This window comes from Pelecanus crispus, chromosome 2, assembly GCF_030463565.1.
Source record: "Pelecanus crispus isolate bPelCri1 chromosome 2, bPelCri1.pri, whole genome shotgun sequence".
Lineage (NCBI taxonomy): Eukaryota > Metazoa > Chordata > Aves > Pelecaniformes > Pelecanidae > Pelecanus > Pelecanus crispus.
The window spans coordinates 66,488,296-66,560,384 of NC_134644.1; positions in this window are offsets into that span (position 1 = coordinate 66,488,296).

The following is a 72,089-nucleotide window of genomic DNA, read 5'->3' on the forward strand; positions in this document are numbered from 1 at the left end:
GACACCCCCCTGGCATCTCCCCTTGCCTTGCCTCCCACCACTCCCAAGACACATTCGCAAGCTCACTCTCACTCTCGGCACAGACCAGCTCACAAAGTTAAAACATACAGCCATGTTTCCCTCTTGATATTTCTAAGGGCTTAATGCTCTTGCTGGTCCTCACCTTCCCTTGCCAGCACTTTCACACCCAGACAGACACTGCGGATGTACTTTTGCCTTGCCTCCCAGCACTCTCAATACACATTCGCAAGCTCACTCTCACATTCGCACAGACCAGCTCACAAAGTGCAAACATGCAGCCATTTCTCCCACACCAGAGCTCTAAGGCCTAAGAGCTGGTGCTGTATTCAACTGCCCTTCCCACCGCACTCACAGCCAGACACCCCCCTGGCATCTCCCCTTGCCTTGCCTCCCACCACTCCCAAGACACATTCGCAAGCTCCCTCTCACTCTCGGCACAGACCAGCTCACAAAGTTAAAACATACAGCCATTTCTCCCACACCAGAGCTCTAAGGGCTTAGAGCTCCTGCTGTTTCTGACCTTCCCTTGCCAGTGCTTTCACAGCCAAACATACACTAAGAATCTCCCCTTGCCTTGCCTCCCACCACTCCCAAGACACATTCTCAAGCTCACTCTCACTCTCGGCACAGACCAGCTCACAAAGTTAAAACATACAGCCATTTCTCCCACACCAGAGCTCTAAGGGCTTAGAGCTCTTGCTGTTTCTGACCTTCCCTTGCCAGTGCTTTCACAGCAAGACATACACTAAGAATCTCCCCTTGCCTTGCCTCCCACCACTCCCAAGACACATTCTCAAGCTCACTCTCACTCTCGGCACAGACCAGCTCACAAAGTTAAAACATACAGCCATTTCTCCCACACCAGAGCTCTAAAGCCTAAGAGCTGGTGCTGTTTCTGACCTTCCCTTGCCAGTGCTTTCACAGCCAAACATACACTAAGAATCTCCCCTTGCCTTGCCTCCCACCACTGCCAAGACACATTCGCAAGCTCACTCTCACTCTCGGCACAGACCAGCTCACAAAGTTAAAACATACAGCCATGTTTCCCTCTTGATATTTCTAAGGACTTAATGCTCTTGCTGGTCCTCACCTTCCCTTGCCAAACCTTTCACACCCAGACAGACACTGCGGATGTACTTTTGCCTTGCCTCCCAGCACTCTCAATACACATTCGCAAGCTCACTCTCACTCTTCGCAGAGACCAGCTCACAAAGTGCAAACATGCAGCCATTTCTCCCACACCAGAGTTCTAAGGCCTGAGAGCTGGTGCTGTATTCAACTGCCCTTCCCACCGCACTCACAGCCAGACACCCCCCTGGCATCTCCCCTTGCCTTGCCTCCCACCACTCCCAAGACACATTCGCAAGCTCCCTCTCACTCTCGGCACAGACCAGCTCACAAAGTTAAAACATACAGCCATTTCTCCCACACCAGAGCTCTAAGGGCTTAGAGCTCCTGCTGTTTCTGACCATCCCTTGCCAGTGATTTCACAGCCAGACAGACACTAAAAATCTCCCCTTGCCTTGCCTCCCACCACTCCCAAGACACATTCGCAAGCTCCCTCTCACTCGCGGCACAGACCAACTCACAAAGTTAAAACATACAGCCATGTTTCCCTCTTGATATTTCTAAGGACTTAATGCTCTTGCTTGTCCTCACCTTCCCTTGCCAGCACTTTCACACCCAGACAGACACTGCGGATGTACTTTTGCCTTGCCTCCCAGCACTCTCAATACACATTCGCAAGCTCACTCTCACTCTTCGCACAGACCAGCTCACAAAGTGCAAACATGCAGCCATTTCTCCCACACCAGAGCTCTAAGGCCTGAGAGCTGGTGCTGTATTCAACTGCCCTTCCCACCGCACTCACAGCCAGACACCCCCCTGGCATCTCCCCTTGCCTTGCCTCCCACCACTCCCAAGACACATTCGCAAGCTCCCTCTCACTCTCGGCACAGACCAGCTCACAAAGTTAAAACATACAGCCATTTCTCCCACACCAGAGCTCTAAGGGCTTAGAGCTCCTGCTGTTTCTGACCATCCCTTGCCAGTGATTTCACAGCCAGACAGACACTAAAAATCTCCCCTTGCCTTGCCTCCCACCACTCCCAAGACACATTCGCAAGCTCCCTCTCACTCTCGGCACAGACCAGCTCACAAAGTTAAAACATACAGCCATTTCTCCCACACCAGAGCTCTAGGGGTTAGAGCTCCTGCTGTTTCTGACCTTCCCTTGCCAGTGCTTTCACAGCCAAACATACACTAAGAATCTCCCCTTGCCTTGCCTCCCACCACTCCCAAGACACATTCGCAAGCTCACTCTCACTCTCGGCACAGACCAGCTCACAAAGTTAAAACATACAGCCATGTTTCCCTCTTAATATTTCTAAGGGCTTAATGCTCTTGCTGGTCCTCACCTTCCCTTGCCAGCACTTTCACACCCCGACAGACACTGCGGATGTACTTTTGCCTTGCCTCCCAGCACTCTCAATACACATTCGAAAGCTCACTCTCACATTCGCACAGACCAGCTCACAAAGTGCAAACATGCAGCCATTTCTCCCACACCAGAGCTCTAAGGCCTAAGAGCTGGTGCTGTATTCAACTGCCCTTCCCACCGCACTCACAGCCAGACACCCCCCTGGCATCTCCCCTTGCCTTGCCTCCCACCACTCCCAAGACACATTCGCAAGCTCACTCTCACTCTCGGCACAGACCAGCTCACAAAGTTAAAACATACAGCCATTTCTCCCACACCAGAGCTCTAAGGGCTTAGAGCTCTTGCTGTTTCTGACCTTCCCTTGCCAGTGCTTTCACAGCCAAACATACACTAAGAATCTCCCCTTGCCTTGCCTCCCACCACTCGCAAGACATGTTCGCAAGCTCCCTCTCACTCTCGGCACAGACCACCTCACAAAGTTAAAACATACAGCCATTTCTCCCACACCAGAGCTCTAAGGGCTTAGAGCTCCTGCTGTTTCTGACCTTCCCTTGCCAGTGCTTTCACAGCCAAACATACACTAAGAATCTCCCCTTGCCTTGCCTCCCACAACTCCCAAGACACATTCGCAAGCTCACTCTCACTCTCGGCACAGACCAGATCACAAAGTTAAAACATGCAGCCATTTCTCCCACACCAGAGCTCTAAGGGCTTAGAGCTCCTGCTGTTTCTGACCTTCCCTTGCCAGTGCTTTCACAGCCAAAAATACACTAAGAATCTCCCCTTGCCTTGCCTCCCACCACTCCCAAGACACATTCTCAAGCTCCCTCTCACTCTCGGCACAGACCAGCTCACAAAGTTAAAACATACAGCCATGTTTCCCTCTTAATATTTCTAAGGACTTAATGCTCTTGCTTGTCCTCACCTTCCCTTGCCAGCACTTTCACACCCAGACAGACACTGCGGATGTACTTTTGCCTTGCCTCCCAGCACTCTCAATACACATTCGAAAGCTCACTCTCACATTCGCACAGACCAGCTCACAAAGTGCAAACATGCAGCCATTTCTCCCACACCAGAGCTCTAAGGCCTAAGAGCTGGTGCTGTATTCAACTGCCCTTCCCACCGCACTCACAGCCAGACACCCCCCTGGCATCTCCCCTTGCCTTGCCTCCCACCACTCCCAAGACACATTCGCAAGCTCCCTCTCACTCTCGGCACAGACCAGCTCACAAAGTTAAAACATACAGCCATTTCTCCCACACCAGAGCTCTAAGGGCTTAGAGCTCCTGCTGTTTCTGACCTTCCCTTGCCAGTGCTTTCACAGCCAAACATACACTAAGAATCTCCCCTTGCCTTGCCTCCCACCACTCCCAAGACATATTCGCAAGCTCCCTCTCACTCTCGGCACAGACCACCTCACAAAGTTAAAACATACAGCCATTTCTCCCACACCAGAGCTCTAAGGGCTTAGAGCTCCTGCTGTTTCTGACCTTCCCTTGCCAGTGCTTTCACAGCCAAACATATACTAAGAATCTCCCCTTGCCTTGCCTCCCACCACTTCCAAGACACATTCTCAAGCTCACTCTCACTCTCGGCACAGAGCAGCTTACAAAGTTAAAACATACAGCCATGTTTCCCTCTTGATATTTCTAAGGGCTTAATGCTCTTGCTGGTCCTCACCTTCCCTTGCCAGCACTTTCACACCCAGACAGACACTGCGGATGTACTTTTGCCTTGCCTCCCAGCACTCTCAATACACATTCGCAAGCTCACTCTCACATTCGCACAGACCAGCTCACAAAGTGCAAACATGCAGCCATTTCTCCCACACCAGAGCTCTAAGGCCTAAGAGCTGGTGCTGTATTCAACTGCCCTTCCCACCGCACTCACAGCCAGACACCCCCCTGGCATCTCCCCTTGCCTTGCCTCCCACCACTCCCAAGACACATTCTCAAGCTCCCTCTCACTCTCGGCACAGACCAGCTCACAAAGTTAAAACATACAGCCATTTCTCCCACACCAGAGCTCTAAGGGCTTAGAGCTCTTGCTGTTTCTGACCTTCCCTTGCCAGTGCTTTCACAGCAAGACATACACTAAGAATCTCCCCTTGCCTTGCCTCCCACCACTACCAAGACACATTCGCAAGCTCCCTCTCACTCTCGGCACAGACCAGCTCACAAAGTTAAAACATACAGCCATTTCTCCCACACCAGAGCTCTAAAGCCTAAGAGCTGGTGCTGTTTCTGACCTTCCCTTGCCAGTGCTTTCACAGCCAAACATACACTAAGAATCTCCCCTTGCCTTGCCTCCCACCACTCCCAAGACACATTCGCAAGCTCACTCTCACTCTCGGCACAGACCAGCTCACAAAGTTAAAACATACAGCCATGTTTCCCTCTTGATATTTCTAAGGACTTAATGCTCTTGCTGGTCCTCACCTTCCCTTGCCAAACCTTTCACACCCAGACAGACACTGCGGATGTACTTTTGCCTTGCCTCCCAGCACTCTCAATACACATTCGCAAGCTCACTCTCACTCTTCGCACAGACCAGCTCACAAAGTGCAAACATGCAGCCATTTCTCCCACACCAGAGTTCTAAGGCCTGAGAGCTGGTGCTGTATTCAACTGCCCTTCCCACCGCACTCACAGCCAGACACCCCCCTGGCATCTCCCCTTGCCTTGCCTCCCACCACTCCCAAGACACATTCGCAAGCTCCCTCTCACTCTCGGCACAGACCAGCTCACAAAGTTAAAACATACAGCCATTTCTCCCACACCAGAGCTCTAAGGGCTTAGAGCTGGTGCTGTTTCTGACCTTCCCTTGCCAGTGCTTTCACAGCCAAACATACACTAAGAATCTCCCCTTGCCTTGCCTCCCACCACTCCCAAGACACATTCTCAAGCTCCCTCTCACTCTCGGCACAGACCAGCTCACAAAGTTAAAACATACAGCCATTTCTCCCACACCAGAGCTCTAAGGGCTTAGAGCTCCTGCTGTTTCTGACCTTCCCTTGCCAGTGCTTTCACAGCCAAAAATACACTAAGAATCTCCCCTTGCCTTGCCTCCCACCACTCCCAAGACACATTCGCAAGCTCCCTCTCACTCTCGGCACAGACCAACTCACAAAGTTAAAACATACAGCCATGTTTCCCTCTTGATATTTCTAAGGACTTAATGCTCTTGCTTGTCCTCACCTTCCCTTGCCAGCACTTTCACACCCAGACAGACACTGCGGATGTAGTTTTGCCTTGCCTCCCAGCACTCTCAATACACATTCGCAAGCTCACTCTCACTCTTCGCACAGACCAGCTCACAAAGTGCAAACATGCAGCCATTTCTCCCACACCAGAGCTCTAAGGCCTGAGAGCTGGTGCTGTATTCAACTGCCCTTCCCACCGCAACTAAGAATCTCCCCTTGCCTTGCCTCCCACCACTCCCAAGACACATTCTCAAGCTCACTCTCACTCTCGGCACAGACCAGCTCACAAAGTTAAAACATACAGCCATTTCTCCCACACCAGAGCTCTAAGGGCTTAGAGCTCCTGCTGTTTCTGACCTTCCCTTGCCAGTGCTTTCACAGCCAAACATACACTAAGAATCTCCCCTTGCCTTGCCTCCCACCACTCCCAAGACACATTCGCAAGCTCACTCTCACTCGCGGCACAGACCAGCTCACAAAGTTAAAACATACAGCCATGTTTCCCTCTTGATATTTCTAAGGACTTAATGCTCTTGCTGGTCCTCACCTTCCCTTGCCAGCACTTTCACACCCAGACAGACACTGCGGATGTACTTTTGCCTTGCCTCCCAGCACTCTCAATACACATTCGCAAGCTCACTCTCACTCTTCGCACAGACCAGCTCACAAAGTGCAAACATGCAGCCATTTCTCCCACACCAGAGCTCTAAGGCCTGAGAGCTGGTGCTGTATTCAACTGCCATTCCAACCGCACTCACAGCCAGACACCCCCCTGGCATCTCCCCTTGCCTTGCCTCCCACCACTCCCAAGACACATTCTCAAGCTCACTCTCACTCTCGGCACAGACCAGCTCACAAAGTTAAAACATACAGCCATTTCTACCACACCAGAGCTCTAAGGGCTTAGAGCTCCTGCTGTTTCTGACCTTCCCTTGCCAGTGCTTTCACACCCAGACAGACACTAAAAATCTCCCCTTGCCTTGCCTCCCACCACTCCCAAGACACATTCGCAAGCTCACTCTCACTCTCGGCACAGACCAGCTCACAAAGTTAAAACATACAGCCATTTCTCCCACACCAGAGCTCTAAGGGCTTAGAGCTCCTGCTGTTTCTGACCTTCCCTTGCCAGTGCTTTCACAGCCAAACATACACTAAGAATCTCCCCTTGCCTTGCCTCCCACCACTCCCAAGACACATTCGCAAGCTCACTCTCACTCTCGGCACAGACCAGCTCACAAAGTTAAAACATACAGCCATTTCTCCCACACCAGAGCTCTAAGGGCTTAGAGCTCCTGCTGTTTCTGACCTTCCCTTGCCAGTGCTTTCACAGCCAAACATACACTAAGAATCTCCCCTTGCCTTGCCTCCCACCACTCCCAAGACACATTCTCAAGCTCCCTCTCACTCTCGGCACAGACCAGCTCACAAAGTTAAAACATACAGCCATTTCTCCCACACCAGAGCTCTAAGGGCTTAGAGCTCCTGCTGTTTCTGACCTTCCCTTGCCAGTGCTTTCACAGCCAAACATACACTAAGAATCTCCCCTTGCCTTGCCTCCCACCACTCCCAAGACACATTCGCAAGCTCCCTCTCACTCTCGGCACAGACCAACTCACAAAGTTAAAACATACAGCCATGTTTCCCTCTTGATATTTCTAAGGACTTAATGCTCTTGCTTGTCCTCACCTTCCCTTGCCAGCACTTTCACACCCAGACAGACACTGCGGATGTACTTTTGCCTTGCCTCCCAGCACTCTCAATACACATTCGCAAGCTCACTCTCACTCTTCGCACAGACCAGCTCACAAAGTGCAAACATGCAGCCATTTCTCCCACACCAGAGCTCTAAGGGCTTAGAGCTGGTGCTGTTTCTGACCTTCCCTTGCCAGTGCTTTCACAGCCAAACATACACTAAGAATCTCCCCTTGCCTTGCCTCCCACCACTCCCAAGACACATTCTCAAGCTCCCTCTCACTCTCGGCACAGACCAGCTCACAAAGTTAAAACATACAGCCATTTCTCCCACACCAGAGCTCTAAGGGCTTAGAGCTCCTGCTGTTTCTGACCTTCCCTTGCCAGTGCTTTCACAGCCAAAAATACTCTAAGAATCTCCCCTTGCCTTGCCTCCCACCACTCCCAAGACACATTCGCAAGCTCCCTCTCACTCTCGGCACAGACCAACTCACAAAGTTAAAACATACAGCCATGTTTCCCTCTTGATATTTCTAAGGACTTAATGCTCTTGCTTGTCCTCACCTTCCCTTGCCAGCACTTTCACACCCAGACAGACACTGCGGATGTAGTTTTGCCTTGCCTCCCAGCACTCTCAATACACATTCGCAAGCTCACTCTCACTCTTCGCACAGACCAGCTCACAAAGTGCAAACATGCAGCCATTTCTCCCACACCAGAGCTCTAAGGCCTGAGAGCTGGTGCTGTATTCAACTGCCCTTCCCACCGCAACTAAGAATCTCCCCTTGCCTTGCCTCCCACCACTCCCAAGACACATTCTCAAGCTCACTCTCACTCTCGGCACAGACCAGCTCACAAAGTTAAAACATACAGCCATTTCTCCCACACCAGAGCTCTAAGGGCTTAGAGCTCCTGCTGTTTCTGACCTTCCCTTGCCAGTGCTTTCACAGCCAAACATACACTAAGAATCTCCCCTTGCCTTGCCTCCCACCACTCCCAAGACACATTCGCAAGCTCACTCTCACTCGCGGCACAGACCAGCTCACAAAGTTAAAACATACAGCCATGTTTCCCTCTTGATATTTCTAAGGACTTAATGCTCTTGCTGGTCCTCACCTTCCCTTGCCAGCACTTTCACACCCAGACAGACACTGCGGATGTACTTTTGCCTTGCCTCCCAGCACTCTCAATACACATTCGCAAGCTCCCTCTCACTCTTCGCACAGACCAGCTCACAAAGTGCAAACATGCAGCCATTTCTCCCACACCAGAGCTCTAAGGCCTGAGAGCTGGTGCTGTATTCAACTGCCATTCCAACCGCACTCACAGCCAGACACCCCCCTGGCATCTCCCCTTGCCTTGCCTCCCACCACTCCCAAGACACATTCTCAAGCTCACTCTCACTCTCGGCACAGACCAGCTCACAAAGTTAAAACATACAGCCATTTCTACCACACCAGAGCTCTAAGGGCTTAGAGCTCCTGCTGTTTCTGACCTTCCCTTGCCAGTGCTTTCACACCCAGACAGACACTAAAAATCTCCCCTTGCCTTGCCTCCCACCACTCCCAAGACACATTCGCAAGCTCACTCTCACTCTCGGCACAGACCAGCTCACAAAGTTAAAACATACAGCCATTTCTCCCACACCAGAGCTCTAAGGGCTTAGAGCTCCTGCTGTTTCTGACCTTCCCTTGCCAGTGCTTTCACAGCCAAACATACACTAAGAATCTCCCCTTGCCTTGCCTCCCACCACTCCCAAGACACATTCTCAAGCTCCCTCTCACTCTCGGCACAGACCAGCTCACAAAGTTAAAACATACAGCCATTTCTCCCACACCAGAGCTCTAAGGGCTTAGAGCTCCTGCTGTTTCTGACCTTCCCTTGCCAGTGCTTTCACAGCCAAACATACACTAAGAATCTCCCCTTGCCTTGCCTCCCACCACTACCAAGACACATTCGCAAGCTCACTCTCACTCTCGGCACAGACCAGCTCACAAAGTTAAAACATACAGCCATTTCTCCCACACCAGAGCTCTAAGGCCTAAGAGCTCCTGCTGTTTCTGACCTTCCCTTGCCAGTGCTTTCACAGCCAAACATACACTAAGAATCTCCCCTTGCCTTGCCTCCCACCACTCCCAAGACACATTCGCAAGCTCCCTCTCACTCTCGGCACAGACCAGCTCACAAAGTTAAAACATACAGCCATGTTTCCCTCTTGATATTTCTAAGGACTTAATGCTCTTGCTGGTCCTCACCTTCCCTTGCCAAACCTTTCACACCCAGACAGACACTGCGGATGTACTTTTGCCTTGCCTCCCAGCACTCTCAATACACATTCGCAAGCTCACTCTCACTCTTCGCACAGACCAGCTCACAAAGTGCAAACATGCAGCCATTTCTCCCACACCAGAGTTCTAAGGTCTGAGAGCTGGTGCTGTATTCAACTGCCCTTCCCACCGCACTCACAGCCAGACACCCCCCTGGCATCTCCCCTTGCCTTGCCTCCCACCACTCCCAAGACACATTCGCAAGCTCACTCTCACTCTCGGCACAGACCAGCTCACAAAGTTAAAACATACAGCCATTTCTCCCACACCAGAGCTCTAAGGGCTTAGAGCTCCTGCTGTTTCTGACCTTCCCTTGCCAGTGCTTTCACAGCCAAACATACACTAAGAATCTCCCCTTGCCTTGCCTCCCACCACTCCCAAGACACATTCTCAAGCTCCCTCTCACTCTCGGCACAGACCAGCTCACAAAGTTAAAACATACAGCCATTTCTCCCACACCAGAGCTCTAAGGGCTTAGAGCTCCTGCTGTTTCTGACCTTCCCTTGCCAGTGCTTTCACAGCCAAACATACACTAAGAATCTCCCCTTGCCTTGCCTCCCACCACTCCCAAGACACATTCGCAAGCTCCCTCTCACTCTCGGCACAGACCAACTCACAAAGTTAAAACATACAGCCATGTTTCCCTCTTGATATTTCTAAGGACTTAATGCTCTTGCTTGTCCTCACCTTCCCTTGCCAGCACTTTCACACCCAGACAGACACTGCGGATGTACTTTTGCCTTGCCTCCCAGCACTCTCAATACACATTCGCAAGCTCACTCTCACTCTTCGCACAGACCAGCTCACAAAGTGCAAACATGCAGCCATTTCTCCCACACCAGAGCTCTAAGGCCTGAGAGCTGGTGCTGTATTCAACTGCCCTTCCCACCGCAACTAAGAATCTCCCCTTGCCTTGCCTCCCACCACTCCCAAGACACATTCTCAAGCTCACTCTCACTCTCGGCACAGACCAGCTCACAAAGTTAAAACATACAGCCATTTCTCCCACACCAGAGCTCTAAGGGCTTAGAGCTCCTGCTGTTTCTGACCTTCCCTTGCCAGTGCTTTCACAGCCAAACATACACTAAGAATCTCCCCTTGCCTTGCCTCCCACCACTCCCAAGACACATTCGCAAGCTCCCTCTCACTCGCGGCACAGACCAGCTCACAAAGTTAAAACATACAGCCATGTTTCCCTCTTGATATTTCTAAGGACTTAATGCTCTTGCTGGTCCTCACCTTCCCTTGCCAGCACTTTCACACCCAGACAGACACTGCGGATGTACTTTTGCCTTGCCTCCCACCACTCTCAATACACATTCGCAAGCTCACTCTCACTCTGCACAGACCAGCTCACAAAGTGCAAACATGCAGCCATTTCTCCCACACCAGAGCTCTAAGGCCTGAGAGCTGGTGCTGTATTCAACTGCCCTTCCCACCGCACTCACAGCCAGACACCCCCCTGGCATCTCCCCTTGCCTTGCCTCCCACCACTCCCAAGACACATTCGCAAGCTCCCTCTCACTCTCGGCACAGACCAGATCACAAAGTTAAAACATACAGCCATTTCTACCACACCAGAGCTCTAAGGGCTTAGAGCTCTTGCTGTTTCTGACCTTCCCTTGCCAGTGCTTTCACAGCCAAACATACACTAAGAATCTCCCCTTGCCTTGCCTCCCACCACTCCCAAGACACATTCGCAAGCTCCCTCTCACTCTCGGCACAGACCACCTCACAAAGTTAAAACATACAGCCATTTCTCCCACACCAGAGCTCTAAGGCCTAAGAGCTCCTGCTGTTTCTGACCTTCCCTTGCCAGTGCTTTCACAGCCAAACATACACTAAGAATCTCCCCTTGCCTTGCCTCCCACCACTCCCAAGACACATTCGCAAGCTCACTCTCACTCGCGGCACAGACCAGCTCACAAAGTTAAAACATACAGCCATGTTTCCCTCTTAATATTTCTAAGGGCTTAATGCTCTTGCTGGTCCTCACCTTCCCTTGCCAGCACTTTCACACCCAGACAGACACTGCGGATGTACTTTTGCCTTGCCTCCCAGCACTCTCAATACACATTCGCAAGCTCACTCTCACTCTTCGCACAGACCAGCTCACAAAGTGCAAACATGCAGCCATTTCTCCCACACCAGAGCTCTAAGGGCTTAGAGCTCTTGCTTTTTCTGACCTTCCCTTGCCAGTGCTTTCACAGCCAAACATACACTAAGAATCTCCCCTTGCCTTGCCTCCCACCACTCCCAAGACACATTCTCAAGCTCCCTCTCACTCGTGGCACAGACCAGCTCACAAAGTTAAAACATACAGCCATTTCTCCCACACCAGAGCTCTAAGGGCTTAGAGCTCCTGCTGTTTCTGACCTTCCCTTGCCAGTGCTTTCACAGCCAAACATACACTAAGAATCTCCCCTTGCCTTGCCTCCCACCACTCCCAAGACACATTTGCAAGCTCACTCTCACTCGCGGCACAGACCAGCTCACAAAGTTAAAACATACAGCCATTTCTCCCACACCAGAGCTCTAAGGGCTTAGAGCTCCTGCTGTTTCTGACCTTCCATTGCCAGTGCGTTCACAGCCAGACAGACACTAAAAATCTCCCCTTGCCTTGCCTCCCACCACTCCCAAGACACATTCGCAAGCTCACTCTCACTCGCGGCACAGACCAGCTCACAAAGTTAAAACATACAGCCATGTTTCCCTCTTGATATTTCTAAGGACTTAATGCTCTTGCTGGTCCTCACCTTCCCTTGCCAGCACTTTCACACCCAGACAGACACTGCGGATGTACTTTTGCCTTGCCTCCCAGCACTCTCACTACACATTCGCAAGCTCACTCTCACTCCGCACAGACCAGCTCAAAAAGTGCAAACATGCAGCCATTTCTCCCACACCAGAGCTCTAAGGCCTAAGAGCTGGTGCTGTATTCAACTGCCCTTCCCACCGCACTCACAGTCAGACACCCCCCTGGCATCTCCCCTTGCCTTGCCTCCCACCACTCCCAAGACACATTCGCAAGCTCACTCTCACTCTCGGCACAGACCAGCTCACAAAGTTAAAACATACAGCCATTTCTACCACACCAGAGCTCTAAGGGCTTAGAGCTGGTGCTGTTTCTGACCTTCCCTTGCCAGTGCTTTCACAGCCAAACATACACTAAGAATCTCCCCTTGCCTTGCCTCCCACCACTCCCAAGACACATTCTCAAGCTCCCTCTCACTCTCGGCACAGACCAGCTCACAAAGTTAAAACATACAGCCATTTCTACCACACCAGAGCTCTAAGGGCTTAGAGCTCCTGCTGTTTCTGACCTTCCCTTGCCAGTGCTTTCACAGCCAAACATACACTAAGAATCTCCCCTTGCCTTGCCTCCCACCACTCCCAAGACACATTCGCAAGCTCACTCTCACTCGCGGCACAGACCAACTCACAAAGTTAAAACATACAGCCATGTTTCCCTCTTGATATTTCTAAGGACTTAATGCTCTTGCTTGTCCTCACCTTCCCTTGCCAGCACTTTCACACCCAGACAGACACTGCGGATGTACTTTTGCCTTGCCTCCCAGCACTCTCAATACACATTCGCAAGCTCACTCTCACTCTTCGCACAGACCAGCTCACAAAGTGCAAACATGCAGCCATTTCTCCCACACCAGAGCTCTAAGGCCTGAGAGCTGGTGCTGTATTCAACTGCCCTTCCCACCGCACTCACAGCCAGACACCCCCCTGGCATCTCCCCTTGCCTTGCCTCCCACCACTCCCAAGACACATTCGCAAGCTCCCTCTCACTCTCGGCACAGACCAGCTCACAAAGTTAAAACATACAGCCATTTCTACCACACCAGAGCTCTAAGGGCTTAGAGCTCTTGCTGTTTCTGACCTTCCCTTGCCAGTGCTTTCACAGCCAAACATACACTAAGAATCTCCCCTTGCCTTGCCTGCCACCACTCCCAAGACACATTCGCAAGCTCCCTCTCACTCTCGGCACAGACCACCTCACAAAGTTAAAACATACAGCCATTTCTCCCACACCAGAGCTCTAAGGCCTAAGAGCTCCTGCTGTTTCTGACCTTCCCTTGCCAGTGCTTTCACAGCCAAACATACACTAAGAATCTCCCCTTGCCTTGCCTCCCACCACTCCCAAGACACATTCGCAAGCTCACTCTCACTCGCGGCACAGACCAGCTCACAAAGTTAAAACATACAGCCATGTTTCCCTCTTAATATTTCTAAGGGCTTAATGCTCTTGCTGGTCCTCACCTTCCCTTGCCAGCACTTTCACACCCAGACAGACACTGCGGATGTACTTTTGCCTTGCCTCCCAGCACTCTCAATACACATTCGCAAGCTCACTCTCACTCTTCGCACAGACCAGCTCACAAAGTGCAAACATGCAGCCATTTCTCCCACACCAGAGCTCTAAGGGCTTAGAGCTCTTGCTGTTTCTGACCTTCCCTTGCCAGTGCTTTCACAGCCAAACATACACTAAGAATCTCCCCTTGCCTTGCCTCCCACCACTCCCAAGACACATTCTCAAGCTCCCTCTCACTCGTGGCACAGACCAGCTCACAAAGTTAAAACATACAGCCATTTCTCCCACACCAGAGCTCTAAGGGCTTAGAGCTCCTGCTGTTTCTGACCTTCCCTTGCCAGTGCTTTCACAGCCAAACATACACTAAGAATCTCCCCTTGCCTTGCCTCCCACCACTCCCAAGACACATTTGCAAGCTCACTCTCACTCGCGGCACAGACCAGCTCACAAAGTTAAAACATACAGCCATTTCTCCCACACCAGAGCTCTAAGGGCTTAGAGCTCCTGCTGTTTCTGACCTTCCATTGCCAGTGCGTTCACAGCCAGACAGACACTAAAAATCTCCCCTTGCCTTGCCTCCCACCACTCCCAAGACACATTCGCAAGCTCACTCTCACTCGCGGCACAGACCAGCTCACAAAGTTAAAACATACAGCCATGTTTCCCTCTTGATATTTCTAAGGACTTAATGCTCTTGCTGGTCCTCACCTTCCCTTGCCAGCACTTTCACACCCAGACAGACACTGCGGATGTACTTTTGCCTTGCCTCCCAGCACTCTCACTACACATTCGCAAGCTCACTCTCACTCCGCACAGACCAGCTCAAAAAGTGCAAACATGCAGCCATTTCTCCCACACCAGAGCTCTAAGGCCTAAGAGCTGGTGCTGTATTCAACTGCCCTTCCCACCGCACTCACAGTCAGACACCCCCCTGGCATCTCCCCTTGCCTTGCCTCCCACCACTCCCAAGACACATTCGCAAGCTCACTCTCACTCTCGGCACAGACCAGCTCACAAAGTTAAAACATACAGCCATTTCTACCACACCAGAGCTCTAAGGGCTTAGAGCTGGTGCTGTTTCTGACCTTCCCTTGCCAGTGCTTTCACAGCCAAACATACACTAAGAATCTCCCCTTGCCTTGCCTCCCACCACTCCCAAGACACATTCTCAAGCTCCCTCTCACTCTCGGCACAGACCAGCTCACAAAGTTAAAACATACAGCCATTTCTACCACACCAGAGCTCTAAGGGCTTAGAGCTCCTGCTGTTTCTGACCTTCCCTTGCCAGTGCTTTCACAGCCAAACATACACTAAGAATCTCCCCTTGCCTTGCCTCGCACCACTCCCAAGACACATTCGCAAGCTCACTCTCACTCTCGGCACAGACCAGATCACAAAGTTAAAACATACAGCCATTTCTCCCACACCAGAGCTCTAAGGCCTAAGAGCTGGTGCTGTTTCTGACCTTCCCTTGCCAGTGCTTTCACAGCCAAACATACACTAAGAATCTCCCCTTGCCTTGCCTCCCACCACTCCCAAGACACATTCGCAAGCTCACTCTCACTCGCGGCACAGACCAGCTCACAAAGTTAAAACATACAGCCATGTTTCCCTCTTGATATTTCTAAGGACTTAATGCTCTTGCTGGTCCTCACCTTCCCTTGCCAGCACTTTCACACCCAGACAGACACTGCGGATGTACTTTTGCCTTGCCTCCCAGCACTCCCAAGACACATTCGCAAGCTCACTCTCACTCTTCGCACAGACCAGCTCACAAAGTGCAAACATGCAGCCATTTCTCCCACACCAGAGCTCTAAGGGCTTAGAGCTCCTGCTGTTTCTGACCTTCCCTTGCCAGTGCTTTCACACCCAGACAGACACTAAAAATCTCCCCTTGCCTTGCCTCCCACCACTCCCAAGACACATTCTCAAGCTCCCTCTCACTCTCGGCACAGACCAGCTCACAAAGTTAAAACATCCAGCCATTTCTCCCACACCAGAGCTCTAAGGCCGAAGAGCTGGTGCTGTTTCTGACCTTCCCTTGCCAGTGCTTTCACAGCCAAACATACACTAAGAATCTCCCCTTGCCTTGCCTCCCACCACTCCCAAGACACATTCTCAAGCTCACTCTCACTCTCGGCACAGACCAGCTCACAAAGTTAAAACATACAGCCATTTCTCCCAGACCAGAGCTCTAAGGGCTTAGAGCTCCTGCTGTTTCTGACCTTCCCTTGCCAGTGCTTTCACAGCCAAACATACACTAAGAATCTCCCCTTGCCTTGCCTCCCACCACTCCCAAGACACATTCGCAAGCTCACTCTCACTCGCGGCACAGACCAGCTCACAAAGTTAAAACATACAGCCATGTTTCCCTCTTGATATTTCTAAGGGCTTAATGCTCTTGCTGGTACTCACCTTCTTTTGCCAGCACTTTCACACCCAGACAGACACTGCGGATGTACTTTTGCCTTGCCTCCCAGCACTCTCAATACACATTCGCAAGCTCACTCTCACTCCGCACAGACCAGCTCACAAAGTGCAAACATGCAGCCATTTCTCCCACACCAGAGCTCTAAGGCCTAAGAGCTGGTGCTGTATTCAACTGCCCTTCCCACCGCACTCACAGCCAGACACCCCCCTGGCATCTCCCCTTGCCTTGCCTCCCACCACTCCCAAGACACATTCTCAAGCTCCCTCTCACTCTCGGCACAGACCAGCTCACAAAGTTAAAACATACAGCCATTTCTACCACACCAGAGCTCTAAGGGCTTAGAGCTCTTGCTGTTTCTGACCTTCCCTTGCCAGTGCTTTCACAGCCAAACATACACTAAGAATCTCCCCTTGCCTTGCCTCGCACCACTCCCAAGACACATTCGCAAGCTCCCTCTCACTCTCGGCACAGACCAGCTCACAAAGTTAAAACATCCAGCCATTTCTCCCACACCAGAGCTCTAAGGGCTTAGAGCTCCTGCTGTTTCTGACCATCCCTTGCCAGTGCTTTCACAGCCAGACAGACACTAAGAATCTCCCCTTGCCTTGCCTCCCACCACTCCCAAGACACATTCTCAAGCTCACTCCCACTCTCGGCACAGACCAGCTCACAAAGTTAAAACATACAGCCATTTCTCCCACACCAGAGCTCTAAGGCCTAAGAGCAGGTGCTGTTTCTGACCTTCCCTTGCCAGTGCTTTCACAGCCAAACATACACTAAGAATCTCCCCTTGCCTTGCCTCCCACCACTCCCAAGACACATTCGCAAGCTCACTCTCACTCTCGGCACAGACCAGCTCACAAAGTTAAAACATACAGCCATTTCTCCCACACCAGAGCTCTAAGGGCTTAGAGCTCCTGCTGTTTCTGACCTTCCCTTGCCAGTGCTTTCACAGCCAAACATACACTAAGAATCTCCCCTTGCCTTGCCTCCCACCACTCCCAAGACACATTCTCAAGCTCCCTCTCACTCTCGGCACAGACCAGCTCACAAAGTTAAAACATACAGCCATTTCTCCCACACCAGAGCTCTAAGGGCTTAGAGCTCCTGCTGTTTCTGACCTTCCCTTGCCAGTGCTTTCACAGCCAAACATACACTAAGAATCTCCCCTTGCCTTGCCTCCCACCACTCCCAAGACACATTCGCAAGCTCCCTCTCACTCTCGGCACAGACCAACTCACAAAGTTAAAACATACAGCCATGTTTCCCTCTTGATATTTCTAAGGACTTAATGCTCTTGCTTGTCCTCACCTTCCCTTGCCAGCACTTTCACACCCAGACAGACACTGCGGATGTACTTTTGCCTTGCCTCCCAGCACTCTCAATACACATTCGCAAGCTCACTCTCACTCTTCGCACAGACCAGCTCACAAAGTGCAAACATGCAGCCATTTCTCCCACACCAGAGCTCTAAGGCCTGAGAGCTGGTGCTGTATTCAACTGCCCTTCCCACCGCAACTAAGAATCTCCCCTTGCCTTGCCTCCCACCACTCCCAAGACACATTCTCAAGCTCACTCTCACTCTCGGCACAGACCAGCTCACAAAGTTAAAACATACAGCCATTTCTCCCACACCAGAGCTCTAAGGGCTTAGAGCTCCTGCTGTTTCTGACCTTCCCTTGCCAGTGCTTTCACAGCCAAACATACACTAAGAATCTCCCCTTGCCTTGCCTCCCACCACTCCCAAGACACATTCGCAAGCTCCCTCTCACTCGCGGCACAGACCAGCTCACAAAGTTAAAACATACAGCCATGTTTCCCTCTTGATATTTCTAAGGACTTAATGCTCTTGCTGGTCCTCACCTTCCCTTGCCAGCACTTTCACACCCAGACAGACACTGCGGATGTACTTTTGCCTTGCCTCCCACCACTCTCAATACACATTCGCAAGCTCACTCTCACTCTGCACAGACCAGCTCACAAAGTGCAAACATGCAGCCATTTCTCCCACACCAGAGCTCTAAGGCCTGAGAGCTGGTGCTGTATTCAACTGCCCTTCCCACCGCACTCACAGCCAGACACCCCCCTGGCATCTCCCCTTGCCTTGCCTCCCACCACTCCCAAGACACATTCGCAAGCTCCCTCTCACTCTCGGCACAGACCAGCTCACAAAGTTAAAACATACAGCCATTTCTACCACACCAGAGCTCTAAGGGCTTAGAGCTCTTGCTGTTTCTGACCTTCCCTTGCCAGTGCTTTCACAGCCAAACATACACTAAGAATCTCCCCTTGCCTTGCCTCCCACCACTCCCAAGACACATTCGCAAGCTCCCTCTCACTCTCGGCACAGACCACCTCACAAAGTTAAAACATACAGCCATTTCTCCCACACCAGAGCTCTAAGGCCTAAGAGCTCCTGCTGTTTCTGACCTTCCCTTGCCAGTGCTTTCACAGCCAAACATACACTAAGAATCTCCCCTTGCCTTGCCTCCCACCACTCCCAAGACACATTCGCAAGCTCACTCTCACTCGCGGCACAGACCAGCTCACAAAGTTAAAACATACAGCCATGTTTCCCTCTTAATATTTCTAAGGGCTTAATGCTCTTGCTGGTCCTCACCTTCCCTTGCCAGCACTTTCACACCCAGACAGACACTGCGGATGTACTTTTGCCTTGCCTCCCAGCACTCTCAATACACATTCGCAAGCTCACTCTCACTCTTCGCACAGACCAGCTCACAAAGTGCAAACATGCAGCCATTTCTCCCACACCAGAGCTCTAAGGGCTTAGAGCTCTTGCTTTTTCTGACCTTCCCTTGCCAGTGCTTTCACAGCCAAACATACACTAAGAATCTCCCCTTGCCTTGCCTCCCACCACTCCCAAGACACATTCTCAAGCTCCCTCTCACTCGTGGCACAGACCAGCTCACAAAGTTAAAACATACAGCCATTTCTCCCACACCAGAGCTCTAAGGGCTTAGAGCTCCTGCTGTTTCTGACCTTCCCTTGCCAGTGCTTTCACAGCCAAACATACACTAAGAATCTCCCCTTGCCTTGCCTCCCACCACTCCCAAGACACATTTGCAAGCTCACTCTCACTCGCGGCACAGACCAGCTCACAAAGTTAAAACATACAGCCATTTCTCCCACACCAGAGCTCTAAGGGCTTAGAGCTCCTGCTGTTTCTGACCTTCCATTGCCAGTGCGTTCACAGCCAGACAGACACTAAAAATCTCCCCTTGCCTTGCCTCCCACCACTCCCAAGACACATTCGCAAGCTCACTCTCACTCGCGGCACAGACCAGCTCACAAAGTTAAAACATACAGCCATGTTTCCCTCTTGATATTTCTAAGGACTTAATGCTCTTGCTGGTCCTCACCTTCCCTTGCCAGCACTTTCACACCCAGACAGACACTGCGGATGTACTTTTGCCTTGCCTCCCAGCACTCTCACTACACATTCGCAAGCTCACTCTCACTCCGCACAGACCAGCTCAAAAAGTGCAAACATGCAGCCATTTCTCCCACACCAGAGCTCTAAGGCCTAAGAGCTGGTGCTGTATTCAACTGCCCTTCCCACCGCACTCACAGTCAGACACCCCCCTGGCATCTCCCCTTGCCTTGCCTCCCACCACTCCCAAGACACATTCGCAAGCTCACTCTCACTCTCGGCACAGACCAGCTCACAAAGTTAAAACATACAGCCATTTCTACCACACCAGAGCTCTAAGGGCTTAGAGCTGGTGCTGTTTCTGACCTTCCCTTGCCAGTGCTTTCACAGCCAAACATACACTAAGAATCTCCCCTTGCCTTGCCTCCCACCACTCCCAAGACACATTCTCAAGCTCCCTCTCACTCTCGGCACAGACCAGCTCACAAAGTTAAAACATACAGCCATTTCTACCACACCAGAGCTCTAAGGGCTTAGAGCTCCTGCTGTTTCTGACCTTCCCTTGCCAGTGCTTTCACAGCCAAACATACACTAAGAATCTCCCCTTGCCTTGCCTCCCACCACTCCCAAGACACATTCGCAAGCTCACTCTCACTCGCGGCACAGACCAACTCACAAAGTTAAAACATACAGCCATGTTTCCCTCTTGATATTTCTAAGGACTTAATGCTCTTGCTTGTCCTCACCTTCCCTTGCCAGCACTTTCACACCCAGACAGACACTGCGGATGTACTTTTGCCTTGCCTCCCAGCACTCTCAATACACATTCGCAAGCTCACTCTCACTCTTCGCACAGACCAGCTCACAAAGTGCAAACATGCAGCCATTTCTCCCACACCAGAGCTCTAAGGCCTGAGAGCTGGTGCTGTATTCAACTGCCCTTCCCACCGCACTCACAGCCAGACACCCCCCTGGCATCTCCCCTTGCCTTGCCTCCCACCACTCCCAAGACACATTCGCAAGCTCCCTCTCACTCTCGGCACAGACCAGCTCACAAAGTTAAAACATACAGCCATTTCTACCACACCAGAGCTCTAAGGGCTTAGAGCTCTTGCTGTTTCTGACCTTCCCTTGCCAGTGCTTTCACAGCCAAACATACACTAAGAATCTCCCCTTGCCTTGCCTCCCACCACTCCCAAGACACATTCGCAAGCTCCCTCTCACTCTCGGCACAGACCACCTCACAAAGTTAAAACATACAGCCATTTCTCCCACACCAGAGCTCTAAGGCCTAAGAGCTCCTGCTGTTTCTGACCTTCCCTTGCCAGTGCTTTCACAGCCAAACATACACTAAGAATCTCCCCTTGCCTTGCCTCCCACCACTCCCAAGACACATTCGCAAGCTCACTCTCACTCGCGGCACAGACCAGCTCACAAAGTTAAAACATACAGCCATGTTTCCCTCTTAATATTTCTAAGGGCTTAATGCTCTTGCTGGTCCTCACCTTCCCTTGCCAGCACTTTCACACCCAGACAGACACTGCGGATGTACTTTTGCCTTGCCTCCCAGCACTCTCAATACACATTCGCAAGCTCACTCTCACTCTTCGCACAGACCAGCTCACAAAGTGCAAACATGCAGCCATTTCTCCCACACCAGAGCTCTAAGGGCTTAGAGCTCTTGCTGTTTCTGACCTTCCCTTGCCAGTGCTTTCACAGCCAAACATACACTAAGAATCTCCCCTTGCCTTGCCTCCCACCACTCCCAAGACACATTCTCAAGCTCCCTCTCACTCGTGGCACAGACCAGCTCACAAAGTTAAAACATACAGCCATTTCTCCCACACCAGAGCTCTAAGGGCTTAGAGCTCCTGCTGTTTCTGACCTTCCCTTGCCAGTGCTTTCACAGCCAAACATACACTAAGAATCTCCCCTTGCCTTGCCTCCCACCACTCCCAAGACACATTTGCAAGCTCACTCTCACTCGCGGCACAGACCAGCTCACAAAGTTAAAACATACAGCCATTTCTCCCACAGCAGAGCTCTAAGGGCTTAGAGCTCCTGCTGTTTCTGACCTTCCATTGCCAGTGCGTTCACAGCCAGACAGACACTAAAAATCTCCCCTTGCCTTGCCTCCCACCACTCCCAAGACACATTCGCAAGCTCACTCTCACTCGCGGCACAGACCAGCTCACAAAGTTAAAACATACAGCCATGTTTCCCTCTTGATATTTCTAAGGACTTAATGCTCTTGCTGGTCCTCACCTTCCCTTGCCAGCACTTTCACACCCAGACAGACACTGCGGATGTACTTTTGCCTTGCCTCCCAGCACTCTCACTACACATTCGCAAGCTCACTCTCACTCCGCACAGACCAGCTCAAAAAGTGCAAACATGCAGCCATTTCTCCCACACCAGAGCTCTAAGGCCTAAGAGCTGGTGCTGTATTCAACTGCCCTTCCCACCGCACTCACAGTCAGACACCCCCCTGGCATCTCCCCTTGCCTTGCCTCCCACCACTCCCAAGACACATTCGCAAGCTCACTCTCACTCTCGGCACAGACCAGCTCACAAAGTTAAAACATACAGCCATTTCTACCACACCAGAGCTCTAAGGGCTTAGAGCTGGTGCTGTTTCTGACCTTCCCTTGCCAGTGCTTTCACAGCCAAACATACACTAAGAATCTCCCCTTGCCTTGCCTCCCACCACTCCCAAGACACATTCTCAAGCTCCCTCTCACTCTCGGCACAGACCAGCTCACAAAGTTAAAACATACAGCCATTTCTACCACACCAGAGCTCTAAGGGCTTAGAGCTCCTGCTGTTTCTGACCTTCCCTTGCCAGTGCTTTCACAGCCAAACATACACTAAGAATCTCCCCTTGCCTTGCCTCGCACCACTCCCAAGACACATTCGCAAGCTCACTCTCACTCTCGGCACAGACCAGATCACAAAGTTAAAACATACAGCCATTTCTCCCACACCAGAGCTCTAAGGCCTAAGAGCTGGTGCTGTTTCTGACCTTCCCTTGCCAGTGCTTTCACAGCCAAACATACACTAAGAATCTCCCCTTGCCTTGCCTCCCACCACTCCCAAGACACATTCGCAAGCTCACTCTCACTCGCGGCACAGACCAGCTCACAAAGTTAAAACATACAGCCATGTTTCCCTCTTGATATTTCTAAGGACTTAATGCTCTTGCTGGTCCTCACCTTCCCTTGCCAGCACTTTCACACCCAGACAGACACTGCGGATGTACTTTTGCCTTGCCTCCCAGCACTCCCAAGACACATTCGCAAGCTCACTCTCACTCTTCGCACAGACCAGCTCACAAAGTGCAAACATGCAGCCATTTCTCCCACACCAGAGCTCTAAGGGCTTAGAGCTCCTGCTGTTTCTGACCTTCCCTTGCCAGTGCTTTCACACCCAGACAGACACTAAAAATCTCCCCTTGCCTTGCCTCCCACCACTCCCAAGACACATTCTCAAGCTCCCTCTCACTCTCGGCACAGACCAGCTCACAAAGTTAAAACATCCAGCCATTTCTCCCACACCAGAGCTCTAAGGCCGAAGAGCTGGTGCTGTTTCTGACCTTCCCTTGCCAGTGCTTTCACAGCCAAACATACACTAAGAATCTCCCCTTGCCTTGCCTCCCACCACTCCCAAGACACATTCTCAAGCTCACTCTCACTCTCGGCACAGACCAGCTCACAAAGTTAAAACATACAGCCATTTCTCCCAGACCAGAGCTCTAAGGGCTTAGAGCTCCTGCTGTTTCTGACCTTCCCTTGCCAGTGCTTTCACAGCCAAACATACACTAAGAATCTCCCCTTGCCTTGCCTCCCACCACTCCCAAGACACATTCGCAAGCTCACTCTCACTCGCGGCACAGACCAGCTCACAAAGTTAAAACATACAGCCATGTTTCCCTCTTGATATTTCTAAGGGCTTAATGCTCTTGCTGGTACTCACCTTCTTTTGCCAGCACTTTCACACCCAGACAGACACTGCGGATGTACTTTTGCCTTGCCTCCCAGCACTCTCAATACACATTCGCAAGCTCACTCTCACTCCGCACAGACCAGCTCACAAAGTGCAAACATGCAGCCATTTCTCCCACACCAGAGCTCTAAGGCCTAAGAGCTGGTGCTGTATTCAACTGCCCTTCCCACCGCACTCACAGCCAGACACCCCCCTGGCATCTCCCCTTGCCTTGCCTCCCACCACTCCCAAGACACATTCTCAAGCTCCCTCTCACTCTCGGCACAGACCAGCTCACAAAGTTAAAACATACAGCCATTTCTACCACACCAGAGCTCTAAGGGCTTAGAGCTCTTGCTGTTTCTGACCTTCCCTTGCCAGTGCTTTCACAGCCAAACATACACTAAGAATCTCCCCTTGCCTTGCCTCGCACCACTCCCAAGACACATTCGCAAGCTCCCTCTCACTCTCGGCACAGACCAGCTCACAAAGTTAAAACATCCAGCCATTTCTCCCACACCAGAGCTCTAAGGGCTTAGAGCTCCTGCTGTTTCTGACCATCCCTTGCCAGTGCTTTCACAGCCAGACAGACACTAAGAATCTCCCCTTGCCTTGCCTCCCACCACTCCCAAGACACATTCTCAAGCTCACTCCCACTCTCGGCACAGACCAGCTCACAAAGTTAAAACATACAGCCATTTCTCCCACACCAGAGCTCTAAGGCCTAAGAGCAGGTGCTGTTTCTGACCTTCCCTTGCCAGTGCTTTCACAGCCAAACATACACTAAGAATCTCCCCTTGCCTTGCCTCCCACCACTCCCAAGACACATTCGCAAGCTCACTCTCACTCTCGGCACAGACCAGCTCACAAAGTTAAAACATACAGCCATTTCTCCCACACCAGAGCTCTAAGGGCTTAGAGCTCTTGCTGTTTCTGACCTTCCCTTGCCAGTGCTTTCACAGCCAAACATACACTAAGAATCGCCCCTTGCCTTGCCTCCCACCACTCCCAAGACACATTCTCAAGCTCACTCTCACTCTCGGCACAGACCAGATCACAAAGTTAAAACATACAGCCATTTCTCCCACACCAGAGCTCTAAGGCCTAAGAGCTGGTGCTGTTTCTGACCTTCCCTTGCCAGTGCTTTCACAGCCAAACATACACTAAGAATCTCCCCTTGCCTTGCCTCCCACCACTCCCAAGACACATTCGCAAGCTCACTCTCACTCGCGGCACAGACCAGCTCACAAAGTTAAAACATACAGCCATGTTTCCCTCTTAATATTTCTAAGGGCTTAATGCTCTTGCTGGTCCTCACCTTCCCTTGCCAGCACTTTCACACCCAGACAGACACTGCGGATGTACTTTTGCCTTGCCTCCCAGCACTCCCAAGACACATTGTCAAGCTCACTCTCACTCTTCGCACAGACCAGCTCACAAAGTTAAAACATACAGCCATTTCTCCCACACCAGAGCTCTAAGGGCTTAGAGCTCCTGCTGTTTCTGACCTTCCCTTGCCAGTGCTTTCACAGCCAAACATACACTAAGAATCTCCCCTTGCCTTGCCTCCCACCACTCCCAAGACACATTCGCAAGCTCACTCTCACTCGCGGCACAGACCAGCTCACAAAGTTAAAACATACAGCCATGTTTCCCTCTTGATATTTCTAAGGACTTAATGCTCTTGCTGGTCCTCACCTTCCCTTGCCAGCACTTTCACACCCAGACAGACACTGCGGATGTACTTTTGCCTTGCCTCCCAGCACTCTCACTACACATTCGCAAGCTCACTCTCACTCCGCACAGACCAGCTCACAAAGTGCAAACATGCAGCCATTTCTCCCACACCAGAGCTCTAAGGCCTAAGAGCTGGTGCTGTATTCAACTGCCCTTCCCACCGCACTCACAGCCAGACACCCCCCTGGCATCTCCCCTTGCCTTGCCTCCCACCACTCCCAAAACACATTCGCAAGCTCCCTCTCACTCTCGGCACAGACCAGCTCACAAAGTTAAAACATACAGCCATTTCTCCCACACCAGAGCTCTAAGGGCTTAGAGCTCCTGCTGTTTCTAACCATCCCTTGCCAGTGCTTTCACAGCCAGCCAGACACTAAAAATCTCCCCTTGCCTTGCCTGCCACCACTCCCAAGACACATTCGCAAGCTCACTCTCACTCTCGGCACAGACCAGCTCACAAAGTTAAAACATACAGCCATTTCTCCCACACCAGAGCTCTAAGGGCTTAGAGCTCCTGCTGTTTCTGACCTTCCCTTGCCAGTGCTTTCACAGCCAAACATACACTAAGAATCTCCCCTTGCCTTGCCTCCCACCACTCCCAAGACACATTCGCAAGCTCACTCTAACTCGCGGCACAGACCAGCTCACAAAGTTAAAACATACAGCCATTTCTCCCACACCAGAGCTCTAAGGGCTTAGAGCTCTTGCTGTTTCTGACCTTCCCTTGCCAGTGCTTTCACAGCCAAACATACACTAAGAATCTCCCCTTGCCTTGCTTCCCACCACTCCCAAGACACATTCTCAAGCTCACTCTCACTCTCGGCACAGACCAGATCACAAAGTTAAAACATACAGCCATTTCTCCCACACCAGAGCTCTAAGGCCTAAGAGCTGGTGCTGTTTCTGACCTTCCCTTGCCAGTGCTTTCACAGCCAAACATACACTAAGAATCTCCCCTTGCCTTGCCTCCCACCACTCCCAAGACACATTCGCAAGCTCACTCTCACTCTCGGCACAGACCAGCTCACAAAGTTAAAACATACAGCCATTTCTCCCACACCAGAGCTCTAAGGCCTAAGAGCTCTTGCTGTTTCTGACCTTCCCTTGCCAGTGCTTTCACAGCCAAACATACACTAAGAATCTCCCCTTGCCTTGCCTCCCACCACTCCCAAGACACATTCGCAAGCTCACTCTCACTCTCGGCACAGACCAGCTCACAAAGTTAAAACATACAGCCATGTTTCCCTCTTAATATTTCTAAGGGCTTAATGCTCTTGCTGGTCCTCACCTTCCCTTGCCAGCACTTTCACACCCAGACAGACACTGCGGATGTACTTTTGCCTTGCCTCCCAGCACTCCCAAGACACATTGTCAAGCTCACTCTCACTCTTCGCACAGACCAGCTCACAAAGTTAAAACATACAGCCATTTCTCCCACACCAGAGCTCTAAGGGCTTAGAGCTCCTGCTGTTTCTGACCTTCCCTTGCCAGTGCTTTCACAGCCAAACATACACTAAGAATCTCCCCTTGCCTTGCCTCCCACCACTCCCAAGACACATTCGCAAGCTCACTCTCACTCTCGGCACAGACCAGCTCACAAAGTTAAAACATACAGCCATGTTTCCCTCTTGATATTTCTAAGGACTTAATGCTCTTGCTGGTCCTCACCTTCCCTTGCCAGCACTTTCACACCCAGACAGACACTGCGGATGTACTTTTGCCTTGCCTCCCAGCACTCTCAATACACATTCGCAAGCTCACTCTCACTCCGCACAGACCAGCTCACAAAGTGCAAACATGCAGCCATTTCTCCCACACCAGAGCTCTAAGGCCTAAGAGCTGGTGCTGTATTCAACTGCCCTTCCCACCGCACTCACAGCCAGACACCCCCCTGGCATCTCCCCTTGCCTTGCCTCCCACCACTCCCAAAACACATTCGCAAGCTCCCTCTCACTCTCGGCACAGACCAGCTCACAAAGTTAAAACATACAGCCATTTCTCCCACACCAGAGCTCTAAGGGCTTAGAGCTGGTGCTGTTTCTGACCTTCCCTTGCCAGTGCTTTCACAGCCAAACATACACTAAGAATCTCCCCTTGCCTTGCCTCCCACCACTCCCAAGACACATTCGCAAGCTCCCTCTCACTCTCGGCACAGACCAGCTCACAAAGTTAAAACATACAGCCATTTCTCCCACACCAGAGATCTAAGGGCTTAGAGCTCTTGCTGTTTCTGACCTTCCCTTGCCAGTGCTTTCATGGCCAAACATACACTAAGAATCTCCCCTTGCCTTGCCTCCCACCACTCCCAAGACACATTCGCAAGCTCACTCTCACTCTCGGCACAGACCAGATCACAAAGTTAAAACATACAGCCATTTCTCCCACACCAGAGCTCTAAGGCCTAAGAGCTCCTGCTTTTTCTGACCTTCCCTTGCCAGTGCTTTCACAGCCAAACATACACTAAGAATCTCCCCTTGCCTTGCCTCCCACCACTCCCAAGACACATTCTCAAGCTCACTCTCACTCTCGGCACAGACCAGCTCACAAAGTTAAAACATACAGCCATGTTTCCCTCTTGATATTTCTAAGGACTTAATGCTCTTGCTGGTCCTCACCTTCCCTTGCCAGCACTTTCACACCCAGACAGACACTGCGGATGTACTTTTGCCTTGCCTCCCAGCACTCTCAATACACATTCGCAAGCTCACTCTCACTCTTCGCACAGACCAGCTCACAAAGTGCAAACATGCAGCCATTTCTCCCACACCATAGCTCTAAGGCCTGAGAGCTGGTGCTGTATTCAACTGCCCTTCCCACCGCACTCACAGCCAGACACCCCCCTGGCATCTCCCCTTGCCTTGCCTCCCACCACTCCCAAGACACATTCGCAAGCTCCCTCTCACTCTCGGCACAGACCAGCTCACAAAGTTAAAACATACAGCCATTTCTCCCACACCAGAGATCTAAGGGCTTAGAGCTCTTGCTGTTTCTGACCTTCCCTTGCCAGTGCTTTCACAGCCAAACATACACTAACAATCTCCCCTTGCCTTGCCTCCCACCACTCCCAAGACACATTCTCAAGCTCCCTCTCACTCTCGGCACAGACCAGCTCACAAAGTTAAAACATACAGCCTTTTCTACCACACCAGAGCTCTAAGGGCTTAGAGCTCCTGCTGTTTCTAACCATCCCTTGCCAGTGCTTTCACAGCCAGACAGACACTAAAAATCTCCCCTTGCCTTGCCTGCCACCACTCCCAAGACAAATTCTCAAGCTCACTCTCACTCTCGGCACAGACCAGCTCACAAAGTTAAAACATACAGCCATTTCTCCCACACCAGAGCTCTAAGGCCTAAGAGGTGGTGCTGTTTCTGACCTTCCCTTGCCAGTGCTTTCACAGCCAAACATACACTAAGAATCTCCCCTTGCCTTGCCTCCCACCACTCCCAAGACACATTCGCAAGCTCACTCTCACTCTCGGCACAGACCAGCTCACAAAGTTAAAACATACAGCCATGTTTCCCTCTTAATATTTCTAAGGGCTTAATGCTCTTGCTGGTCCTCACCTTCCCTTGCCAGCACTTTCACACCCAGACAGACACTGCGGATGTACTTTTGCCTTGCCTCCCACCACTCTCAATACACATTCGCAAGCTCACTCTCACTCTTCGCACAGACCAGCTCACAAAGTTAAAACATACAGCCATTTCTGCCACACCAGAGCTCTAAGGGCTTAGAGCTCTTGCTGTTTCTGACCTTCCCTTGCCAGTGCTTTCACAGCCAAACATACACTAAGAATCTCCCCTTGCCTTGCCTCCCACCACTCCCAAGACACATTCGCAAGCTCACTCTCACTCTCGGCACAGACCAGATCACAAAGTTAAAACATACAGCCATTTCTCCCACACCAGAGCTCTAAGGGCTTAGAGCTCCTGCTGTTTCTGACCTTTCCTTGCCAGTGCTTTCACAGCCAAACATACACTAAGAATCTCCCCTTGCCTTGCCTCCCACCACTCCCAAGACACATTCTCAAGCTCCCTCTCACTCTCGGCACAGACCAGCTCACAAAGTTAAAACATCCAGCCATTTCTCCCACACCAGAGCTCTAAGGCCGAAGAGCTGGTGCTGTTTCTGACCTTCCCTTGCCAGTGCTTTCACAGCCAAACATACACTAAGAATCTCCCCTTGCCTTGCCTCCCACCACTCCCAAGACACATTCTCAAGCTCACTCTCACTCTCGGCACAGACCAGCTCACAAAGTTAAAACATACAGCCATTTCTCCCAGACCAGAGCTCTAAGGCCTAAGAGCTCTTGCTGTTTCTGACCTTCCCTTGCCAGTGCTTTCACAGCCAAACATACACTAAGAATCTCCCCTTGCCTTGCCTCCCACCACTCCCAAGACACATTCGCAAGCTCACTCTCACTCGCGGCACAGACCAGCTCACAAAGTTAAAACATACAGCCATGTTTCCCTCTTAATATTTCTAAGGGCTTAATGCTCTTGCTGGTCCTCACCTTCCCTTGCCAGCACTTTCACACCCAGACAGACACTGCGGATGTACTTTTGCCTTGCCTCCCAGCACTCCCAAGACACATTGTCAAGCTCACTCACACTCTTCGCACAGACCAGCTCACAAAGTTAAAACATCCAGCCATTTCTCCCACACCAGAGCTCTAAGGGCTTAGAGCTCCTGCTGTTTCTGACCTTCCCTTGCCAGTGCTTTCACAGCCAAACATACACTAAGAATCTCCCCTTGCCTTGCCTCCCACCACTCCCAAGACACATTCGCAAGCTCACTCTCACTCGCGGCACAGACCAGCTCACAAAGTTAAAACATACAGCCATGTTTCCCTCTTGATATTTCTAAGGACTTAATGCTCTTGCTGGTCCTCACCTTCCCTTGCCAGCACTTTCACACCCAGACAGACACTGCGGATGTACTTTTGCCTTGCCTCCCAGCACTCTCACTACACATTCGCAAGCTCACTCTCACTCCGCACAGACCAGCTCACAAAGTGCAAACATGCAGCCATTTCTCCCACACCAGAGCTCTAAGGCCTAAGAGCTGGTGCTGTATTCAACTGCCCTTCCCACCGCACTCACAGCCAGACACCCCCCTGGCATCTCCCCTTGCCTTGCCTCCCACCACTCCCAAAACACATTCGCAAGCTCCCTCTCACTCTCGGCACAGACCAGCTCACAAAGTTAAAACATACAGCCATTTCTCCCACACCAGAGCTCTAAGGGCTTAGAGCTCCTGCTGTTTCTAACCATCCCTTGCCAGTGCTTTCACAGCCAGACAGACACTAAAAATCTCCCCTTGCCTTGCCTGCCACCACTCCCAAGACACATTCGCAAGCTCACTCTCACTCTCGGCACAGACCAGCTCACAAAGTTAAAACATACAGCCATTTCTCCCACACCAGAGCTCTAAGGGCTTAGAGCTCCTGCTGTTTCTGACCTTCCCTTGCCAGTGCTTTCACAGCCAAACATACACTAAGAATCTCCCCTTGCCTTGCCTCCCACCACTCCCAAGACACATTCGCAAGCTCACTCTAACTCGCGGCACAGACCAGCTCACAAAGTTAAAACATACAGCCATTTCTCCCACACCAGAGCTCTAAGGGCTTAGAGCTCTTGCTGTTTCTGACCTTCCCTTGCCAGTGCTTTCACAGCCAAACATACACTAAGAATCTCCCCTTGCCTTGCCTCCCACCACTCCCAAGACAAATTCTCAAGCTCACTCTCACTCTCGGCACAGACCAGATCACAAAGTTAAAACATACAGCCATTTCTCCCACACCAGAGCTCTAAGGCCTAAGAGCTCCTGCTTTTTCTGACCTTCCCTTGCCAGTGCTTTCACAGCCAAACATACACTAAGAATCTCCCCTTGCCTTGCCTCCCACCACTCCCAAGACACATTCTCAAGCTCACTCTCACTCTCGGCACAGACCAGCTCACAAAGTTAAAACATACAGCCATGTTTCCCTCTTGATATTTCTAAGGACTTAATGCTCTTGCTGGTCCTCACCTTCCCTTGCCAGCACTTTCACACCCAGACAGACACTGCGGATGTACTTTTGCCTTGCCTCCCAGCACTCTCAATACACATTCGCAAGCTCACTCTCACTCTTCGCACAGACCAGCTCACAAAGTGCAAACATGCAGCCATTTCTCCCACACCATAGCTCTAAGGCCTGAGAGCTGGTGCTGTATTCAACTGCCCTTCCCACCGCACTCACAGCCAGACACCCCCCTGGCATCTCCCCTTGCCTTGCCTCCCACCACTCCCAAGACACATTCGCAAGCTCCCTCTCACTCTCGGCACAGACCAGCTCACAAAGTTAAAACATCCAGCCATTTCTCCCACACCAGAGATCTAAGGGCTTAGAGCTCTTGCTGTTTCTGACCTTCCCTTGCCAGTGCTTTCACAGCCAAACATACACTAAGAATCTCCCCTTGCCTTGCCTCCCACCACTCCCAAGACACATTCTCAAGCTCCCTCTCACTCTCGGCACAGACCAGCTCACAAAGTTAAAACATACAGCCTTTTCTACCACACCAGAGCTCTAAGGGCTTAGAGCTCCTGCTGTTTCTAACCATCCCTTGCCAGTGCTTTCACAGCCAGACAGACACTAAAAATCTCCCCTTGCCTTGCCTGCCACCACTCCCAAGACAAATTCTCAAGCTCACTCTCACTCTCGGCACAGACCAGCTCACAAAGTTAAAACATACAGCCATTTCTCCCACACCAGAGCTCTAAGGCCTAAGAGGTGGTGCTGTTTCTGACCTTCCCTTGCCAGTGCTTTCACAGCCAAACATACACTAAGAATCTCCCCTTGCCTTGCCTCGCACCACTCCCAAGACACATTCGCAAGCTCACTCTCACTCGCGGCACAGACCAGCTCACAAAGTTAAAACATACAGCCATGTTTCCCTCTTAATATTTCTAAGGGCTTAATGCTCTTGCTGGTCCTCACCTTCCCTTGCCAGCACTTTCACACCCAGACAGACACTGCGGATGTACTTTTGCCTTGCCTCCCACCACTCTCAATACACATTCGCAAGCTCACTCTCACTCTTCGCACAGACCAGCTCACAAAGTTAAAACATACAGCCATTTCTCCCACACCAGAGCTCTAAGGGCTTAGAGCTCTTGCTGTTTCTGACCTTCCCTTGCCAGTGCTTTCACAGCCAAACATACACTAAGAATCTCCCCTTGCCTTGCCTCCCACCACTCCCAAGACACATTCGCAAGCTCACTCTCACTCTCGGCACAGACCACCTCACAAAGTTAAAACATACAGCCATTTCTCCCACACCAGAGCTCTAAGGGCTTAGAGCTCCTGCTGTTTCTGACCTTCCCTTGCCAGTGCTTTCACAGCCAAACATACACTAAGAATCTCCCCTTGCCTTGCCTCCCACCACTCCCAAGACACATTCGCAAGCTCACTCTCACTCGCGGCACAGACCAGCTCACAAAGTTAAAACATACAGCCATGTTTCCCTCTTGATATTTCTAAGGACTTAATGCTCTTGCTGGTCCTCACCTTCCCTTGCCAGCACTTTCACACCCAGACAGACACTGCGGATGTACTTTTGCCTTGCCTCCCAGCACTCTCAATACACATTCGCAAGCTCACTCTCACTCTTCGCACAGACCAGCTCACAAAGTGCAAACATGCAGCCATTTCTCCCACACCAGAGCTCTAAGGCCTGAGAGCTGGTGTTGTATTCAACTGCCATTCCAACCGCACTCACAGCCAGACACCCCCCTGGCATCTCCCCTTGCCTTGCCTCCCACCACTCCCAAGACACATTCGCAAGCTCACTCTCACTCTCGGCACAGACCAGCTCACAAAGTTAAAACATACAGCCATTTCTCCCACACCAGAGCTCTAAGGGCTTAGAGCTCCTGCTGTTTCTGACCTTCCCTTGCCAGTGCTTTCACAGCCAAACATACACTAAGAATCTCCCCTTGCCTTGCCTCCCACCACTCCCAAGACACATTCGCAAGCTCCCTCTCACTCTCGGCACAGACCAGCTCACAAAGTTAAAACATACAGCCATTTCTCCCACACCAGAGCTCTAAGGGCTTAGAGCTCTTGCTGTTTCTGACCTTCCCTTGCCAGTGCTTTCACAGCCAAACATACACTAAGAATCTCCCCTTGCCTTGCCTCCCACCACTCCCAAGACACATTCGCAAGCTCACTCTCACTCTCGGCACAGACCAGCTAACAAAGTTAAAACATACAGCCATGTTTCCCTCTTGATATTTCTAAGGACTTAATGCTCTTGCTGGTCCTCACCTTCCCTTGCCAGCACTTTCACACCCAGACAGACACTGCGGATGTACTTTTGCCTTGCCTCCCAGCACTCTCAATACACATTCGCAAGCTCACTCTCACTCCGCACAGACCAGCTCACAAAGTGCAAACATGCAGCCATTTCTCCCACACCAGAGCTCTAAGGCCTAAGAGCTGGTGCTGTATTCAACTGCCCTTCCCACCGCACTCACAGCCAGACACCCCCCTGGCATCTCCCCTTGCCTTGCCTCCCACCACTCCCAAGACACTTTCTCAAGCTCCCTCTCACTCTCGGCACAGACCAGCTCACAAAGTTAAAACATACAGCCATTTCTACCACACCAGAGCTCTAAGGGCTTAGAGCTCCTGCTGTTTCTAACCATCCCTTGCCAGTGCTTTCACAGCCAGACAGACACTAAAAATCTCCCCTTGCCTTGCCTGCCACCACTCCCAAGACAAATTCTCAAGCTCACTCTCACTCTCGGCACAGACCAGCTCACAAAGTTAAAACATACAGCCATTTCTCCCACACCAGAGCTCTAAGGCCTAAGAGCTCCTGCTGTTTCTGACCTTCCCTTGCCAGTGCTTTCACAGCCAAACATACACTAAGAATCTCCCCTTGCCTTGCCTCCCACCACTCCCAAGACACATTCGCAAGCTCACTCTCACTCGCGGCACAGACCAGCTCACAAAGTTAAAACATACAGCCATGTTTCCCTCTTAATATTTCTAAGGGCTTAATGCTCTTGCTGGTCCTCACCTTCCCTTGCCAGCACTTTCACACCCAGACAGACACTGCGGATGTACTTTTGCCTTGCCTCCCAGCACTCTCAATACACATTCGCAAGCTCACTCTCACTCTTCGCACAGACCAGCTCACAAAGTGCAAACATGCAGCCATTTCTCCCACACCAGAGCTCTAAGGGCTTAGAGCTCTTGCTTTTTCTGACCTTCCCTTGCCAGTGCTTTCACAGCCAAACATACACTAAGAATCTCCCCTTGCCTTGCCTCCCACCACTCCCAAGACACATTCTCAAGCTCCCTCTCACTCGTGGCACAGACCAGCTCACAAAGTTAAAACATACAGCCATTTCTCCCACACCAGAGCTCTAAGGGCTTAGAGCTCCTGCTGTTTCTGACCTTCCCTTGCCAGTGCTTTCACAGCCAAACATACACTAAGAATCTCCCCTTGCCTTGCCTCCCACCACTCCCAAGACACATTCGCAAGCTCACTCTCACTCGCGGCACAGACCAGCTCACAAAGTTAAAACATACAGCCATGTTTCCCTCTTGATATTTCTAAGGACTTAATGCTCTTGCTGGTCCTCACCTTCCCTTGCCAGCACTTTCACACCCAGACAGACACTGCGGATGTACTTTTGCCTTGCCTCCCAGCACTCTCACTACACATTCGCAAGCTCACTCTCACTCTTCGCACAGACCAGCTCACAAAGTGCAAACATGCAGCCATTTCTCCCACACCAGAGCTCTAAGGCCTGAGAGCTGGTGCTGTATTCAACTGCCCTTCCCACCGCACTCACAGCCAGACACCCCCCTGGCATCTCCCCTTGCCTTGCCTCCCACCACTCCCAAGACACTTTCTCAAGCTCCCTCTCACTCTCGGCACAGACCAGCTCACAAAGTTAAAACATACAGCCATTTCTACCACACCAGAGCTCTAAGGGCTTAGAGCTCCTGCTGTTTCTGACCTTCCCTTGCCAGTGCTTTCACAGCCAAACATACACTAAGAATCTCCCCTTGCCTTGCCTCCCACTACTCCCAAGACACATTCTCAAGCTCCCTCTCACTCTCGGCACAGACCAGCTCACAAAGTTAAAACATACAGCCATTTCTCCCACACCAGAGATCTAAGGGCTTAGAGCTCTTGCTGTTTCTGACCTTCCCTTGCCAGTGCTTTCATGGCCAAACATACACTAAGAATCTCCCCTTGCCTTGCCTCCCACCACTCCCAAGACACATTCGCAAGCTCACTCTCACTCTCGGCACAGACCAGATCACAAAGTTAAAACATACAGCCATTTCTCCCACACCAGAGCTCTAAGGCCTAAGAGCTCCTGCTTTTTCTGACCTTCCCTTGCCAGTGCTTTCACAGCCAAACATACACTAAGAATCTCCCCTTGCCTTGCCTCCCACCACTCCCAAGACACATTCTCAAGCTCACTCTCACTCTCGGCACAGACCAGCTCACAAAGTTAAAACATACAGCCATGTTTCCCTCTTGATATTTCTAAGGACTTAATGCTCTTGCTGGTCCTCACCTTCCCTTGCCAGCACTTTCACACCCAGACAGACACTGCGGATGTACTTTTGCCTTGCCTCCCAGCACTCTCAATACACATTCGCAAGCTCACTCTCACTCTTCGCACAGACCAGCTCACAAAGTGCAAACATGCAGCCATTTCTCCCACACCATAGCTCTAAGGCCTGAGAGCTGGTGCTGTATTCAACTGCCCTTCCCACCGCACTCACAGCCAGACACCCCCCTGGCATCTCCCCTTGCCTTGCCTCCCACCACTCCCAAGACACATTCGCAAGCTCCCTCTCACTCTCGGCACAGACCAGCTCACAAAGTTAAAACATACAGCCATTTCTCCCACACCAGAGATCTAAGGGCTTAGAGCTCTTGCTGTTTCTGACCTTCCCTTGCCAGTGCTTTCACAGCCAAACATACACTAACAATCTCCCCTTGCCTTGCCTCCCACCACTCCCAAGACACATTCTCAAGCTCCCTCTCACTCTCGGCACAGACCAGCTCACAAAGTTAAAACATACAGCCTTTTCTACCACACCAGAGCTCTAAGGGCTTAGAGCTCCTGCTGTTTCTAACCATCCCTTGCCAGTGCTTTCACAGCCAGACAGACACTAAAAATCTCCCCTTGCCTTGCCTGCCACCACTCCCAAGACAAATTCTCAAGCTCACTCTCACTCTCGGCACAGACCAGCTCACAAAGTTAAAACATACAGCCATTTCTCCCACACCAGAGCTCTAAGGCCTAAGAGGTGGTGCTGTTTCTGACCTTCCCTTGCCAGTGCTTTCACAGCCAAACATACACTAAGAATCTCCCCTTGCCTTGCCTCCCACCACTCCCAAGACACATTCGCAAGCTCACTCTCACTCTCGGCACAGACCAGCTCACAAAGTTAAAACATACAGCCATGTTTCCCTCTTAATATTTCTAAGGGCTTAATGCTCTTGCTGGTCCTCACCTTCCCTTGCCAGCACTTTCACACCCAGACAGACACTGCGGATGTACTTTTGCCTTGCCTCCCACCACTCTCAATACACATTCGCAAGCTCACTCTCACTCTTCGCACAGACCAGCTCACAAAGTTAAAACATACAGCCATTTCTGCCACACCAGAGCTCTAAGGGCTTAGAGCTCTTGCTGTTTCTGACCTTCCCTTGCCAGTGCTTTCACAGCCAAACATACACTAAGAATCTCCCCTTGCCTTGCCTCCCACCACTCCCAAGACACATTCGCAAGCTCACTCTCACTCTCGGCACAGACCAGATCACAAAGTTAAAACATACAGCCATTTCTCCCACACCAGAGCTCTAAGGGCTTAGAGCTCCTGCTGTTTCTGACCTTTCCTTGCCAGTGCTTTCACAGCCAAACATACACTAAGAATCTCCCCTTGCCTTGCCTCCCACCACTCCCAAGACACATTCTCAAGCTCCCTCTCACTCTCGGCACAGACCAGCTCACAAAGTTAAAACATCCAGCCATTTCTCCCACACCAGAGCTCTAAGGCCGAAGAGCTGGTGCTGTTTCTGACCTTCCCTTGCCAGTGCTTTCACAGCCAAACATACACTAAGAATCTCCCCTTGCCTTGCCTCCCACCACTCCCAAGACACATTCTCAAGCTCACTCTCACTCTCGGCACAGACCAGCTCACAAAGTTAAAACATACAGCCATTTCTCCCAGACCAGAGCTCTAAGGCCTAAGAGCTCTTGCTGTTTCTGACCTTCCCTTGCCAGTGCTTTCACAGCCAAACATACACTAAGAATCTCCCCTTGCCTTGCCTCCCACCACTCCCAAGACACATTCGCAAGCTCACTCTCACTCGCGGCACAGACCAGCTCACAAAGTTAAAACATACAGCCATGTTTCCCTCTTAATATTTCTAAGGGCTTAATGCTCTTGCTGGTCCTCACCTTCCCTTGCCAGCACTTTCACACCCAGACAGACACTGCGGATGTACTTTTGCCTTGCCTCCCAGCACTCCCAAGACACATTCTCAAGCTCCCTCTCACTCTCGGCACAGACCAGCTCACAAAGTTAAAACATCCAGCCATTTCTCCCACACCAGAGCTCTAAGGGCTTAGAGCTCCTGCTGTTTCTGACCTTCCCTTGCCAGTGCTTTCACAGCCAAACGTACACTAAGAATCTCCCCTTGCCTTGCCTCGCACCACTGCCAAGACACATTCGCAAGCTCCCTCTCACTCTCGGCACAGACCAGCTCACAAAGTTAAAACATACAGCCATTTCTCCCACACCAGAGCTCTAAGGCCTAAGAGCTGGTGCTGTTTCTGACCTTCCCTTGCCAGTGCTTTCACAGCCAAACATACACTAAGAATCTCCCCTTGCCTTGCCTCCCACCACTCCCAAGACACATTCGCAAACTCCCTCTCACTCTTCGCACAGACCAGCTCACAAAGTTAAAACATACAGCCATGTTTCCCTCTTAATATTTCTAAGGGCTTAATGCTCTTGCTGGTCCTCACCTTCCCTTGCCAGCACTTTCACACCCAGACAGACACTGCGGATGTACTTTTGCCGTGCCTCCCAGCACTCTCAATACACATTCGCAAGCTCACTCTCACTCTTCGCACAGACCAGCTCACAAAGTGCAAACATGCAGCCATTTCTCCCACACCAGAGCTCTAAGGCCTGAGAGCTGGTGCTGTATTCAACTGCCCTTCCCACCGCACTCACAGCCAGACACCCCCCTGGCATCTCCCCTTGCCTTGCCTCCCACCACTCCCAAGACACATTCTCAAGCTCCCTCTCACTCTCGGCACAGACCAGCTCACAAAGTTAAAACATACAGCCATTTCTCGCACACCAGAGCTCTAAGGGCTTAGAGCTCCTGCTGTTTCTGACCTTCCCTTGCCAGTGCTTTCACACCCAGACAGACACTAAAAATCTCCCCTTGCCTTGCCTCCCACCACTCCCAAGACACATTCTCAAGCTCCCTCTCACTCTCGGCACAGACCAGCTCACAAAGTTAAAACATACAGCCATTTCTCCCACACCAGAGCTCTAAGGCCTAAGAGCTCTTGCTGTTTCTGACCTTCCCTTGCCAGTGCTTTCACAGCCAAACATACACTAAGAATCTCCCCTTGCCTTGCCTCCCACCACTCCCAAGACACATTCGCAAGCTCCCTCTCACTCTCGGCACAGACCAGCTCACAAAGTTAAAACATACAGCCATGTTTCCCTCTTAATATTTCTAAGGGCTTAATGCTCTTGCTGGTCCTCACCTTCCCTTGCCAGCACTTTCACACCCAGACAGACACTGCGGATGTACTTTTGCCTTGCCTCCCAGCACTCCCAAGACACATTGTCAAGCTCACTCTCACTCTTCGCACAGACCAGCTCACAAAGTTAAAACATACAGCCATTTCTCCCACACCAGAGCTCTAAGGGCTTAGAGCTCCTGCTGTTTCTGACCTTCCCTTGCCAGTGCTTTCACAGCCAAACATACACTAAGAATCTCCCCTTGCCTTGCCTCCCACCACTCCCAAGACACATTCGCAAGCTCACTCTCACTCGCGGCACAGACCAGCTCACAAAGTTAAAACATACAGCCATGTTTCCCTCTTGATATTTCTAAGGACTTAATGCTCTTGCTGGTCCTCACCTTCCCTTGCCAGCACTTTCACACCCAGACAGACACTGCGGATGTACTTTTGCCTTGCCTCCCAGCACTCTCAATACACATTCGCAAGCTCACTCTCACTCCGCACAGACCAGCTCACAAAGTGCAAACATGCAGCCATTTCTCCCACACCAGAGCTCTAAGGCCTAAGAGCTGGTGCTGTATTCAACTGCCCTTCCCACCGCACTCACAGCCAGACACCCCCCTGGCATCTCCCCTTGCCTTGCCTCCCACCACTCCCAAAACACATTCTCAAGCTCCCTCTCACTCTCGGCACAGACCAGCTCACAAAGTTAAAACATACAGCCATTTCTCCCACACCAGAGCTCTAAGGGCTTAGAGCTCCTGCTGTTTCTGACCTTCCCTTGCCAGTGCTTTCACAGCCAAACATACACTAAGAATCTCCCCTTGCCTTGCCTCCCACCACTCCCAAGACACATTCTCAAGCTCCCTCTCACTCTCGGCACAGACCAGCTCACAAAGTTAAAACATACAGCCATTTCTCCCACACCAGAGCTCTAAGGCCGAAGAGCTGGTGCTGTTTCTGACCTTCCCTTGCCAGTGCTTTCACAGCCAAACATACACTAAGAATCTCCCCTTGCCTTGCCTCCCACCACTCCCAAGACACATTCGCAAGCTCACTCTCACTCTCGGCACAGACCAGATCACAAAGTTAAAACATACAGCCATTTCTCCCACACCAGATCTCTAAGGCCTAAGAGCTCTTGCTGTTTCTGACCTTCCCTTGCCAGTGCTTTCACAGCCAAACATACACTAAGAATCTCCCCTTGCCTTGCCTCCCACCACTCCCAAGACACATTCGCAAGCTCACTCTCACTCGCGGCACAGACCAGCTCACAAAGTTAAAACATACAGCCATGTTTCCCTCTTAATATTTCTAAGGGCTTAATGCTCTTGCTGGTCCTCACCTTCCCTTGCCAGCACTTTCACACCCAGACAGACACTGCGGATGTACTTTTGCCTTGCCTCCCAGCACTCTCAATACACATTCGCAAGCTCACTCTCACTCTTCGCACAGACCAGCTCACAAAGTTAAAACATACAGCCATTTCTCCCACACCAGAGCTCTAAGGGCTTAGAGCTCTTGCTGTTTCTGACCTTCCCTTGCCAGTGCTTTCACAGCCAAACATACACTAAGAATCTCCCCTTGCCTTGCCTGCCACCACTCCCAAGACACATTCGCAAGCTCACTCTCACTCTCGGCACAGACCAGCTCACAAAGTTAAAACATACAGCCATTTCTCCCACACCAGAGCTCTTAGGGCTTAGAGCTCCTGCTGTTTCTGACCTTCCCTTGCCACTGCTTTCACAGCCAAACATACACTAAGAATCTCCCCTTGCCTTGCCTCCCACCACTCCCAAGACACATTCGCAAGCTCACTCTCACTCTTCGCACAGACCAGCTCACAAAGTTAAAACATACAGCCATGTTTCCCTCTTAATATTTCTAAGGGCTTAATGCTCTTGCTGGTCCTCACCTTCCCTTGCCAGCACTTTCACACCCAGACAGACACTGCGGATGTACTTTTGCCTTGCCTCCCAGCACTCTCAATACACATTCGCAAGCTCACTCTCACTCTTCGCACAGACCAGCTCACAAAGTGCAAACATGCAGCCATTTCTCCCACACCAGAGCTCTAAGGCCTAAGAGCTGGTGCTGTATTCAACTGCCCTTCCAACCGCACTCACAGCCAGACACCCCCCTGGCATCTCCCCTTGCCTTGCCTCCCACCACTCCCAAGACACATTCTCAAGCTCCCTCTCACTCTCGGCACAGACCAGCTCACAAAGTTAAAACATACAGCCTTTTCTCGCACACCAGAGCTCTAAGGGCTTAGAGCTCCTGCTGTTTCTGACCTTCCCTTGCCAGTGCTTTCACAGCCAAACATACACTAAGAATCTCCCCTTGCCTTGCCTCCCACCACTCCCAAGACACATTCGCAAGCTCACTCTCACTCGCGGCACAGACCAGCTCACAAAGTTAAAACATACAGCCATTTCTCCCACACCAGAGCTCTTAGGGCTTAGAGCTCCTGCTGTTTCTGACCTTCCCTTGCCAGTGCTTTCACAGCCAAACATACACTAAGAATCTCCCCTTGCCTTGCCTCCCACCACTCCCAAGACACATTCGCAAACTCACTCTCACTCTCGGCACAGACCAGATCACAAAGTTAAAACATACAGCCATTTCTCCCACACCAGAGCTCTAAGGCCTAAGAGCTCTTGCTGTTTCTGACCTTCCCTTGCCAGTGCTTTCACAGCCAAACATACACTAAGAATCTCCCCTTGCCTTGCCTCCCACCACTCCCAAGACACATTCGCAAGCTCACTCTCACTCGCGGCACAGACCAGCTCACAAAGTTAAAACATACAGCCATGTTTCCCTCTTAATATTTCTAAGGGCTTAATGCTCTTGCTGGTCCTCACCTTCCCTTGCCAGCACTTTCACACCCAGACAGACACTGCGGATGTACTTTTGCCTTGCCTCCCAGCACTCTCAATACACATTCGCAAGCTCACTCTCACTCTTCGCACAGACCAGCTCACAAAGTTAAAACATACAGCCATTTCTCCCACACCAGACCTCTAAGGGCTTAGAGCTCCTGCTGTTTCTGACCTTCCCTTGCCAGTGCTTTCACACCCAGACAGACACTAAAAATCTCCCCTTGCCTTGCCTCCCACCACTCCCAAGACACATTCTCAAGCTCCCTCTCACTCTCGGCACAGACCAGCTCACAAAGTTAAAACATACAGCCATTTCTCCCACACCAGAGCTCTAAGGCCGAAGAGCTGGTGCTGTTTCTGACCTTCCCTTGCCAGTGCTTTCACAGCCAAACATACACTAAGAATCTCCCCTTGCCTTGCCTGCCACCACTCCCAAGACACATTCTCAAGCTCACTCTCACTCTTCGCACAGACCAGCTCACAAAGTTAAAACATCCAGCCATTTCTCCCACACCAGAGCTCTAAGGGCTTAGAGCTGGTGCTGTTTCTGACCTTCCCTTGCCAGTGCTTTCACAGCCAAACATACACTAAGAATCTCCCCTTGCCTTGCCTCCCACCACTCCCAAGACACATTCGCAAGCTCACTCTCACTCTCGGCACAGACCAGCTCACAAAGTTAAAACATCCAGCCATTTCTCCCACACCAGAGCTCTAAGGGCTTAGAGCTCCTGCTGTTTCTGACCTTCCCTTGCCAGTGCTTTCACAGCCAAACGTACACTAAGAATCTCCCCTTGCCTTGCCTCGCACCACTGCCAAGACACATTCGCAAGCTCCCTCTCACTCTCGGCACAGACCAGCTCACAAAGTTAAAACATACAGCCATTTCTCCCACACCAGAGCTCTAAGGCCTAAGAGCTGGTGCTGTTTCTGACCTTCCCTTGCCAGTGCTTTCACAGCCAAACATACACTAAGAATCTCCCCTTGCCTTGCCTCCCACCACTCCCAAGACACATTCGCAAACTCCCTCTCACTCTTCGCACAGACCAGCTCACAAAGTTAAAACATACAGCCATGTTTCCCTCTTAATATTTCTAAGGGCTTAATGCTCTTGCTGGTCCTCACCTTCCCTTGCCAGCACTTTCACACCCAGACAGACACTGCGGATGTACTTTTGCCTTGCCTCCCAGCACTCTCAATACACATTCGCAAGCTCACTCTCACTCCGCACAGACCAGCTCACAAAGTGCAAACATGCAGACATTTCTCCCACACCAGAGCTCTAAGGCCTAAGAGCTGGTGCTGTATTCAACTGCCCTTCCCACCGCACTCACAGCCAGACACCCCCCTGGCATCTCCCCTTGCCTTGCCTCCCACCACTCCCAAGACACTTTCTCAAGCTCCCTCTCACTCTCGGCACAGACCAGCTCACAAAGTTAAAACATACAGCCATTTCTACCACACCAGAGCTCTAAGGGCTTAGAGCTCCTGCTGTTTCTGACCTTCCCTTGCCAGTGCTTTCACAGCCAAACATACACTAAGAATCTCCCCTTGCCTTGCCTCCCACTACTCCCAAGACACATTCTCAAGCTCCCTCTCACTCTCGGCACAGACCAGCTCACAAAGTTAAAACATACAGCCATTTCTCCCACACCAGAGCTCTAAGGGCTTAGAGCTCCTGCTGTTTCTGACCTTCCCTTGCCAGTGCTTTCACAGCCAAACGTACACTAAGAATCTCCCCTTGCCTTGCCTCGCACCACTCCCAAGACACATTCGCAAGCTCCCTCTCACTCTCGGCACAGACCAGCTCACAAAGTTAAAACATACAGCCATTTCTCCCACACCAGAGCTCTAAGGCCTAAGAGCTCTTGCTGTTTCTGACCTTCCCTTGCCAGTGCTTTCACAGCCAAACATACACTAAGAATCTCCCCTTGCCTTGCCTCCCACCACTCCCAAGACACATTCGCAAACTCCCTCTCACTCTTCGCACAGACCAGCTCACAAAGTTAAAACATACAGCCATGTTTCCCTCTTAATATTTCTAAGGGCTTAATGCTCTTGCTGGTCCTCACCTTCCCTTGCCAGCACTTTCACACCCAGACAGACACTGCGGATGTACTTTTGCCTTGCCTCCCAGCACTCTCAATACACATTCGCAAGCTCACTCTCACTCTTCGCACAGACCAGCTCACAAAGTTAAAACATACAGCCATTTCTCCCACACCAGAGCTCTAAGGGCTTAGAGCTCTTGCTGTTTCTGACCTTCCCTTGCCAGTGCTTTCACAGCCAAACATACACTAAGAATCTCCCCTTGCCTTGCCTCCCACCACTCCCAAGACACATTCGCAAGCTCACTCTCACTCGCGGCACAGACCAGCTCACAAAGTTAAAACATACAGCCATGTTTCCCTTTGATATTTCTAAGGACTTAATGCTCTTGCTGGTCCTCACCTTCCCTTGCCAGCACTTTCACACCCAGACAGACACTGCGGATGTACTTTTGCCTTGCCTCCCAGCACTCTCAATACACATTCGCAAGCTCACTCTCACTCCGCACAGACCAGCTCACAAAGTGCAAACATGCAGACATTTCTCCCACACCAGAGCTCTAAGGCCTAAGAGCTGGTGCTGTATTCAACTGCCCTTCCCACCGCACTCACAGCCAGACACCCCCCTGGCATCTCCCCTTGCCTTGCCTCCCACCACTCCCAAGACACTTTCTCAAGCTCCCTCTCACTCTCGGCACAGACCAGCTCACAAAGTTAAAACATACAGCCATTTCTACCACACCAGAGCTCTAAGGGCTTAGAGCTCCTGCTGTTTCTGACCTTCCCTTGCCAGTGCTTTCACAGCCAAACATACACTAAGAATCTCCCCTTGCCTTGCCTCCCACTACTCCCAAGACACATTCTCAAGCTCCCTCTCACTCTCGGCACAGACCAGCTCACAAAGTTAAAACATACAGCCATTTCTCCCACACCAGAGCTCTAAGGGCTTAGAGCTCCTGCTGTTTCTGACCTTCCCTTGCCAGTGCTTTCACAGCCAAACGTACACTAAGAATCTCCCCTTGCCTTGCCTCGCACCACTCCCAAGACACATTCGCAAGCTCCCTCTCACTCTCGGCACAGACCAGCTCACAAAGTTAAAACATACAGCCATTTCTCCCACACCAGAGCTCTAAGGCCTAAGAGCTCTTGCTGTTTCTGACCTTCCCTTGCCAGTGCTTTCACAGCCAAACATACACTAAGAATCTCCCCTTGCCTTGCCTCCCACCACTCCCAAGACACATTCGCAAACTCCCTCTCACTCTTCGCACAGACCAGCTCACAAAGTTAAAACATACAGCCATGTTTCCCTCTTAATATTTCTAAGGGCTTAATGCTCTTGCTGGTCCTCACCTTCCCTTGCCAGCACTTTCACACCCAGACAGACACTGCGGATGTACTTTTGCCTTGCCTCCCAGCACTCTCAATACACATTCGCAAGCTCACTCTCACTCTTCGCACAGACCAGCTCACAAAGTTAAAACATACAGCCATTTCTCCCACACCAGAGCTCTAAGGGCTTAGAGCTCTTGCTGTTTCTGACCTTCCCTTGCCAGTGCTTTCACAGCCAAACATACACTAAGAATCTCCCCTTGCCTTGCCTGCCACCACTCCCAAGACACATTCGCAAGCTCACTCTCACTCGCGGCACAGACCAGCTCACAAAGTTAAAACATAGAGCCATGTTTCCCTCTTGATATTTCTAAGGACTTAATGCTCTTGCTGGTCCTCACCTTCCCTTGCCAGCACTTTCACACCCAGACAGACACTGCGGATGTACTTTTGCCTTGCCTCCCAGCACTCTCACTACACATTCACAAGCTCACTCTCACTCTTCGCACAGACCAGCTCACAAAGTGCAAACATGCAGCCATTTCTCCCACACCAGAGCTCTAAGGCCTAAGAGCTGGTGCTGTATTCAACTGCCCTTCCCACCGCACTCACAGCCAGACACCCCCCTGGCATCTCCCCTTGCCTTGCCTCCCACCACTCCCAAGACACATTCGCAAGCTCACTCTCACTCTCGGCACAGACCAGCTCACAAAGTTAAAACATACAGCCATTTCTCCCACACCAGAGCTCTTAGGGCTTAGAGCTCCTGCTGTTTCTGACCTTCCCTTGCCACTGCTTTCACAGCCAAACATACACTAAGAATCTCCCCTTGCCTTGCCTCCCACCACTCCCAAGACACATTCGCAAGCTCACTCTCACTCGCGGCACAGACCAGCTCACAAAGTTAAAACATACAGCCATGTTTCCCTCTTAATATTTCTAAGGGCTTAATGCTCTTGCTGGTCCTCACCTTCCCTTGCCAGCACTTTCACACCCAGACAGACACTGCGGATGTACTTTTGCCTTGCCTCCCAGCACTCTCACTACACATTCGCAAGCTCACTCTCACTCTTCGCACAGACCAGCTCACAAAGTGCAAACATGCAGCCATTTCTCCCACACCAGAGCTCTAAGGCCTAAGAGCTGGTGCTGTATTCAACTGCCCTTCCAACCGCACTCACAGCCAGACACCCCCCTGGCATCTCCCCTTGCCTTGCCTCCCACCACTCCCAAGACACATTCTCAAGCTCCCTCTCACTCTCGGCACAGACCAGCTCACAAAGTTAAAACATACAGCCTTTTCTCCCACACCAGAGCTCTAAGGGCTTAGAGCTCCTGCTGTTTCTGACCTTCCCTTGCCAGTGCTTTCACAGCCAAACATACACTAAGAATCTCCCCTTGCCTTGCCTCCCACCACTCCCAAGACACATTCTCAAGCTCCCTCTCACTCTCGGCACAGACCAGCTCACAAAGTTAAAACATACAGCCATTTCTCCCACACCAGAGCTCTAAGGCCGAAGAGCTGGTGCTGTTTCTGACCTTCCCTTGCCAGTGCTTTCACAGCCAAACATACACTAAGAATCTCCCCTTGCCTTGCCTCCCACCACTCCCAAGACACATTCGCAAGCTCACTCTCACTCTCGGCACAGACCAGATCACAAAGTTAAAACATACAGCCATTTCTCCCACACCAGAGCTCTAAGGCCTAAGAGCTCCTGCTGTTTCTGACCTTCCCTTGCCAGTGCTTTCACAGCCAAACATACACTAAGAATCTCCCCTTGCCTTGCCTCCCACCACTCCCAAGACACATTCGCAAGCTCACTCTCACTCGCGGCACAGACCAGCTCACAAAGTTAAAACATACAGCCATGTTTCCCTCTTAATATTTCTAAGGGCTTAATGCTCTTGCTGGTCCTCACCTTCCCTTGCCAGCACTTTCACACCCAGACAGACACTGCGGATGTACTTTTGCCTTGCCTCCCAGCACTCTCAATACACATTCGCAAGCTCACTCTCACTCTTCGCACAGACCAGCTCACAAAGTTAAAACATACAGCCATTTCTCCCACACCAGACCTCTAAGGGCTTAGAGCTCCTGCTGTTTCTGACCTTCCCTTGCCAGTGCTTTCACACCCAGACAGACACTAAAAATCTCCCCTTGCCTTGCCTCCCACCACTCCCAAGACACATTCTCAAGCTCCCTCTCACTCTCGGCACAGACCAGCTCACAAAGTTAAAACATACAGCCATTTCTCCCACACCAGAGCTCTAAGGCCGAAGAGCTGGTGCTGTTTCTGACCTTCCCTTGCCAGTGCTTTCACAGCCAAACATACACTAAGAATCTCCCCTTGCCTTGCCTGCCACCACTCCCAAGACACATTCTCAAGCTCACTCTCACTCTTCGCACAGACCAGCTCACAAAGTTAAAACATCCAGCCATTTCTCCCACACCAGAGCTCTAAGGGCTTAGAGCTGGTGCTGTTTCTGACCTTCCCTTGCCAGTGCTTTCACAGCCAAACATACACTAAGAATCTCCCCTTGCCTTGCCTCCCACCACTCCCAAGACACATTCGCAAGCTCACTCTCACTCTCGGCACAGACCAGCTCACAAAGTTAAAACATACAGCCATTTCTACCACACCAGAGCTCTTAGGGCTTAGAGCTCCTGCTGTTTCTGACCTTCCCTTGCCAGTGCTTTCACAGCCAAACATACACTAAGAATCTCCCCTTGCCTTGCCTCCCACCACTCCCAAGACACATTCGCAAGCTCACTCTCACTCTCGGCACAGACCAGCTCACAAAGTTAAAACATACAGCCATTTCTCCCACACCAGAGCTCTAAGGGCTTAGAGCTCCTGCTGTTTCTGACCTTCCCTTGCCAGTGCTTTCACAGCCAAACATACACTAAGAATCTCCCCTTGCCTTGCCTCCCACCACTCCCAAGACACATTCTCAAGCTCCCTCTCACTCTCGGCACAGACCAGATCACAAAGTTAAAACATACAGCCATTTCTCCCACACCAGAGCTCTAAGGGCTTAGAGCTCTTGCTGTTTCTGACCTTCCCTTGCCAGTGCTTTCACAGCCAAACATACACTAAGAATCTCCCCTTGCCTTGCCTCCCACCACTCCCAAGACACATTCGCAAGCTCACTCTCACTCGCGGCACAGACCAGCTCACAAAGTTAAAACATACAGCCATGTTTCCCTCTTGATATTTCTAAGGACTTAATGCTCTTGCTGGTCCTCACCTTCCCTTGCCAGCACTTTCACACCCAGACAGACACTGCGGATGTACTTTTGCCTTGCCTCCCAGCACTCTCAATACACATTCGCAAGCTCACTCTCACTCCGCACAGACCAGCTCACAAAGTGCAAACATGCAGCCATTTCTCCCACACCAGAGCTCTAAGGCCTAAGAGCTGGTGCTGTATTCAACTGCCCTTCCCACCGCACTCACAGCCAGACACCCCCCTGGCATCTCCCCTTGCCTTGCCTCCCACCACTCCCAAGACACTTTCTCAAGCTCCCTCTCACTCTCGGCACAGACCAGCTCACAAAGTTAAAACATACAGCCATTTCTACCACACCAGAGCTCTAAGGGCTTAGAGCTCTTGCTGTTTCTGACCTTCCCTTGCCAGTGCTTTCACAGCCAAACATACACTAAGAATCTCCCCTTGCCTTGCCTCCCACTACTCCCAAGACACATTCTCAAGCTCCCTCTCACTCTCGGCACAGACCAGCTCACAAAGTTAAAACATACAGCCATTTCTCCCACACCAGAGCTCTAAGGGCTTAGAGCTCCTGCTGTTTCTGACCTTCCCTTGCCAGTGCTTTCACAGCCAAACGTACACTAAGAATCTCCCCTTGCCTTGCCTCGCACCACTCCCAAGACACATTCGCAAGCTCCCTCTCACTCTCGGCACAGACCAGCTCACAAAGTTAAAACATACAGCCATTTCTCCCACACCAGAGCTCTAAGGCCTAAGAGCTCTTGCTGTTTCTGACCTTCCCTTGCCAGTGCTTTCACAGCCAAACATACACTAAGAATCTCCCCTTGCCTTGCCTCCCACCACTCCCAAGACACATTCGCAAACTCCCTCTCACTCTTCGCACAGACCAGCTCACAAAGTTAAAACATACAGCCATGTTTCCCTCTTAATATTTCTAAGGGCTTAATGCTCTTGCTGGTCCTCACCTTCCCTTGCCAGCACTTTCACACCCAGACAGACACTGCGGATGTACTTTTGCCTTGCCTCCCAGCACTCTCAATACACATTCGCAAGCTCACTCTCACTCTTCGCACAGACCAGCTCACAAAGTGCAAACATGCAGCCATTTCTCCCACACCAGAGCTCTAAGGCCTGAGAGCTGGTGCTGTATTCAACTGCCCTTCCCACCGCACTCACAGCCAGACACCCCCCTGGCATCTCCCCTTGCCTTGCCTCCCACCACTCCCAAGACACATTCTCAAGCTCCCTCTCACTCTCGGCACAGACCAGATCACAAAGTTAAAACATACAGCCATTTCTCCCACACCAGAGCTCTAAGGGCTTAGAGCTCCTGCTGTTTCTGACCTTCCCTTGCCAGTGCTTTCACACCCAGACAGACACTAAAAATCTCCCCTTGCCTTGCCTCCCACCACTCCCAAGACACATTCTCAAGCTCCCTCTCACTCTCGGCACAGACCAGCTCACAAAGTTAAAACATACAGCCATTTCTCCCACACCAGAGCTCTAAGGCCGAAGAGCTTGTGCTGTTTCTGACCTTCCCTTGCCAGTGCTTTCACAGCCAAACATACACTAAGAATCTCCCCTTGCCTTGCCTCCCACCACTCCCAAGACACATTCGCAAGCTCACTCTCACTCTCGGCACAGACCAGCTCACAAAGTTAAAACATACAGCCATTTCTCCCACACCAGAGCTCTTAGGGCTTAGAGCTCCTGCTGTTTCTGACCTTCCCTTGCCAGTGCTTTCACAGCCAAACATACACTAAGAATCTCCCCTTGCCTTGCCTCCCACCACTCCCAAGACACATTCGCAAGCTCACTCTCACTCGCGGCACAGACCAGCTCACAAAGTTAAAACATACAGCCATGTTTCCCTCTTAATATTTCTAAGGGCTTAATGCTCTTGCTGGTCCTCACCTTCCCTTGCCAGCACTTTCACACCCAGACAGACACTGCGGATGTACTTTTGCCTTGCCTCCCAGCACTCTCAATACACATTCGCAAGCTCACTCTCACTCTTCGCACAGACCAGCTCACAAAGTTAAAACATACAGCCATTTCTCCCACACCAGAGCTCTAAGGGCTTAGAGCTCTTGCTGTTTCTGACCTTCCCTTGCCAGTGCTTTCACAGCCAAACATACACTAAGAATCTCCCCTTGCCTTGCCTCCCACCACTCCCAAGACACATTCGCAAGCTCACTCTCACTCTCGGCACAGACCAGATCACAAAGTTAAAACATACAGCCATTTCTCCCACACCAGATCTCTAAGGCCTAAGAGCTCTTGCTGTTTCTGACCTTCCCTTGCCAGTGCTTTCACAGCCAAACATACACTAAGAATCTCCCCTTGCCTTGCCTCCCACCACTCCCAAGACACATTCGCAAGCTCACTCTCACTCGCGGCACAGACCAGCTCACAAAGTTAAAACATACAGCCATGTTTCCCTCTTAATATTTCTAAGGGCTTAATGCTCTTGCTGGTCCTCACCTTCCCTTGCCAGCACTTTCACACCCAGACAGACACTGCGGATGTACTTTTGCCTTGCCTCCCAGCACTCTCACTACACATTCGCAAGCTCACTCTCACTCTTCGCACAGACCAGCTCACAAAGTGCAAACATGCAGCCATTTCTCCCACACCAGAGCTCTAAGGCCTAAGAGCTGGTGCTGTATTCAACTGCCCTTCCAACCGCACTCACAGCCAGACACCCCCCTGGCATCTCCCCTTGCCTTGCCTCCCACCACTCCCAAGACACATTCTCAAGCTCCCTCTCACTCTCGGCACAGACCAGCTCACAAAGTTAAAACATACAGCCTTTTCTCCCACACCAGAGCTCTAAGGGCTTAGAGCTCCTGCTGTTTCTGACCTTCCCTTGCCAGTGCTTTCACAGCCAAACATACACTAAGAATCTCCCCTTGCCTTGCCTCCCACCACTCCCAAGACACATTCTCAAGCTCCCTCTCACTCTCGGCACAGACCAGCTCACAAAGTTAAAACATACAGCCATTTCTCCCACACCAGAGCTCTAAGGCCGAAGAGCTGGTGCTGTTTCTGACCTTCCCTTGCCAGTGCTTTCACAGCCAAACATACACTAAGAATCTCCCCTTGCCTTGCCTCCCACCACTCCCAAGACACATTCGCAAGCTCACTCTCACTCTCGGCACAGACCAGATCACAAAGTTAAAACATACAGCCATTTCTCCCACACCAGAGCTCTAAGGCCTAAGAGCTCCTGCTGTTTCTGACCTTCCCTTGCCAGTGCTTTCACAGCCAAACATACACTAAGAATCTCCCCTTGCCTTGCCTCCCACCACTCCCAAGACACATTCGCAAGCTCACTCTCACTCGCGGCACAGACCAGCTCACAAAGTTAAAACATACAGCCATGTTTCCCTCTTAATATTTCTAAGGGCTTAATGCTCTTGCTGGTCCTCACCTTCCCTTGCCAGCACTTTCACACCCAGACAGACACTGCGGATGTACTTTTGCCTTGCCTCCCAGCACTCTCAATACACATTCGCAAGCTCACTCTCACTCTTCGCACAGACCAGCTCACAAAGTTAAAACATACAGCCATTTCTCCCACACCAGACCTCTAAGGGCTTAGAGCTCCTGCTGTTTCTGACCTTCCCTTGCCAGTGCTTTCACACCCAGACAGACACTAAAAATCTCCCCTTGCCTTGCCTCCCACCACTCCCAAGACACATTCTCAAGCTCCCTCTCACTCTCGGCACAGACCAGCTCACAAAGTTAAAACATACAGCCATTTCTCCCACACCAGAGCTCTAAGGCCGAAGAGCTGGTGCTGTTTCTGACCTTCCCTTGCCAGTGCTTTCACAGCCAAACATACACTAAGAATCTCCCCTTGCCTTGCCTGCCACCACTCCCAAGACACATTCTCAAGCTCACTCTCACTCTTCGCACAGACCAGCTCACAAAGTTAAAACATCCAGCCATTTCTCCCACACCAGAGCTCTAAGGGCTTAGAGCTGGTGCTGTTTCTGACCTTCCCTTGCCAGTGCTTTCACAGCCAAACATACACTAAGAATCTCCCCTTGCCTTGCCTCCCACCACTCCCAAGACACATTCGCAAGCTCACTCTCACTCTCGGCACAGACCAGCTCACAAAGTTAAAACATACAGCCATTTCTACCACACCAGAGCTCTTAGGGCTTAGAGCTCCTGCTGTTTCTGACCTTCCCTTGCCAGTGCTTTCACAGCCAAACATACACTAAGAATCTCCCCTTGCCTTGCCTCCCACCACTCCCAAGACACATTCGCAAGCTCACTCTCACTCTCGGCACAGACCAGCTCACAAAGTTAAAACATACAGCCATTTCTCCCACACCAGAGCTCTAAGGGCTTAGAGCTCCTGCTGTTTCTGACCTTCCCTTGCCAGTGCTTTCACAGCCAAACATACACTAAGAATCTCCCCTTGCCTTGCCTCCCACCACTCCCAAGACACATTCTCAAGCTCCCTCTCACTCTCGGCACAGACCAGATCACAAAGTTAAAACATACAGCCATTTCTCCCACACCAGAGCTCTAAGGGCTTAGAGCTCTTGCTGTTTCTGACCTTCCCTTGCCAGTGCTTTCACAGCCAAACATACACTAAGAATCTCCCCTTGCCTTGCCTCCCACCACTCCCAAGACACATTCGCAAGCTCACTCTCACTCGCGGCACAGACCAGCTCACAAAGTTAAAACATACAGCCATGTTTCCCTCTTGATATTTCTAAGGACTTAATGCTCTTGCTGGTCCTCACCTTCCCTTGCCAGCACTTTCACACCCAGACAGACACTGCGGATGTACTTTTGCCTTGCCTCCCAGCACTCTCAATACACATTCGCAAGCTCACTCTCACTCCGCACAGACCAGCTCACAAAGTGCAAACATGCAGCCATTTCTCCCACACCAGAGCTCTAAGGCCTAAGAGCTGGTGCTGTATTCAACTGCCCTTCCCACCGCACTCACAGCCAGACACCCCCCTGGCATCTCCCCTTGCCTTGCCTCCCACCACTCCCAAGACACTTTCTCAAGCTCCCTCTCACTCTCGGCACAGACCAGCTCACAAAGTTAAAACATACAGCCATTTCTACCACACCAGAGCTCTAAGGGCTTAGAGCTCTTGCTGTTTCTGACCTTCCCTTGCCAGTGCTTTCACAGCCAAACATACACTAAGAATCTCCCCTTGCCTTGCCTCCCACTACTCCCAAGACACATTCTCAAGCTCCCTCTCACTCTCGGCACAGACCAGCTCACAAAGTTAAAACATACAGCCATTTCTCCCACACCAGAGCTCTAAGGGCTTAGAGCTCCTGCTGTTTCTGACCTTCCCTTGCCAGTGCTTTCACAGCCAAACGTACACTAAGAATCTCCCCTTGCCTTGCCTCGCACCACTCCCAAGACACATTCGCAAGCTCCCTCTCACTCTCGGCACAGACCAGCTCACAAAGTTAAAACATACAGCCATTTCTCCCACACCAGAGCTCTAAGGCCTAAGAGCTCTTGCTGTTTCTGACCTTCCCTTGCCAGTGCTTTCACAGCCAAACATACACTAAGAATCTCCCCTTGCCTTGCCTCCCACCACTCCCAAGACACATTCGCAAACTCCCTCTCACTCTTCGCACAGACCAGCTCACAAAGTTAAAACATACAGCCATGTTTCCCTCTTAATATTTCTAAGGGCTTAATGCTCTTGCTGGTCCTCACCTTCCCTTGCCAGCACTTTCACACCCAGACAGACACTGCGGATGTACTTTTGCCTTGCCTCCCAGCACTCTCAATACACATTCGCAAGCTCACTCTCACTCTTCGCACAGACCAGCTCACAAAGTGCAAACATGCAGCCATTTCTCCCACACCAGAGCTCTAAGGCCTGAGAGCTGGTGCTGTATTCAACTGCCCTTCCCACCGCACTCACAGCCAGACACCCCCCTGGCATCTCCCCTTGCCTTGCCTCCCACCACTCCCAAGACACATTCTCAAGCTCCCTCTCACTCTCGGCACAGACCAGATCACAAAGTTAAAACATACAGCCATTTCTCCCACACCAGAGCTCTAAGGGCTTAGAGCTCCTGCTGTTTCTGACCTTCCCTTGCCAGTGCTTTCACAGCCAAACATACACTAAGAATCTCCCCTTGCCTTGCCTCCCACCACTCCCAAGACACATTCTCAAGCTCCCTCTCACTCTCGGCACAGACCAGCTCACAAAGTTAAAACATACAGCCATTTCTCCCACACCAGAGCTCTAAGGCCGAAGAGCTTGTGCTGTTTCTGACCTTCCCTTGCCAGTGCTTTCACAGCCAAACATACACTAAGAATCTCCCCTTGCCTTGCCTCCCACCACTCCCAAGACACATTCGCAAGCTCACTCTCACTCTCGGCACAGACCAGCTCACAAAGTTAAAACATACAGCCATTTCTCCCACACCAGAGCTCTTAGGGCTTAGAGCTCCTGCTGTTTCTGACCTTCCCTTGCCAGTGCTTTCACAGCCAAACATACACTAAGAATCTCCCCTTGCCTTGCCTCCCACCACTCCCAAGACACATTCGCAAGCTCACTCTCACTCGCGGCACAGACCAGCTCACAAAGTTAAAACATACAGCCATGTTTCCCTCTTAATATTTCTAAGGGCTTAATGCTCTTGCTGGTCCTCACCTTCCCTTGCCAGCACTTTCACACCCAGACAGACACTGCGGATGTACTTTTGCCTTGCCTCCCAGCACTCTCAATACACATTCGCAAGCTCACTCTCACTCTTCGCACAGACCAGCTCACAAAGTTAAAACATACAGCCATTTCTCCCACACCAGAGCTCTAAGGGCTTAGAGCTCTTGCTGTTTCTGACCTTCCCTTGCCAGTGCTTTCACAGCCAAACATACACTAAGAATCTCCCCTTGCCTTGCCTCCCACCACTCCCAAGACACATTCGCAAGCTCACTCTCACTCTCGGCACAGACCAGATCACAAAGTTAAAACATACAGCCATTTCTCCCACACCAGATCTCTAAGGCCTAAGAGCTCTTGCTGTTTCTGACCTTCCCTTGCCAGTGCTTTCACAGCCAAACATACACTAAGAATCTCCCCTTGCCTTGCCTCCCACCACTCCCAAGACACATTCGCAAGCTCACTCTCACTCGCGGCACAGACCAGCTCACAAAGTTAAAACATACAGCCATGTTTCCCTCTTAATATTTCTAAGGGCTTAATGCTCTTGCTGGTCCTCACCTTCCCTTGCCAGCACTTTCACACCCAGACAGACACTGCGGATGTACTTTTGACTTGCCTCCCAGCACTCTCAATACACATTCGCAAGCTCACTCTCACTCTTCGCACAGACCAGCTCACAAAGTTAAAACATACAGCCATTTCTCCCACACCAGACCTCTAAGGGCTTAGAGCTCCTGCTGTTTCTGACCTTCCCTTGCCAGTGCTTTCACACCCAGACAGACACTAAAAATCTCCCCTTGCCTTGCCTCCCACCACTCCCAAGACACATTCTCAAGCTCCCTCTCACTCTCGGCACAGACCAGCTCACAAAGTTAAAACATACAGCCATTTCTCCCACACCAGAGCTCTAAGGCCGAAGAGCTGGTGCTGTTTCTGACCTTCCCTTGCCAGTGCTTTCACAGCCAAACATACACTAAGAATCTCCCCTTGCCTTGCCTGCCACCACTCCCAAGACACATTCTCAAGCTCACTCTCACTCTTCGCACAGACCAGCTCACAAAGTTAAAACATCCAGCCATTTCTCCCACACCAGAGCTCTAAGGGCTTAGAGCTCCTGCTGTTTCTGACCTTCCCTTGCCAGTGCTTTCACAGCCAAACATACACTAAGAATCTCCCCTTGCCTTGCCTCCCACCACTCCCAAGACACATTCGCAAGCTCACTCTCACTCTCGGCACAGACCAGCTCACAAAGTTAAAACATACAGCCATTTCTACCACACCAGAGCTCTTAGGGCTTAGAGCTCCTGCTGTTTCTGACCTTCCCTTGCCAGTGCTTTCACAGCCAAACATACACTAAGAATCTCCCCTTGCCTTGCCTCCCACCACTCCCAAGACACATTCGCAAGCTCACTCTCACTCTCGGCACAGACCAGCTCACAAAGTTAAAACATACAGCCATTTCTCCCACACCAGAGCTCTAAGGGCTTAGAGCTCCTGCTGTTTCTGACCTTCCCTTGCCAGTGCTTTCACAGCCAAACATACACTAAGAATCTCCCCTTGCCTTGCCTCCCACCACTCCCAAGACACATTCGCAAGCTCCCTCTCACTCTCGGCACAGACCAGCTCACAAAGTTAAAACATACAGCCATTTCTCCCACACCAGAGCTCTAAGGGCTTAGAGCTCTTGCTGTTTCTGACCTTCCCTTGCCAGTGCTTTCACAGCCAAACATACACTAAGAATCTCCCCTTGCCTTGCCTCCCACCACTCCCAAGACACATTCGCAAGCTCACTCTCACTCTCGGCACAGACCAGCTCACAAAGTTAAAACATACAGCCATGTTTCCCTCTTGATATTTCTAAGGACTTAATGCTCTTGCTGGTCCTCACCTTCCCTTGCCAGCACTTTCACACCCAGACAGACACTGCGGATGTACTTTTGCCTTGCCTCCCAGCACTCTCACTACACATTCGCAAGCTCACTCTCACTCCGCACAGACCAGCTCACAAAGTGCAAACATGCAGCCATTTCTCCCACACCAGAGCTCTAAGGCCTAAGAGCTGGTGCTGTATTCAACTGCCCTTCCCACCGCACTCACAGCCAGACACCCCCCTGGCATCTCCCCTTGCCTTGCCTCCCACCACTCCCAAGACACTTTCTCAAGCTCCCTCTCACTCTCGGCACAGACCAGCTCACAAAGTTAAAACATACAGCCATTTCTACCACACCAGAGCTCTAAGGGCTTAGAGCTCCTGCTGTTTCTGACCTTCCCTTGCCAGTGCTTTCACAGCCAAACATACACTAAGAATCTCCCCTTGCCTTGCCTCCCACTACTCCCAAGACACATTCTCAAGCTCCCTCTCACTCTCGGCACAGACCAGCTCACAAAGTTAAAACATCCAGCCATTTCTCCCACACCAGAGCTCTAAGGGCTTAGAGCTCCTGCTGTTTCTGACCTTCCCTTGCCAGTGCTTTCACAGCCAAACGTACACTAAGAATCTCCCCTTGCCTTGCCTCGCACCACTGCCAAGACACATTCGCAAGCTCCCTCTCACTCTCGGCACAGACCAGCTCACAAAGTTAAAACATACAGCCATTTCTCCCACACCAGAGCTCTAAGGCCTAAGAGCTGGTGCTGTTTCTGACCTTCCCTTGCCAGTGCTTTCACAGCCAAACATACACTAAGAATCTCCCCTTGCCTTGCCTCCCACCACTCCCAAGACACATTCGCAAACTCCCTCTCACTCTTCGCACAGACCAGCTCACAAAGTTAAAACATACAGCCATGTTTCCCTCTTAATATTTCTAAGGGCTTAATGCTCTTGCTGGTCCTCACCTTCCCTTGCCAGCACTTTCACACCCAGACAGACACTGCGGATGTACTTTTGCCTTGCCTCCCAGCACTCTCAATACACATTCGCAAGCTCACTCTCACTCTTCGCACAGACCAGCTCACAAAGTGCAAACATGCAGCCATTTCTCCCACACCAGAGCTCTAAGGCCTGAGAGCTGGTGCTGTATTCAACTGCCCTTCCCACCGCACTCACAGCCAGACACCCCCCTGGCATCTCCCCTTGCCTTGCCTCCCACCACTCCCAAGACACATTCTCAAGCTCCCTCTCACTCTCGGCACAGACCAGATCACAAAGTTAAAACATACAGCCATTTCTCCCACACCAGAGCTCTAAGGGCTTAGAGCTCCTGCTGTTTCTGACCTTCCCTTGCCAGTGCTTTCACACCCAGACAGACACTAAAAATCTCCCCTTGCCTTGCCTCCCACCACTCCCAAGACACATTCTCAAGCTCCCTCTCACTCTCGGCACAGACCAGCTCACAAAGTTAAAACATACAGCCATTTCTCCCACACCAGAGCTCTAAGGCCGAAGAGCTGGTGCTGTTTCTGACCTTCCCTTGCCAGTGCTTTCACAGCCAAACATACACTAAGAATCTCCCCTTGCCTTGCCTCCCACCACTCCCAAGACACATTCGCAAGCTCACTCTCACTCTCGGCACAGACCAGCTCACAAAGTTAAAACATACAGCCATTTCTCCCACACCAGATCTCTAAGGCCTAAGAGCTCTTGCTGTTTCTGACCTTCCCTTGCCAGTGCTTTCACAGCCAAACATACACTAAGAATCTCCCCTTGCCTTGCCTCCCACCACTCCCAAGACACATTCGCAAGCTCACTCTCACTCGCGGCACAGACCAGCTCACAAAGTTAAAACATACAGCCATGTTTCCCTCTTAATATTTCTAAGGGCTTAATGCTCTTGCTGGTCCTCACCTTCCCTTGCCAGCACTTTCACACCCAGACAGACACTGCGGATGTAGTTTTGCCTTGCCTCCCAGCACTCTCAATACACATTCGCAAGCTCACTCTCACTCTTCGCACAGACCAGCTCACAAAGTTAAAACATACAGCCATTTCTCCCACACCAGAGCTCTAAGGGCTTAGAGCTCTTGCTGTTTCTGACCTTCCCTTGCCAGTGCTTTCACAGCCAAACATACACTAAGAATCTCCCCTTGCCTTGCCTCCCACCACTCCCAAGACACATTCGCAAGCTCACTCTCACTCGCGGCACAGACCAGCTCACAAAGTTAAAACATAGAGCCATGTTTCCCTCTTGATATTTCTAAGGACTTAATGCTCTTGCTGGTCCTCACCTTCCCTTGCCAGCACTTTCACACCCAGACAGACACTGCGGATGTACTTTTGCCTTGCCTCCCAGCACTCTCACTACACATTCACAAGCTCACTCTCACTCCGCACAGACCAGCTCACAAAGTGCAAACATGCAGCCATTTCTCCCACACCAGAGCTCTAAGGCCTAAGAGCTGGTGCTGTATTCAACTGCCCTTCCCACCGCACTCACAGCCAGACACCCCCCTGGCATCTCCCCTTGCCTTGCCTCCCACCACTCCCAAGACACATTCGCAAGCTCACTCTCACTCTCGGCACAGACCAGCTCACAAAGTTAAAACATACAGCCATTTCTCCCACACCAGAGCTCTTAGGGCTTAGAGCTCCTGCTGTTTCTGACCTTCCCTTGCCACTGCTTTCACAGCCAAACATACACTAAGAATCTCCCCTTGCCTTGCCTCCCACCACTCCCAAGACACATTCGCAAGCTCACTCTCACTCTTCGCACAGACCAGCTCACAAAGTTAAAACATACAGCCATGTTTCCCTCTTAATATTTCTAAGGGCTTAATGCTCTTGCTGGTCCTCACCTTCCCTTGCCAGCACTTTCACACCCAGACAGACACTGCGGATGTACTTTTGCCTTGCCTCCCAGCACTCTCAATACACATTCGCAAGCTCACTCTCACTCTTCGCACAGACCAGCTCACAAAGTTAAAACATACAGCCATTTCTCCCACACCAGACCTCTAAGGGCTTAGAGCTCCTGCTGTTTCTGACCTTCCCTTGCCAGTGCTTTCACACCCAGACAGACACTAAAAATCTCCCCTTGCCTTGCCTCCCACCACTCCCAAGACACATTCTCAAGCTCCCTCTCACTCTCGGCACAGACCAGCTCACAAAGTTAAAACATACAGCCATTTCTCCCACACCACAGCTCTAAGGCCGAAGAGCTGGTGCTGTTTCTGACCTTCCCTTGCCAGTGCTTTCACAGCCAAACATACACTAAGAATCTCCCCTTGCCTTGCCTGCCACCACTCCCAAGACACATTCTCAAGCTCACTCTCACTCTTCGCACAGACCAGCTCACAAAGTTAAAACATCCAGCCATTTCTCCCACACCAGAGCTCTAAGGGCTTAGAGCTGGTGCTGTTTCTGACCTTCCCTTGCCAGTGCTTTCACAGCCAAACATACACTAAGAATCTCCCCTTGCCTTGCCTCCCACCACTCCCAAGACACATTCGCAAGCTCACTCTCACTCTCGGCACAGACCAGCTCACAAAGTTAAAACATCCAGCCATTTCTCCCACACCAGAGCTCTAAGGGCTTAGAGCTCCTGCTGTTTCTGACCTTCCCTTGCCAGTGCTTTCACAGCCAAACGTACACTAAGAATCTCCCCTTGCCTTGCCTCGCACCACTGCCAAGACACATTCGCAAGCTCCCTCTCACTCTCGGCACAGACCAGCTCACAAAGTTAAAACATACAGCCATTTCTCCCACACCAGAGCTCTAAGGCCTAAGAGCTGGTGCTGTTTCTGACCTTCCCTTGCCAGTGCTTTCACAGCCAAACATACACTAAGAATCTCCCCTTGCCTTGCCTCCCACCACTCCCAAGACACATTCGCAAACTCCCTCTCACTCTTCGCACAGACCAGCTCACAAAGTTAAAACATACAGCCATGTTTCCCTCTTAATATTTCTAAGGGCTTAATGCTCTTGCTGGTCCTCACCTTCCCTTGCCAGCACTTTCACACCCAGACAGACACTGCGGATGTACTTTTGCCTTGCCTCCCAGCACTCTCAATACACATTCGCAAGCTCACTCTCACTCCGCACAGACCAGCTCACAAAGTGCAAACATGCAGACATTTCTCCCACACCAGAGCTCTAAGGCCTAAGAGCTGGTGCTGTATTCAACTGCCCTTCCCACCGCACTCACAGCCAGACACCCCCCTGGCATCTCCCCTTGCCTTGCCTCCCACCACTCCCAAGACACTTTCTCAAGCTCCCTCTCACTCTCGGCACAGACCAGCTCACAAAGTTAAAACATACAGCCATTTCTACCACACCAGAGCTCTAAGGGCTTAGAGCTCCTGCTGTTTCTGACCTTCCCTTGCCAGTGCTTTCACAGCCAAACATACACTAAGAATCTCCCCTTGCCTTGCCTCCCACTACTCCCAAGACACATTCTCAAGCTCCCTCTCACTCTCGGCACAGACCAGCTCACAAAGTTAAAACATACAGCCATTTCTCCCACACCAGAGCTCTAAGGGCTTAGAGCTCCTGCTGTTTCTGACCTTCCCTTGCCAGTGCTTTCACAGCCAAACGTACACTAAGAATCTCCCCTTGCCTTGCCTCGCACCACTCCCAAGACACATTCGCAAGCTCCCTCTCACTCTCGGCACAGACCAGCTCACAAAGTTAAAACATACAGCCATTTCTCCCACACCAGAGCTCTAAGGCCTAAGAGCTCTTGCTGTTTCTGACCTTCCCTTGCCAGTGCTTTCACAGCCAAACATACACTAAGAATCTCCCCTTGCCTTGCCTCCCACCACTCCCAAGACACATTCGCAAACTCCCTCTCACTCTTCGCACAGACCAGCTCACAAAGTTAAAACATACAGCCATGTTTCCCTCTTAATATTTCTAAGGGCTTAATGCTCTTGCTGGTCCTCACCTTCCCTTGCCAGCACTTTCACACCCAGACAGACACTGCGGATGTACTTTTGCCTTGCCTCCCAGCACTCTCAATACACATTCGCAAGCTCACTCTCACTCTCGGCACAGACCACCTCACAAAGTTAAAACATACAGCCATTTCTCCCACACCAGAGCTCTAAGGGCTTAGAGCTCTTGCTGTTTCTGACCTTCCCTTGCCAGTGCTTTCACAGCCAAACATACACTAAGAATCTCCCCTTGCCTTGCCTCCCACCACTCCCAAGACACATTCGCAAGCTCACTCTCACTCGCGGCACAGACCAGCTCACAAAGTTAAAACATACAGCCATGTTTCCCTCTTGATATTTCTAAGGACTTAATGCTCTTGCTGGTCCTCACCTTCCCTTGCCAGCACTTTCACACCCAGACAGACACTGCGGATGTACTTTTGCCTTGCCTCCCAGCACTCTCAATACACATTCGCAAGCTCACTCTCACTCCGCACAGACCAGCTCACAAAGTGCAAACATGCAGACATTTCTCCCACACCAGAGCTCTAAGGCCTAAGAGCTGGTGCTGTATTCAACTGCCCTTCCCACCGCACTCACAGCCAGACACCCCCCTGGCATCTCCCCTTGCCTTGCCTCCCACCACTCCCAAGACACTTTCTCAAGCTCCCTCTCACTCTCGGCACAGACCAGCTCACAAAGTTAAAACATACAGCCATTTCTACCACACCAGAGCTCTAAGGGCTTAGAGCTCCTGCTGTTTCTGACCTTCCCTTGCCAGTGCTTTCACAGCCAAACATACACTAAGAATCTCCCCTTGCCTTGCCTCCCACTACTCCCAAGACACATTCTCAAGCTCCCTCTCACTCTCGGCACAGACCAGCTCACAAAGTTAAAACATACAGCCATTTCTCCCACACCAGAGCTCTAAGGGCTTAGAGCTCCTGCTGTTTCTGACCTTCCCTTGCCAGTGCTTTCACAGCCAAACGTACACTAAGAATCTCCCCTTGCCTTGCCTCGCACCACTCCCAAGACACATTCGCAAGCTCCCTCTCACTCTCGGCACAGACCAGCTCACAAAGTTAAAACATACAGCCATTTCTCCCACACCAGAGCTCTAAGGCCTAAGAGCTGGTGCTGTTTCTGACCTTCCCTTGCCAGTGCTTTCACAGCCAAACATACACTAAGAATCTCCCCTTGCCTTGCCTCCCACCACTCCCAAGACACATTCGCAAACTCCCTCTCACTCTTCGCACAGACCAGCTCACAAAGTTAAAACATACAGCCATGTTTCCCTCTTAATATTTCTAAGGGCTTAATGCTCTTGCTGGTCCTCACCTTCCCTTGCCAGCACTTTCACACCCAGACAGACACTGCGGATGTACTTTTGCCTTGCCTCCCAGCACTCTCAATACACATTCGCAAGCTCACTCTCACTCTTCGCACAGACCAGCTCACAAAGTTAAAACATACAGCCATTTCTCCCACACCAGAGCTCTAAGGGCTTAGAGCTCTTGCTGTTTCTGACCTTCCCTTGCCAGTGCTTTCACAGCCAAACATACACTAAGAATCTCCCCTTGCCTTGCCTGCCACCACTCCCAAGACACATTCGCAAGCTCACTCTCACTCGCGGCACAGACCAGCTCACAAAGTTAAAACATAGAGCCATGTTTCCCTCTTGATATTTCTAAGGACTTAATGCTCTTGCTGGTCCTCACCTTCCCTTGCCAGCACTTTCACACCCAGACAGACACTGCGGATGTACTTTTGCCTTGCCTCCCAGCACTCTCACTACACATTCACAAGCTCACTCTCACTCCGCACAGACCAGCTCACAAAGTGCAAACATGCAGCCATTTCTCCCACACCAGAGCTCTAAGGCCTAAGAGCTGGTGCTGTATTCAACTGCCCTTCCCACCGCACTCACAGCCAGACACCCCCCTGGCATCTCCCCTTGCCTTGCCTCCCACCACTCCCAAGACACATTCGCAAGCTCACTCTCACTCTCGGCACAGACCAGCTCACAAAGTTAAAACATACAGCCATTTCTCCCACACCAGAGCTCTTAGGGCTTAGAGCTCCTGCTGTTTCTGACCTTCCCTTGCCAGTGCTTTCACAGCCAAACATACACTAAGAATCTCCCCTTGCCTTGCCTCCCACCACTCCCAAGACACATTCGCAAGCTCACTCTCACTCGCGGCACAGACCAGCTCACAAAGTTAAAACATACAGCCATGTTTCCCTCTTAATATTTCTAAGGGCTTAATGCTCTTGCTGGTCCTCACCTTCCCTTGCCAGCACTTTCACACCCAGACAGACACTGCGGATGTACTTTTGCCTTGCCTCCCAGCACTCTCACTACACATTCGCAAGCTCACTCTCACTCTTCGCACAGACCAGCTCACAAAGTGCAAACATGCAGCCATTTCTCCCACACCAGAGCTCTAAGGCCTAAGAGCTGGTGCTGTATTCAACTGCCCTTCCAACCGCACTCACAGCCAGACACCCCCCTGGCATCTCCCCTTGCCTTGCCTCCCACCACTCCCAAGACACATTCTCAAGCTCCCTCTCACTCTCGGCACAGACCAGCTCACAAAGTTAAAACATACAGCCTTTTCTCCCACACCAGAGCTCTAAGGGCTTAGAGCTCCTGCTGTTTCTGACCTTCCCTTGCCAGTGCTTTCACAGCCAAACATACACTAAGAATCTCCCCTTGCCTTGCCTCCCACCACTCCCAAGACACATTCTCAAGCTCCCTCTCACTCTCGGCACAGACCAGCTCACAAAGTTAAAACATACAGCCATTTCTCCCACACCAGAGCTCTAAGGCCGAAGAGCTGGTGCTGTTTCTGACCTTCCCTTGCCAGTGCTTTCACAGCCAAACATACACTAAGAATCTCCCCTTGCCTTGCCTCCCACCACTCCCAAGACACATTCGCAAGCTCACTCTCACTCTCGGCACAGACCAGATCACAAAGTTAAAACATACAGCCATTTCTCCCACACCAGAGCTCTAAGGCCTAAGAGCTCTTGCTGTTTCTGACCTTCCCTTGCCAGTGCTTTCACAGCCAAACATACACTAAGAATCTCCCCTTGCCTTGCCTCCCACCACTCCCAAGACACATTCGCAAGCTCACTCTCACTCGCGGCACAGACCAGCTCACAAAGTTAAAACATACAGCCATGTTTCCCTCTTAATATTTCTAAGGGCTTAATGCTCTTGCTGGTCCTCACCTTCCCTTGCCAGCACTTTCACACCCAGACAGACACTGCGGATGTACTTTTGCCTTGCCTCCCAGCACTCTCAATACACATTCGCAAGCTCACTCTCACTCTTCGCACAGACCAGCTCACAAAGTTAAAACATACAGCCATTTCTCCCACACCAGACCTCTAAGGGCTTAGAGCTCCTGCTGTTTCTGACCTTCCCTTGCCAGTGCTTTCACACCCAGACAGACACTAAAAATCTCCCCTTGCCTTGCCTCCCACCACTCCCAAGACACATTCTCAAGCTCCCTCTCACTCTCGGCACAGACCAGCTCACAAAGTTAAAACATACAGCCATTTCTCCCACACCAGAGCTCTAAGGCCGAAGAGCTGGTGCTGTTTCTGACCTTCCCTTGCCAGTGCTTTCACAGCCAAACATACACTAAGAATCTCCCCTTGCCTTGCCTGCCACCACTCCCAAGACACATTCTCAAGCTCACTCTCACTCTTCGCACAGACCAGCTCACAAAGTTAAAACATCCAGCCATTTCTCCCACACCAGAGCTCTAAGGGCTTAGAGCTGGTGCTGTTTCTGACCTTCCCTTGCCAGTGCTTTCACAGCCAAACATACACTAAGAATCTCCCCTTGCCTTGCCTCCCACCACTCCCAAGACACATTCGCAAGCTCACTCTCACTCTCGGCACAGACCAGCTCACAAAGTTAAAACATACAGCCATTTCTACCACACCAGAGCTCTTAGGGCTTAGAGCTCCTGCTGTTTCTGACCTTCCCTTGCCAGTGCTTTCACAGCCAAACATACACTAAGAATCTCCCCTTGCCTTGCCTCCCACCACTCCCAAGACACATTCGCAAGCTCACTCTCACTCTCGGCACAGACCAGCTCACAAAGTTAAAACATACAGCCATTTCTCCCACACCAGAGCTCTAAGGGCTTAGAGCTCCTGCTGTTTCTGACCTTCCCTTGCCAGTGCTTTCACAGCCAAACATACACTAAGAATCTCCCCTTGCCTTGCCTCCCACCACTCCCAAGACACATTCTCAAGCTCCCTCTCACTCTCGGCACAGACCAGATCACAAAGTTAAAACATACAGCCATTTCTCCCACACCAGAGCTCTAAGGGCTTAGAGCTCTTGCTGTTTCTGACCTTCCCTTGCCAGTGCTTTCACAGCCAAACATACACTAAGAATCTCCCCTTGCCTTGCCTCCCACCACTCCCAAGACACATTCGCAAGCTCACTCTCACTCGCGGCACAGACCAGCTCACAAAGTTAAAACATACAGCCATGTTTCCCTCTTGATATTTCTAAGGACTTAATGCTCTTGCTGGTCCTCACCTTCCCTTGCCAGCACTTTCACACCCAGACAGACACTGCGGATGTACTTTTGCCTTGCCTCCCAGCACTCTCACTACACATTCGCAAGCTCACTCTCACTCCGCACAGACCAGCTCACAAAGTGCAAACATGCAGCCATTTCTCCCACACCAGAGCTCTAAGGCCTAAGAGCTGGTGCTGTATTCAACTGCCCTTCCCACCGCACTCACAGCCAGACACCCCCCTGGCATCTCCCCTTGCCTTGCCTCCCACCACTCCCAAGACACTTTCTCAAGCTCCCTCTCACTCTCGGCACAGACCAGCTCACAAAGTTAAAACATACAGCCATTTCTACCACACCAGAGCTCTAAGGGCTTAGAGCTCTTGCTGTTTCTGACCTTCCCTTGCCAGTGCTTTCACAGCCAAACATACACTAAGAATCTCCCCTTGCCTTGCCTCCCACTACTCCCAAGACACATTCTCAAGCTCCCTCTCACTCTCGGCACAGACCAGCTCACAAAGTTAAAACATACAGCCATTTCTCCCACACCAGAGCTCTAAGGGCTTAGAGCTCCTGCTGTTTCTGACCTTCCCTTGCCAGTGCTTTCACAGCCAAACGTACACTAAGAATCTCCCCTTGCCTTGCCTCGCACCACTCCCAAGACACATTCGCAAGCTCCCTCTCACTCTCGGCACAGACCAGCTCACAAAGTTAAAACATACAGCCATTTCTCCCACACCAGAGCTCTAAGGCCTAAGAGCTCTTGCTGTTTCTGACCTTCCCTTGCCAGTGCTTTCACAGCCAAACATACACTAAGAATCTCCCCTTGCCTTGCCTCCCACCACTCCCAAGACACATTCGCAAACTCCCTCTCACTCTTCGCACAGACCAGCTCACAAAGTTAAAACATACAGCCATGTTTCCCTCTTAATATTTCTAAGGGCTTAATGCTCTTGCTGGTCCTCACCTTCCCTTGCCAGCACTTTCACACCCAGACAGACACTGCGGATGTACTTTTGCCTTGCCTCCCAGCACTCTCAATACACATTCGCAAGCTCACTCTCACTCTTCGCACAGACCAGCTCACAAAGTGCAAACATGCAGCCATTTCTCCCACACCAGAGCTCTAAGGCCTAAGAGCTGGTGCTGTATTCAACTGCCCTTCCCACCGCACTCACAGCCAGACACCCCCCTGGCATCTCCCCTTGCCTTGCCTCCCACCACTCCCAAGACACATTCTCAAGCTCCCTCTCACTCTCGGCACAGACCAGATCACAAAGTTAAAACATACAGCCATTTCTCCCACACCAGAGCTCTAAGGGCTTAGAGCTCCTGCTGTTTCTGACCTTCCCTTGCCAGTGCTTTCACACCCAGACAGACACTAAAAATCTCCCCTTGCCTTGCCTCCCACCACTCCCAAGACACATTCTCAAGCTCCCTCTCACTCTCGGCACAGACCAGCTCACAAAGTTAAAACATACAGCCATTTCTCCCACACCAGAGCTCTAAGGCCGAAGAGCTTGTGCTGTTTCTGACCTTCCCTTGCCAGTGCTTTCACAGCCAAACATACACTAAGAATCTCCCCTTGCCTTGCCTCCCACCACTCCCAAGACACATTCGCAAGCTCACTCTCACTCTCGGCACAGACCAGATCACAAAGTTAAAACATACAGCCATTTCTCCCACACCAGATCTCTAAGGCCTAAGAGCTCTTGCTGTTTCTGACCTTCCCTTGCCAGTGCTTTCACAGCCAAACATACACTAAGAATCTCCCCTTGCCTTGCCTCCCACCACTCCCAAGACACATTCGCAAGCTCACTCTCACTCGCGGCACAGACCAGCTCACAAAGTTAAAACATACAGCCATGTTTCCCTCTTAATATTTCTAAGGGCTTAATGCTCTTGCTGGTCCTCACCTTCCCTTGCCAGCACTTTCACACCCAGACAGACACTGCGGATGTACTTTTGCCTTGCCTCCCAGCACTCTCAATACACATTCGCAAGCTCACTCTCACTCTTCGCACAGACCAGCTCACAAAGTTAAAACATACAGCCATTTCTCCCACACCAGAGCTCTAAGGGCTTAGAGCTCTTGCTGTTTCTGACCTTCCCTTGCCAGTGCTTTCACAGCCAAACATACACTAAGAATCTCCCCTTGCCTTGCCTCCCACCACTCCCAAGACACATTCGCAAGCTCACTCTCACTCGCGGCACAGACCAGCTCACAAAGTTAAAACATAGAGCCATGTTTCCCTCTTGATATTTCTAAGGACTTAATGCTCTTGCTGGTCCTCACCTTCCCTTGCCAGCACTTTCACACCCAGACAGACACTGCGGATGTACTTTTGCCTTGCCTCCCAGCACTCTCACTACACATTCACAAGCTCACTCTCACTCCGCACAGACCAGCTCACAAAGTGCAAACATGCAGCCATTTCTCCCACACCAGAGCTCTAAGGCCTAAGAGCTGGTGCTGTATTCAACTGCCCTTCCCACCGCACTCACAGCCAGACACCCCCCTGGCATCTCCCCTTGCCTTGCCTCCCACCACTCCCAAGACACATTCGCAAGCTCACTCTCACTCTCGGCACAGACCAGCTCACAAAGTTAAAACATACAGCCATTTCTCCCACACCAGAGCTCTTAGGGCTTAGAGCTCCTGCTGTTTCTGACCTTCCCTTGCCACTGCTTTCACAGCCAAACATACACTAAGAATCTCCCCTTGCCTTGCCTCCCACCACTCCCAAGACACATTCGCAAGCTCACTCTCACTCGCGGCACAGACCAGCTCACAAAGTTAAAACATACAGCCATGTTTCCCTCTTAATATTTCTAAGGGCTTAATGCTCTTGCTGGTCCTCACCTTCCCTTGCCAGCACTTTCACACCCAGACAGACACTGCGGATGTACTTTTGCCTTGCCTCCCAGCACTCTCACTACACATTCGCAAGCTCACTCTCACTCTTCGCACAGACCAGCTCACAAAGTGCAAACATGCAGCCATTTCTCCCACACCAGAGCTCTAAGGCCTGAGAGCTGGTGCTGTATTCAACTGCCCTTCCAACCGCACTCACAGCCAGACACCCCCCTGGCATCTCCCCTTGCCTTGCCTCCCACCACTCCCAAGACACATTCGCAAGCTCACTCTCACTCTCGGCACAGACCAGCTCACAAAGTTAAAACATACAGCCATTTCTCCCACACCAGAGCTCTAAGGGCTTAGAGCTCCTGCTGTTTCTGACCTTCCCTTGCCAGTGCTTTCACAGCCAAACATACACTAAGAATCTCCCCTTGCCTTGCCTCCCACCACTCCCAAGACACATTCTCAAGCTCCCTCTCACTCTCGGCACAGACCAGCTCACAAAGTTAAAACATACAGCCATTTCTCCCACACCAGAGCTCTAAGGCCGAAGAGCTGGTGCTGTTTCTGACCTTCCCTTGCCAGTGCTTTCACAGCCAAACATACACTAAGAATCTCCCCTTGCCTTGCCTCCCACCACTCCCAAGACACATTCGCAAGCTCACTCTCACTCTCGGCACAGACCAGATCACAAAGTTAAAACATACAGCCATTTCTACCACACCAGAGCTCTAAGGCCTAAGAGCTCTTGCTGTTTCTGACCTTCCCTTGCCAGTGCTTTCACAGCCAAACATACACTAAGAATCTCCCCTTGCCTTGCCTCCCACCACTCCCAAGACACATTCGCAAGCTCACTCTCACTCGCGGCACAGACCAGCTCACAAAGTTAAAACATACAGCCATGTTTCCCTCTTAATATTTCTAAGGGCTTAATGCTCTTGCTGGTCCTCACCTTCCCTTGCCAGCACTTTCACACCCAGACAGACACTGCGGATGTACTTTTGCCTTGCCTCCCAGCACTCTCAATACACATTCGCAAGCTCACTCTCACTCTTCGCACAGACCAGCTCACAAAGTTAAAACATACAGCCATTTCTCCCACACCAGACCTCTAAGGGCTTAGAGCTCCTGCTGTTTCTGACCTTCCCTTGCCAGTGCTTTCACACCCAGACAGACACTAAAAATCTCCCCTTGCCTTGCCTCCCACCACTCCCAAGACACATTCTCAAGCTCCCTCTCACTCTCGGCACAGACCAGCTCACAAAGTTAAAACATACAGCCATTTCTCCCACACCACAGCTCTAAGGCCGAAGAGCTGGTGCTGTTTCTGACCTTCCCTTGCCAGTGCTTTCACAGCCAAACATACACTAAGAATCTCCCCTTGCCTTGCCTGCCACCACTCCCAAGACACATTCTCAAGCTCACTCTCACTCTTCGCACAGACCAGCTCACAAAGTTAAAACATCCAGCCATTTCTCCCACACCAGAGCTCTAAGGGCTTAGAGCTGGTGCTGTTTCTGACCTTCCCTTGCCAGTGCTTTCACAGCCAAACATACACTAAGAATCTCCCCTTGCCTTGCCTCCCACCACTCCCAAGACACATTCGCAAGCTCACTCTCACTCTCGGCACAGACCAGCTCACAAAGTTAAAACATCCAGCCATTTCTCCCACACCAGAGCTCTAAGGGCTTAGAGCTCCTGCTGTTTCTGACCTTCCCTTGCCAGTGCTTTCACAGCCAAACGTACACTAAGAATCTCCCCTTGCCTTGCCTCGCACCACTGCCAAGACACATTCGCAAGCTCCCTCTCACTCTCGGCACAGACCAGCTCACAAAGTTAAAACATACAGCCATTTCTCCCACACCAGAGCTCTAAGGCCTAAGAGCTGGTGCTGTTTCTGACCTTCCCTTGCCAGTGCTTTCACAGCCAAACATACACTAAGAATCTCCCCTTGCCTTGCCTCCCACCACTCCCAAGACACATTCGCAAACTCCCTCTCACTCTTCGCACAGACCAGCTCACAAAGTTAAAACATACAGCCATGTTTCCCTCTTAATATTTCTAAGGGCTTAATGCTCTTGCTGGTCCTCACCTTCCCTTGCCAGCACTTTCACACCCAGACAGACACTGCGGATGTACTTTTGCCTTGCCTCCCAGCACTCTCAATACACATTCGCAAGCTCACTCTCACTCCGCACAGACCAGCTCACAAAGTGCAAACATGCAGACATTTCTCCCACACCAGAGCTCTAAGGCCTAAGAGCTGGTGCTGTATTCAACTGCCCTTCCCACCGCACTCACAGCCAGACACCCCCCTGGCATCTCCCCTTGCCTTGCCTCCCACCACTCCCAAGACACTTTCTCAAGCTCCCTCTC